The sequence below is a fragment of the Panicum virgatum genome, chromosome 3N (assembly GCF_016808335.1).
Source record: "Panicum virgatum strain AP13 chromosome 3N, P.virgatum_v5, whole genome shotgun sequence".
NCBI lineage: Eukaryota > Viridiplantae > Streptophyta > Magnoliopsida > Poales > Poaceae > Panicum > Panicum virgatum.
In genome coordinates this window covers 23,138,417-23,200,647 of record NC_053147.1, presented here as the reverse complement: position 1 = coordinate 23,200,647, position 62,231 = coordinate 23,138,417, and the positions used below count along the sequence as shown (strand labels likewise).

The 62,231-nt window shown below is 46.9% G+C and overlaps 4 protein-coding genes and 1 non-coding gene across 6 annotated transcripts; 2 read left to right on the top strand and 3 right to left on the bottom strand.

Annotated features, from left to right (window-relative positions):
• The first annotated feature begins 11,734 nt into the window (after positions 1-11,734).
• LOC120665186 (pyruvate decarboxylase 1) lies at positions 11,735-14,349 on the top strand. Of its 2 annotated transcripts, none has more exons than XM_039944654.1 (5): positions 11,735-12,401; positions 12,524-12,687; positions 12,777-13,427; positions 13,531-13,648; positions 13,742-14,349. In XM_039944654.1, the coding sequence occupies exons 1-5, from the start codon at positions 11,868-11,870 to the stop codon at positions 14,099-14,101; spliced, it is 1,827 nt and encodes a 608-aa protein (XP_039800588.1). In that variant the 5' UTR covers positions 11,735-11,867; the 3' UTR covers positions 14,102-14,349. The 2 variants fall into 2 exon arrangements, with proteins under 2 accessions (XP_039800588.1, XP_039800587.1); XM_039944653.1 differs by having other exon boundaries at positions 13,510-13,648.
• Positions 14,350-15,290: 941 nt separating this feature from the next.
• Positions 15,291-17,685, top strand: LOC120665185. The gene has a single exon (XM_039944651.1). It carries the CDS (start codon positions 15,610-15,612, stop codon positions 17,266-17,268), a length of 1,659 nt encoding a protein of 552 aa, XP_039800585.1. The 5' UTR covers positions 15,291-15,609; the 3' UTR covers positions 17,269-17,685.
• A 4,977-nt stretch (positions 17,686-22,662) lies between these two features.
• Positions 22,663-26,795, bottom strand: LOC120665184 (sorting and assembly machinery component 50 homolog A-like). Its single transcript, XM_039944650.1, has 4 exons — positions 26,193-26,795; positions 23,748-24,230; positions 23,157-23,669; positions 22,663-23,048 (listed from the first exon to the last, which is right to left on the bottom strand). The coding sequence occupies exons 1-4, from the start codon at positions 26,724-26,726 to the stop codon at positions 22,965-22,967; spliced, it is 1,614 nt and encodes a 537-aa protein (XP_039800584.1). The 5' UTR covers positions 26,727-26,795; the 3' UTR covers positions 22,663-22,964.
• Positions 26,796-30,100: 3,305 nt separating this feature from the next.
• On the bottom strand, positions 30,101-34,535 carry LOC120665183 (protein MALE DISCOVERER 2-like). Its single transcript, XM_039944649.1, has 8 exons — positions 33,997-34,535; positions 33,761-33,896; positions 32,966-33,037; positions 32,226-32,369; positions 31,708-32,144; positions 31,347-31,537; positions 31,124-31,256; positions 30,101-30,943 (listed from the first exon to the last, which is right to left on the bottom strand). The coding sequence occupies exons 1-8, from the start codon at positions 34,085-34,087 to the stop codon at positions 30,378-30,380; spliced, it is 1,770 nt and encodes a 589-aa protein (XP_039800583.1). The 5' UTR covers positions 34,088-34,535; the 3' UTR covers positions 30,101-30,377.
• Positions 34,536-40,336: 5,801 nt separating this feature from the next.
• On the bottom strand, positions 40,337-40,408 carry TRNAG-UCC. The gene has a single exon. It is a non-coding gene; the product is annotated as a tRNA-Gly (tRNA).
• Positions 40,409-62,231: the final 21,823 nt, after the last annotated feature.

The following is a 62,231-nucleotide window of genomic DNA, read 5'->3' as shown; positions in this document are numbered from 1 at the left end:
CAGGAAGCGGTAGAAGAGAGCGTCTTTTGGTGCACATGGATTTTATTTATCTATCATGCACTACTGTAATTTGAATTATTCTTGTAGTGGACTTGTAATGTGCACTTTGTGGTCATGTATTGGTACTACTATTATTAGATGTGTAATGGACCACACTTTGTGCAATCGAGTATATTGTAATCTCCTATCAAACGGCTAATGTGGTATCTACAATTTTGTGATGGGCAATCAAGTATCTTGTCTTGCAAGGAGTCGGGCCATTTCTCTGGGCACCAAAGTATCTTGAGCCAAAGTATCTAGTTTACTTATCTCATCGGGTAATGTTGGGTATATAATTATGTACATATTGCATTTTTGTACCCACTTTAATGCATTGTCCTTCCTTGATTGGTTTATCCATGTCCTTGTCACTAGTTAGTCAGTTAATTACTTAACTTGACTAGATGCTTAGCTCTGCTTAGAATACTCATCTTGCTTACTAGAAAGAACAGCTGAAGTATCACATTTACCGGTTACCCTTGATCGCACTGGTTTGGTTTGGTTGTTAGTGAAGTGGTAATACCGAGATTCGAGTGGAATGGTAGAGCCTAAAGAATGAAGTCACATGGGCATAGTCTGCTTGGATCGATTAAGGACCGAGTGGATGCCATCGGCCTTGAGCACCTTTCCGTGCTACCACATATCTAATATAATGGTACGGATGAGCCAATTGCCTTCTTTGACTTTGATCATTGGGGCCCGGTCCTAGATACGTGGCTAAGGGCTATGCAGGGAGGCTTAGCGGGTCCCCGAGTGGAACTATGTATAGGAAAATTTAGAGATGTCTTCGGTGGAACTAAGTCTCCACGCGCAAGTTGGGCGTACCCTCAACGGTTGAGCCTTGCTGGGAACGGTTGACGTGAGTACCCCCCTGCCCGACGTGCTCGGTTGGGTGAGTCGCATGGTGCTCGCGTCGTGTGGGTAAAGTAGTACACCCTTGCAAGGTTATAATCAATTCGAATTGCCGCGCTCTCGGATATGAGGAAGCTCTTGGTTCGCCGAATTCCTCTTAGAGTGTTTCGGTATTGTTGGTTTTGGACTCATGTCTTGTCAATGATCTTTTATATATTATGTTACTCTTTTAATCAACTAAAATTGTTTGGGGGTTTCGGGCTACATTAATTAATTTTGCTAGGTGTTAGTTTAGAGAGCTCATGGTTATGTAATAATTACTTACCCTTAAAAGCTTTTACTTGAGCCTTGCATGATTCTTATTTATTTAATCGTGTAAGTCTTGCGGAGTACCTTTGTACTCAGGTTGCTTCTAAACCTAGTTGCAGGTGAGCCGGAAGTGGTGTTCGGCCACTTCTACCCCGCCGATCTAGATGCGGGAAAGGAGTATGTCGTTGTGGCTGTGATGATGTCCTTGAGCAAGGCATCATTACCTTAGTATGTCTTTATCATAGTCGAGCTCCGTGAGAGCATGTAAACATAATAATTTTTAAGTTTCTATATAATATGGCTTCCGTGAGCCCAAGGCTTGTAATGAAGATTAGTTTAAACCTTCCTATGTTGAGCTTGTAATGTTAAGTTTTGAACTCAGGTAATGTAAAACTGCTCTTTATGATTCATTGGCGACGTATTCGATTGTAAACGGTATGTGTATATACTGATTCTAGACGTATGTTGGTGCACATACCGGGACTACCGAATTTAATAGTATTTTAGACGAATGACGTGTCGGTTATTCGTGTTTATAGATGTGAGGTAACACATGACACGTTCTCTGACATGCACGTGTTAAGTTTCGTTTGGAAGATAATAACTGACGATTCGTTTAAAATAATATTAAATTGGACGGTTGTCACACACGCGAGTTTTGACATCCTGACGTGCGCGCAGGGCGCCGGGTCGCCATCGCTCTGACCCAGAACCGAGCGCCCCAGGCTTCAGCCCCCGCCACGCAGTCCCGAGTCCTCGAGCGCGCGGAGGCGGAGCCCCGAAGATTCTCCGCCGATCCCGCGCGATCCCAGCGGAGCCCCTCGCCGACTCGCCGTTGGGTTTGCTCGTTCCGGGGCGCCCGCAGACTCGCGTACGGGATCGTGGGCGTGGCTCCTTCCTGGTTCCTGCAGCGCGCAGTGCATCGTAGTCGCAGGGTCCCGTGTCGCGGTGCTCCCACGCACACATGGGATCCGGAGGCCGTGTCAGGCATGCCGGGTCGGTTTAGATGAAAAGCAAAAAAAAATTTTGCGTTGGAATCTTACTAATTTGAATATTAAATGAAGTCTATTTATAAAACTTTTTACACAGATGGGTTGTAAATCGCGAGACGAATCTAACGATGCTAATTAATCCATGATTAATTAATAATTAGCGGATGGTTACTGTAGCACCACTGTTGCAGAACATGGATTAAGTAGGCTCATTAGATTCGTCTCGCGATTTACAGCCCATCTATAAAATTTTTTGTAAATAAACTTCATTTAGTACTTCATGCATGTGTCGAAATATTCGATGTGACGGTCTTTTTGCGTTTACGGGATTTATGGGGTGAGAACTAAACAGGACCCGAGTACAGGCACCCACGGGATGGGACATGGAACTGGCTGAGGCTGTGTTTAGTTCCCCATTTTAAAGTGCCAAAATTTATTGTAGCATACTATAGTATTTTTGTTTGTATTTGATAATTATTGTCCAATCATTGACTAATTAGACTCAAAACGTTCGTCTCGCAAATTAGAACCAAACTGTACAATTATTTTTTGATTTTATTTATATTTAGTACTCCATGCATAGTATCATAAATTTGATGTGACGAAGAATTTTTTTTTAATTTTGAACTTTTTGGACAACTAAACACAGCCTGAATATACAGCAGCCGTACGCAGCGCAGCACTTTTCGGGCAGACGCGGACTGGGAAATGGGAATCTTCGGTGTGGTTGAACCTGACCTATTCATGGTCCCTGCTTTGCAAGTACTGGTATAGCATATAGTAGTTCAAATCAGGTACGGGAGTGTTGTTTTAGGAGTATACCATGTGTGCAATTAGTGGGGGCCGGACACAAGTTGGACCTGGACTGGACGCCTTTCGGCTTTGAAAAACGCAGGCTAAAGCGTGGGGCACCTGAAACCAACAGGCCAGCAACCGGATCCCTGGTTCCGAGCCCGATCCTCGCTCCACGAGACAACCACCTTCTTCCCCTCTTCGCCGTTCTTTGTGTTTGACACTTTGACCGTGGGCGCGAGTAGAGTGCGATGCCAAAGCCAAATCGGTCACCGCAAGCAGGATCTCGTGCGTCCTTCAGAATATCCCTTCCCACTTCTCACAACACGATACTGATGATGAGAAAAGCGCAGATTTAGTAGTGAAGAGCCATGGAACGGTCGATGCATGCATCGTGATCATCCGAAGCCAAAACAAAGACGCTTGTTCAGCATAGGGCGGAACCACGAACCGTGACAGCGACCGTGCGCACGCGTTAATTAACACCGATCGGCTTAAGGTTAAACACCCGCTTGTGGCTTGCCTTGGAGTAATCTTCAGGAGGCGGCGGCGGCGGCAAAAGAATGACCGGAGGTGACGCGAGGGCCGCCGTGCCGTCTGACATCTGCAACACTAGTACAACCAAGCAGACACCCAGCAGAGCGAATCGCCGGGCAGCTAGCGTAGCCGCCGACGCAGGCGCGTGTCCGGTAATGCGGCGCGGCGCCGGAGCGGAAACCATGGGGGCGGGTCGGGTCGGCAAAGACCAGGGGCGCAGAGGCGGTTCGGCACATGGAGCATGGGAACGTGCGTTCACTGTTCAACAGCGAATGTACAAAACTCAAACCATGTCCAATGACGACGACGGTGGTTTCTTTTCTTTTCATTTTCCGTCATGGAAAATTTTGCGTTCAAACGGCAAGATCAGATGCATCCACCCATTGGACAGAAATCGTGCACGTACCATCGGTGGTCCATCCAAATTACACGATACTCCGATGAGGGTTCGAGACCCCGCCAGCTGGGCCCTGATACTACTGCTGTCTGCTATCGCGCCGACCCGTTTGGTTGTTCCTAGAACACACTAGAACGCAATTTACAAAACCGACTCCACATCTTCTGCGCTATGAACCCTGAAGAATCTAATGAGGATTTGATCATATAATTAAAAGATGGTTACTGTAGCACAAATGTAGTCTATCATCAATTAATTACTATCATTAAATTAATCGCAAAAAAATATATCCATCCTTGAAGAGATTTTACAAATAAACTATATTTAGTATACTTCATGCGGAGCCTAAAAGACACATTTTATTCTATGAGTTCTAGAATGCAACCAAACAGGGCGCTGTTATGCACGAAACAGCTCACCCGCTCCTCTTCTCTACTGTTATGCACGGGTGCTTGCTTACGCTGTTGAAAAGCCAGATAAGTCCTGAGTGGCGAATAGCCAAGATAAAAAAAGAGTGTAATTTAGTCGTGAATGAATTAGCTTGGTTAGCTAGAAGGAACACGCATTCTGCATTCTGCGGTGTGGTTAGGATGTGCGTCTGCGTGCGTTGATGACATCGTCAAGAACGATTGTACCCTTCTAACTAATTAAACTCTCTTTTACCGGCAAAAAAAAAGCCAGATAACTATGGGAACGACACGGAAGAATCTGAGTGTGGACAGAGCACGGGGGCACTGCATCAAAGCATCTGCGTCATGCACGCCGCGACAATAGTGACCGGGTCGTCGGGTCGTCGCCTCACCTGCCATCGTACTGCCGCCAGGCAGCCATACCTGCCAGGGAGGATCTGGGCATCAGACAATGACCACGGCCAGTAGGGGTGCCCAAACCTAAGCAAAAAATTGGCGGACTTGATCGGCCACCGGATAAGAGTATCTCCAAGAGTCTTTTTAAATTGAGTTGGCTAGTTAAAAATAGCAAAATTGTGGCAAAACTAGGATCAAACAGTCTCTCCAAAACCAAGTACTCGCTACCCAGCTCGCTACCTAACCCCCTTCGCTCGTTTTGTTTCCGAGCGAGATCGGCTCGCCACCCTCCTGCGGTCCCCGGGCGCCGTCCCGCGCGCCCTCCTGCGCAGCTTCCGGAGCTCGCGGAGAAGGGAGGGAGGGTCGCCGGCGCGGCAGAGAGGAGCTGGAGCTAGCGTGCGGCGGCGGCGGCGGAGCGATGCTGAGAAGGCGCGCGCGGCGGCGGAGCTGGCGGCGGCGGCAGAGCGGTGCTGGAGAAGGCGCGCGCGGCGGCGGAGGTGGCGTGCGCGGCGGCGGAGGTGGCGTGCGGCGGCCGGGCGGCGGAGCGGTGCTGGAAGGCGTGCGATGACGGCAGAGGTGGCGTACGGTGGAGGTGGCACACGGCGGAGAGGTATCGGGGCGGCCGAGATGGTGCGGCGGAGAGGGCTCGAGGCGGCCAAGATGGCGCGGCGGAGAGGGCTGGGAGTGCCGGAGATGCAGCTCGCCGTGGAGAAGAAAGGAAGAAGATTTGGAGAAGTGTATGACAGGTGGGAACTGGCGAAGCTTGATCTCTGATTTTAGAGGGTGTACCCTTTTGCTACAGTAATGAACAGTGTCGAAATCACTGTTCATCTAGTGTAAAATTTACAAGGTTAGGAGGGCCATGGCCCTCTTTGGCCCTAACAAAGCTCCACCAGTGGGTGGGACCCACTGGCAGTGGAGTATATGGAGAGTCTAGTTTTAGAGAATCTGTTAGAAAACTTGGTAGTTTGGGGAGCTTTTTATTATTTAGCTAGCCTCCAAATCTTTAAATCTAGCTCTTGTTATTGCTAGTCTTTTGGAGTTGCTCTAATACGGTAATACGGGCGCGGTCAAGCTACGAGCTCGTGAAACAATGCTGGTGATGGACGTACTCCGGTATGTTTCCAGTGAGAAGATTATTGATGATGGTTGGTCCCTCCTTTCTTGTAACCAGAAACAGTTGCACAGGGGGGGAAGGGATGCAAGACTCTAGTCAGCTTCAAGCCTTCAAGGTAGCCATTGTATTCTTGTGTTTGCTATTCGACCTATTTCTTTCCGCACACATCATGCGTGTTTTGTTCTGAAAAGTTTAGATGAACCAGACAAAAACTAGTACGGCTGCATGAGAATGCCCCAGCGTTTGGTGCTCACGGAGCCGCATGCGTTGTTTAGTGGAGGGCTCCAGACCGGACCACCAGCTCAGCCAGGTTAGTAGTACTCCACTAACACCAATTACCAACACAACACCAGCTTGCTCGCTCACACCACCGCCAACGTGCAGGAAGCTACATGAAGCCCAAGGTTTGGGGGATCTCTGGTTATCCCGGCCCACGGCAAAAACACCGCCAAAGCCAATTAGCCATCCACCTGCCAGGAATTTTTTTATTTTATATTATTTTTATTCGATTTATCAAAAATATATGTCGCTATATTTTTTTTGCAAAAATGTCACCCTGCCGCCGGTTCGTTTGGCGGTAAGGAGTTACCACAGGATGAACCGGCGGTAAGTTCCTTGGCCCACGGCCCATGGAACTTACCGCCGTTTGATCCGGCGGTAGCTCCTTACTGCCAAACGAAACGGCGGTAAGTGCTACCGCCGGGCTACAGCGCGGCTATAGCCGGCTGTAGCTGCCCTGTAGACGACCAGCGCCCTACCGCCATTTGAAACGGCGGTAGGTATTCCCACAATTTTTTTAATTATTTTATATGCTCACACTGCTGTAATTAATTGTATAATTATTTTATAGGCTGTCTGAACTGTAATTATTTTCTTTACGTTTAGAAATATTTCAGAAAATAATAGACTTAGCGGAGGTTAGGGAAATATTTTTTAAAAATTTATACAAATTAGATTTAACTCTAATAGTCTGTGAAAATATATTTTTATGAGATATTCATGAGTTTCAATTACGATTTCGATGTCCTGTCACCTTGCATCAGATTTTTCTGCACCCCCACTATAATTAAAAATGTGGGAGTACCTACCGCCGTTTGAAATGGCGATAGACATGCGTGAACCATGCCTATAGACCAAATAGCTCCATCTATAAATAGAACATCGCCCCATCTCATATGAAGTCAATAGCCATCTCATACGAAGTCTTTAGCCATCCCCGCACGACCACTATGTCTTTCTCTGGTTCTACCTACATTCCGTGGAACAAGATTAGAGAACATGTGCCTCAAGGAGTGCAGGTTCCAATGTGCTTCTGCGGTTCGTTGTGCAAGCTGATGGAGTCCAAAGTTTTGGGCGATGACTTCGGCAGGAGGTTCTTCATGTGTGAGAACTACGAGTACAATCCGCCAAAGCGCTACGGTAAGGACAAAGCGAAGGTATCACCTCGCACTATCTAGTTTGCGTCTTCGGAGTTCAGTAAGTTAATTCTAACTCGGCTTGGAAATAGAGTCCACCACCTCTTTGTGATTTCATACAGTGGCTGGACACGGAGCAATCGACCGAAGCTAAGGAACACGTTGAGCGCGAAGCAAGGTGGGCTGCGGAAAGGTGGCAGCGAATGCTGCAAGAGGAAAAATGGAGGAGAAGCGCAAGAAAGATAAAGAAGAGATCCAGAAGAGGTTCGCAGAAGTGGAACGTCGGCAGCCGGAGGAGCGTGAAGCTGATAGGGAGAGTAAGCGAGAGAGGGCCCGCCGTGAGAAGGAGGCGAGACCCGAGGCTATTAGGAAGGGGAAGTATCCTCGGTGCACTCAGTAGATGACTATCATGTAATGTTCGAATTTCATATTCCCTAAGGCATGTTAGGTCTAAATGGAACACGAAGTTAGCGTGTTCCATGTACATGCCAGTGCAATTGTTATTGTAATTTCAATGTCAAATTAATCTGCATTATGTAATTTGTACTAGCAACAACTAGATTTTTCAGAAGCATTGCCCTACAAATAACATTTTCAGACCGACGCGATGACAACTCCATGGGCATATATCGGCCAGTACACACAATAAAAATAATCAAAACAATCACCGTTCAAACATTGAACACAAATTAAATAGTGGTCCACACAATTCAACGCACATAACACATGACATGACATGTCAGGACCTGTTGCAAGCTACGGTAACGAGGTCCAATACTAAACCTAACATGCCTTAGGTAATTCGAACAAACATTACATTATTTATTCAGACGGAGCAGTACAACATTAATCATTCACGGGCAGTACCCTTATCACGTCCCGCGATGTCTGGTTTTGCACGCTCGCCTTTGCGTAAATCTTCATTCACCTTCTTCAACCACTCCATATATTGCTGATCACGATGAGTGATCCACGTGTCAATCCACTCATGGAAATGACACCAATGAGTATGCGTGTCATCACCAGCGTACTTTTGCAAACAAGAAACGATTCAAAATTAATAAAAATAATAAAAGCATATTTACAAATTAATCTATACCTGTGATGTTGCACATCTTTTTTGGACTTCCTCGATATTCTTGCAACACCAATACCTCTGGCCAAAAGTCTCGTAATCACGAGATATGTTCGGAACACAACGCATTTGGCAATAGCAATCTGGTGGCTCTACACCTTTCGGCCATACCTTGCAATTTGTAATACATCTATTGGGATCGTTAGGAGAGGGTCCTAAATTAGCCTCCATTTCCCGACGGAAAGCTGCCCGGGAGAATGAGGAGCTCATAGCTGTTTGTTTGAGCTAATTAAAAAAAGTGGAACCTGAATTGCAAGTCTGTGCTCTCAGGAACCACAAGGTGCTCTTTTATACATGCAGGGCTGCCTGCATGTCCAAGCACTTTGAACACAGATATTACCTCTCACTGCTCCACAGTCGTCCACGGTTCTGCACTTGCACGCTCCACAGTGCGCACTCATTCCACTTTAAACAATAACAGGACCTCTCACTGCTCGTACCATCAGTACTCGCACGCTCCACAGCGCTCACTGCTACCACTTTAAACACGGATTATTGCATCGACCTACTCATCGCATCGCCCACTTTAAACTCGTCGTACTGTCACTGCATCGACCTACTCGTGATTATTGCACTGCCCTGACACATCCAATCGCCCGGAACACTACACGGTACCGACGTAATCGTCACAATGTAAACCATAGGAATTACATCATAATACAATGTTAATGAAACACACAGTAGAAATGCAGTGGCATGGCAGAACCCGTTGCAACTACGGTAAACAGATTCTGATCTAAGCTAAGATGCCTTAGGTAATTTAAAAAAACCCAACAAATACAATGATGCAGCATGTCACTACCTCTAGGTTGTCCTAATAGCCGTATCCCCACGTAGCAAATTGCGTTGAGCCTTCTCCGCAGTATCCACCCATTGCAGGTGGCGCAGGCGGTGGCGCCGGAGGGGCAGGGCCCTTGTTCTTGTGACAAGGGCAGTTGCAGTAAGCAATAGTGCATGGTTCATCTTGTGAAGCGGCAGCATTGCTGGTATCATCATCTTCGTTGTCTTTGTTACACTCGCTCACTTCCTCGTAATGGTTCACCTTGCACTCCAGATCAAAGATCTTTATCTGAAGGTACTCGATGAACTCCTGAACTGAATCAATTGGTGCAGGATCGACCCACCTGGTAAACTCACAGTTTTCTGGAGCATCTGAAGACTGCAAAACAAATTTCATGTAAGGTGTCTCATTGAAGATAAAGAAATAAAACAACCGAGTATTACCCATGCGTGTGGGCATTTGAAGAAACGCCGACCGCCATCCATCCCGTCAGTGTACATCTGCACTAAGCAGTCCCTCACCATGTCTGCATTTTGGCCACGGTTCTCTACGGTTATCGTATTGTCGAAGAGGAGTTTCATTGGTAAATTCACTCTTGTGCTGTGACGGAAACTCAAACACTGGTTCCGGAAAGGAATCAGGTCCAAGAGGCCCCTCCCATATTATGGGGTCTCCCTTTCTTCCCCTTTTTCCTTTCCCAAAACCGTAGTAATTCTTCCCGCTAAACCCACCTCCAGACATTGGGTATACAATGAGCTTTGGTGTTTGAGTGGTGCTGGGAGTTCACAAACTGGTGAGTATTTATAGGCGCACAAAGGTCTGATACCCGGAGTGGGGAGTGTAAATGCACATGAAAAGCCTACAGTATTCGCACGCTCCACAGTGGTCACTCCTACCACTTTAAACACGGACACGACCTCTCGTTGCTCTTGATTTGTACCCTCGCACGCTCAACACCGCTCACTCCTCCCACATTAAACAACGACACGACGTCTCACTACTCATGACTTCAGCACTTGCACGCTCCACAATGCTCACTCGTGATTATTGCACTGCCCCTACATATCCCATCGCCCGGAACACTGCACGGCACCGGCCTAATCGTCATAATTTCACTGCACGGATATATACCATCGCCCGAAACACTGCACCGGCCTACTCATCATAATGGTACGTAATGGACACATCCAATCCTAGTCTGCACATGCATACATAACATAGTATGACGGAACAAAGTAATTAACAAGCTACAACCTGTAAACTAGATGCGTCCGCGCTTGCCCCCTCTCCTCCTGCCACGTCGCTCTGCAGCCTGGGCCGCCCTAGTGTGGTGCTGCGAGTACGTAAGTGGCTCCGGCGGGATGGTCTGACGAGTGGACCGACGACCCTGCTCAGGAACAGGCGTCTGCTCCACCTGACTGTAGTCCTGCGTCGCGAGTGGGGCACCCCCCAGCTGTGAAGTGCCGATGACCTCCTGCGTCGGTGCAGAAGAGAAGAACGTGTTCACCCACTCCATCTGCGCGAGGTCGTCCACCTCCTGAATCTCCTCATCATCGTCTGTCCCTCCCACCTGCCGGTACTCTAATTCACAAACTTCCATCCATCAATATTCAATTAAAAATGTACTTGTTATCGCAAATTAACAACTGGTCTTAGACGTACCTAAATCGTGTATTGGACGACGAAGAGACGAAGATCCGGCGCCGTAGGGATCTATCGACGGAAACAACGACGAGCCGGGCGCTACACGAATAAAAAGTACAAGTTAATGAATAAAATTTTACATGATACGGTATTGTAAGTGACACGAGGTTAGAGTACGATTTACCTGCCGAGTACAAATGTGCCGGTCGCGGCACGTACGTGGGCCGAACTGCACAACCCAAAGGTGTCGTCATCGTGTCAGGTGGCGGTGGCGGGGGACCTGACTGTGTCGTGGGTGCAGACCGTCGTGACGATGGACCGGTCACAGGCACCGGCCCCGAACTGCGAGGTGGGAGGAAGGTGTCGTCCTCACGACAGGTCACGGCTCGTCGGAATCGCTTGCACATATCGACGATCTTCTGCAGCGTGCTCTGGTGCTGGGCGGGCGTCATGTCATGGTACTGGCCCATACTCGACGAAGCCTCGGACTCAATCGCTCGAATGACATCGTACTGTACCGAGAAAGTAGTAACATCATATGCAACCAGTTTTGTATACTGCAAAATCAATCAGAGAAACGTACCGCTATAGCGAAGTTCTGGTCTCGAACTACGGGGTACGTCTCTGACACCCTTGCGGCCCCGATCCGAGTCTCTGGTGGAACGTGCACGACAGGTGTGCGCGTCCTCGACAGGTACCACCGTAGGTAGTCCGCGAACGCCTCGTCGCTGTGCGGCCGATCCTCGAAAATGACGTCGTCGAGGGCCGCGGCCCAAGAGTCGATGTAAGGACGGACCTTGTCGGCCCACCGCGAGCCTGGTGGCTTGCCGGCGCTGCAAAAGCCTATGGCCCTTGAGCGAGGAGCTTCTTTCTCCCGCGCTATATAAACCCCACCACGAATCCTCACTACTCGCCACCCATCGCCGCAAACCTCGTACGATCGATCGAGATCAGGAAAGCACACGAGTCCACAGTAAAGTCGAGTGCTCGAGTCACATCAGCTCCTCGCAGTCCAACCCCCTCTTTCCCTCCTCTGCGTTCTTCGCGTGCCATGGAGACCCTCCTGGTCGGCAACCCCGCCAACGGCGTGGCGAAGCCGATGTGCCCCGGCGTCGGCGCGCTGCCCGTGGCCAACTCCCACGCCGTCATCGCCGCGCCGCCGCAGGCCGCGGTGGCCCCGGCGGGCGCCACGCTCGGCCGCCACCTGGCGCGCCGGCTCGTGCAGATCGGCGCCTCCGACGTCTTCGCCGTCCCCGGGGACTTCAACCTCACCCTGCTCGACTACCTCATCGCCGAGCCGGGGCTCAACCTCGTCGGCTGCTGCAACGAGCTCAACGCCGGGTACGCCGCCGACGGCTATGCGCGCTCCAGGGGCGTCGGCGCCTGCGCCGTCACCTTCACCGTCGGGGGCCTCAGCGTGCTCAACGCCATCGCCGGTGCGTACAGCGAGAACCTCCCCGTCATCTGCATCGTCGGCGGGCCCAACTCCAACGACTACGGCACCAACCGCGTCCTCCACCACACGATCGGCCTCCCGGACTTCTCCCAGGAGCTCCGCTGCTTCCAGGCCATCACCTGCCACCAGGTGCGCGTGCGCGCCGCGCCGGACGCGTCGTCTTCCCCCCTTCCCCGCTCTCTGTTCATTTCGTCGAACACCTCTCACCTCTGTCCGGCTCGTTAACGCCACGCTACATGTATTGTATGCAGGCCGTCGTGAACAACCTCGACGACGCGCACGAGCAGATCGACACGGCCATCGCGACGGCGCTAAGGGAGAGCAAGCCGGTGTACATCAGCGTCAGCTGCAACCTCGCCGGCCTCTCCCATCCGACATTCAGCCGGGAGCCAGTGCCCCTGTTCATCTCACCAAGGTAGTGCATGCCGAATCATCTCAATCGATTTCTACCTCCAAACATCAGATTGTGATCGCAATCGTACCATCCCGATCGTGTTCCATCAGATTGAGCAACAAGGCGAACCTGGAGTACGCCGTCGAGGCGGCGGCGGAGTTCCTGAACAAGGCCGTGAAGCCGGTGATGGTGGGCGGCCCCAGGATCCGTGTGGCCAAGGCCCAGAAGGCGTTCGCCGGCATCGCCGACGCCAGCGGGTACCCGTTCGCGGTGATGCCCTCGGCCAAGGGCCTGGTGCCGGAGCACCACCCGCGGTTCATCGGCACCTACTGGGGCGCCGTGAGCACCTCCTTCTGCGCCGAGATCGTGGAGTCCGCGGACGCCTACCTCTTCGCGGGCCCCATCTTCAACGACTACAGCTCCGTGGGCTACTCGCTCCTGCTGAAGCGGGAGAAGGCCGTCATCGTGCAGCCCGACCGCGTGGTCGTCGGCAACGGCCCGGCGTTCGGGTGCATCCTCATGGGCGAGTTCCTCCGCGCGCTGTCCCGGCGGCTCAGGCGCAACACGACGGCGCACGACAACTACCGCCGCATATTCGTCCCCGACCGCGAGCCGCCCAACGGCAACCCCGACGAGCCCCTCCGGGTGAACATCCTCTTCAAGCACATCAAGGGCATGCTGTCCGGCGACACCGCCGTCGTGGCCGAGACCGGCGACTCGTGGTTCAACTGCCAGAAGCTCAGGCTCCCGGAGGGCTGCGGGTACGCGTCTCCGCCGCTGGTCACCATCTCGGAACCGTGCGCGTTCAGCCTCTCTTCAGTTCTTAAAGTTCAGTAACGAAAGGCTGGTGACTCTGAACAACAGGTACGAGTTCCAGATGCAGTACGGGTCGATCGGGTGGTCGGTCGGCGCGACGCTCGGGTACGCCCAGGCGGCCAAGGACAAGCGCGTCATCGCGTGCATCGGCGACGGGAGCTTTCAGGTACGCATCCATCGGAACTGTCACAGGTGCTCTGTTTCTTTTTTTTTCCGTCACGGCGTGCCTGTGTGCTCACGCACGGCCTGGCACTGGCAGGTGACGGCGCAGGACGTGTCGACGATGCTGCGGTGCGGGCAGCGGAGCGTCATCTTCCTCATCAACAACGGCGGGTACACCATCGAGGTGGAGACCCACGACGGCCCGTACAACGTGATCAAGAACTGGGACTACACGGGCCTGGTCGACGCCATCCACAACTCCGACGGCAGCTGCTGGACCAAGAAGGTCCGGACGGAGGGGGAGCTCAAGGAGGCGATCGCGACGGCGACGGGCGCCAAGAAGGACTGCCTCTGCTTCATCGAGGTGATGGTGCACAAGGATGACACGAGCAAGGAGCTCCTCGAGTGGGGCTCCAGGGTCTCGGCTGCCAACAGCAGGCCGCCGAACCCGCAGTGATCCGCTCACCGTCCTGCGATTAATGGCAGCCCTCAAGTGTCCGAGCTATTTTCAGCCACTTCATTTGCCCGTCTGCTTCAAGCAGGCCTTTGTTTTTTAATAGATGTTGCGTTTGTCCACGGCGATGGGGCTGCCGATGTTATGATAATGCTCGCAATTCAGTTGCTTGGATTTCAGTTCTAGTGTAAATTGTTTGCAATCTGTATTTGCTGCATATGAATGAATCAATGAATCAATCAATGAATCAATCAATAACAAGAACGGAAAAAGTTTCACCCTGACCTCCCCAGCGCAGTCGTTTGCAGACAAGACAGGAGCCGCTTCGTGCGGGCCGCCTCACGAACGAACATATTCGCGGGCCACGGTTCCGGCCTGCTCGGTCTGCTGGGCCGTGGGTTGTGGCCACAGCAGTGACGCAATTTATTTTGATTTTCTTATTAGGAGTATCTCCGGCAGATTGAGTCGTTACGCTGTCTAGATCTAACGACTAGCACTATTTAGACATATTCTTTTTACATTTTGTATTATATTTATTGAATTTATGTGTTCTATAACTTTTTTCTAGTTTTTTTTATTTTTGTTGGATTTTCGTCCCCAAATTTGTTTCTTAATTTTTTTGTTCTTATTTCTTTTTCAATTTTGTTTTTTATGAATGGATCAGATGTTTCCATTTTTTACAAAGATCATTGTTTTTATACTATGTTATATATATATTACATAATTTTTATATATATATATTTGTTTATATGGTTTTTATGGATATATTTATGTTTATCTAAATTTTTTTATTAATTTATTGTAAGTGTAAATCGATACATAAATCTGCTACACAAATTTTTGTTTATATAAGCTTTGACACAGTAAATTAAAGACACGCAAACTGATTGGGATTGGTGGCTACATGACCATGCCATAGGAAATGGCGAAAATGAAAATGACCAGGTCCATCTAGTTCTATGTGTGGGCCAAACTAGATGGGCCAGATCCACGAAGCCAATAGAGAATCTACCGAGCGTATACGATGACCTCTCTCTCTCTCCCTTTCCGTAAGCGGGCCGCATGACAGGCGCGGCCAGTGACTCGTCGGACCAGCCTCCTTTCCACCACCACCGGGTGGGGGCGGGTGCGCGCTGACGTGGCGCTCCGTTCCCACAACAGCAAAACCTCGCGCACGGACCGCGTGCTTCCCATTCCCATTCCCCTCCCTCTCTGCCCCTACCCCCGCACCATTCCCAATTCCCCACCCCTCCTCGCCGCCGCCGCCCCACCGCAGCCACCAACTCCACCGCATCCATAGCCATAGTCAGCGGCCGCGACTGCCGCGGCGACTGATGCCCCCTATGCGCCCAGTTCCCGCGGCGCCCCGTGGGCCTGCTCGCGCGTGCCCCGTCCCTGGGCGTGCGATGGTGGCCTGGAGATAGGAAGGCGCGAGCTTGGGAATTGTGACCTCGCCGGCGGGGGGAAGAGGCGCGGGAGCGCGTGGCTAGGGTGGGCTCCTCGCCCGCCGGATGGCCGCCGATGACGCGGCGCGGAGCAGCAGACGGATGGATCTGAACCTCTACCTCGGCCTCCCCCGCGCGCCGCGCGCCCGCCGCCCCGATCTCGGCTCCGACCTCGCGCTCGGCACCCCGATGCTGTCTTCGTCGTCACCCTCCTCCTCGGCCGCCTCCGCGGACGCGCCGCCGCCGGAGGGCGAACCGTTCCACCCGCCCTACTCGCCGTCCCGCGCCGACCTGGTGCGCCCGCCGACCCCGGCGCACGAGCCCTACGACCCGTTCGCGCCCGAGGCTCTCCCGCCCTACATGCCTCCGCCGCCCCTGCCGGTTCCAGGGGCTTTACCTGTGCTTGCCGATGAGCTTGAGTTTGGTTTCTCCGACGCGCACCTGGGTCTGGTCGAGCGGTTAGCAGACCGACCGTCGTCGTCGACGGCATCCTCTTCCTTCCGCCCGGATCGTGCCCAGCGGTACCGCCGCTTGATGTGCTTGACTGGGTCTCGCTACATCCGGCCAAGAAGATTCCGGTCAGATCTTCCACCTCTCAGCTCAGAGGCCCCTAGCATGGAGAATGATGCTACACCACAACAACCTGAACCGGAAGAGCCCGTGCATGATACTGTGGAAGAGAACAAGGTGGTTGCCGATGGCGCTGCTGTGGGTGTCTCAGAGGACGAAGGAGCCGAGCATGGTAAGAGTGCCGCAATGTTCGAGTGTAATATCTGCTTTGAAATGGCTGCTGAGCCAGTGGTTACCTCCTGCGGCCATCTTTTCTGCTGGCCATGTTTATATCAGTGGTTGCATGTCCACTCCAGCCATAAGGAGTGCCCTGTCTGCAAAGGTGAGGTGACTGAAGGGAACATTACTCCTATCTATGGGAGAGGGAATTCAGGCTCAGATGTGGAGAAGAAGGTTGCGGAGGATGGAAATGCATCTGGCCCCAAGATTCCACCGAGGCCTCATGGGAATCGGCTAGAGAGCTTCCGGCAGCAATTCCACCATTTGCGACCCATATCTAGAAGGCTCGGTGAGGCACATGGTTTTTTGTCTACATGGAGGCGCATTCTTGATCAGCATTTGATGAATAGCGTGAGTAGATTTGAAGGGCCTCCTGAAGCAGCTGCCCAGGAAATTCCTCAGAATGCAAGCCGTTTTAGCCGAATGACTACTAGGCTGAGAGCAAGGAGGTTGCAAAGAGAAGCGGAAAACCCTACATCCATTACTTCATCTGCTCCAGGTAGTGGTGGGCAGCATGGAAACAATACATCCGATCTGCCAAGGCGCACTTTAAGTCCATTTCCCGAAGGGATGGATTTATTGCGACACATTGACTTTTCTGACCTTGATGACTCGGAAAGGTTTGTGACTGCTTTCAGTGAACTTAGGCGAATTGCAAGGCCAAGCCATTACGGGGCATCAACCTCATCAAACCCACCAAATCCTGAACCTGCTGATGGAACTCATAATGTCACGGGACTGGCTGCAGACCAAGCTTCTAATTCAAGCACCATGGCTGTGATTCAGGAAGATGCGGCTTTTACTGAAAGCGCTGGAGAACCTAGTAATGCAGGGTCTTCAAGATCCCTAAGGAGGAGGAGAGGAAGTGATGCCTTAGGTTCTTTGGATGTAGATGGTGGGGACCTGCATCAGAACAAGAGAAGACGCCTAAACTAAAGCTGAAGACAGCTGAATTGAATCCTGCAGGTGGCAGGAATCTTCTCATATGCTTGATGTGCTGTTCTCAGTTTAGCCTTTTTACCTCTTTGGTAGGTATTATCTGCTCGGTATGAAGTTCTTTCTCTTCTACTAGTTTACTACTAGGTAGAGCGGAGCTGGCTGCCTTAGTTCCTTCCGACGATTTGTGTGATCATTCAAGGCATGCATACTGAGAAACCTCACGGTTGCCATCAGATAAATTTTCCTTGATAGTAAATTGTATGTGCAGATCTGTACTTTTCTGGATAGTAAATTGTATGTGCAAATCTGTACTCAATGAAATCAGTCTCTAGTTCAGAATAATGGATCCCCTAAAGCTTATTTGAGGGTTGAACTTGCGCTAATATTGGTCCAGTGAATCATAGACTTTTGCCAGGTTGTTCTTTGCAGCCGCTCCATGCCTACCCTTACCAGCCAAATGAGGTACGCTGGTTGTAGAAAGATCTTCTTTCGTGTTTATCTTTTCTTGAGATATGAAAGCGAAATTATGTTTCTTGTTCCATGTAGCTATGATCAACCTCTGGTCTGTTGATTTACTTTTTGCCCACTCTGTCATCAGTTAAATTTTGGCTATGCACACTGTAGTGGCTTAGGGGTGTTTGTGTTTCACGCCATACTGCTGCTGTTTAGCCTTCCATTGCTGTCATTGCTGTGTTTATATATTTCAGAGTGTTGTTGCTGCACATTACCCCCTATTTAGTTGAAACTTATGACTTGTTATGTTGCTGGATATAATATGTGAGTTGTTATAGTTATGCACATATATTCATGGCTGATGGCCTGGAATTGCACATTCTGTTTTACTGAATATTCCGAGAAATATCTACAAGAAAAAAAAAAGTGTAGCATGGAGGCTGGTTTGATTGGGGAAGTTCTGATTCAAATTTGTTGGGTTTATCTTAGATTTTAAATAAATCCCTTGAATTCCTACGGCCCCCGGCTAAACACCCTTTGAATGTTTTTGGTGGTACAATGTCCTTTGAGCGCTTCCTTTTCCATGTAAACCTTTTGATACATATTCATTTTTCTATCAGCCATATTCATTGTTTTAAATAGCAGGCTATAACAGTGCTATAGTGGCGCTATAGCGGTTTCATGGAGCTGACGCTATGACCACCGCAGTAGAAAATAGCATGCTATAGCGGGAAATAGCGGGCTATAGCGGTGCTAATAGCGTTTTGAGGACCTTGCCGCTAAATCCTATAGCCCGCTATTTAAAACATTAAAACATTCGGCCCTATTCTATTTTGCCCGATGCGGTGATGCCATTCCAAATTATTTTTTCGTTTGAGTTTGGCAGAGTGTGTATCAATCGTTGTTTTATCACTCTGTTCTCAAGGTGGGGCGGCTGGACGCATAGGCGAGCAAAGCGGGCGAGCAAGGCAGGCGCCTAGGCGAGCAAGGCGCAAATCGGTGGACGGCGCATGGACGCCTAGGTGATGCCTTGAGAACAGAGTTTTATCATGAATTTTGCATGAGCTTTTGTTGGCCAATTGCAATCTGCTATTTTATCGTTTGATAGGGGAGTTCAGATTTAACTTTTAATCTATCTTAGCTGTGAAATAAATCTTGATAACGCCCAACACTCTTTGAATGTCTTTGGTGGTACAATGCCCGTTATGTGCTCCCTTCTCCGTGTAAACCTCTTGATATCAGTGGCGGAGCCATAAATTTGCGGCTGGGTATGCCGAATATAGAAAAAAAATTGAAACTAATACGCAATATAGTTGACGATAAGTTGCATAGCAAATCCATAATCGCACCGTTCGGCTGCTGTTACAGCTGCCACCGCCATTTTGCGTTGCCTCAACACGCGGTAGCTACAACCAAGCGCTGTTGAACGGTGCGAATAATAACCGGTGGCGGCCTCCTTCGCACTGGTGCTGGGGGCTTGCGGCCTGCCCCTGCCGGAGTTGCCGTTGCCGAGTTGGGGAATTCATCAGGATGAGAGAGCCGGATGCCGGTCGCCGGAGTGCCGCCAAACGCCGATCCAGGGGATAGGCGGAGAGCCGAGGGCCGGAGGCGCACTGGGGCGAACGCGGAGCCGGGGGGGGGGGGGACGGGGGCTCAGGGCGAGCTGTGAGCAGAGACGGAGAGAATGATTCTTTTGCATTTGGGGCTTCCTTGCTAGGCTTTGTTGAATTGGGTCCATAAGTTGTATATGATACTCTTTCCGTGTCAAAATAAGTATAGTTTTTGGCATCCAAATTTTGTCCCACAAAGAATGTAGTTTTAGCTTTTAATGAGATTCATCTAATTAAACCAATACCAATTATACCAAGAAAGCATTGCATAGAAGAACGTATAGAGCGAATCAAATATTCAGTAGATATTATTTTTCTAGTTTCAATGTGTATGCATTCATTAAGAATCTAGAAAATCAAATAAATAATACAGTTTTCAATCACAATTGGTAGAAGTAATTATGGGTAACAAAGTTATTTTTTTGAATGAGTAATGTGTTTGAAATTTTCTAAAACTACAATTTTTGTGCAATGAAGGGAGTATATACATCTATGAATACATGTTGATATTCTTCTCTAAATTTTGGGTATGTCTAGTCATACAGGGGCATACCCCTGGCGCCCCCCCTGCTTGATATATTTTCATTTTTCTATGGTCCTGTTCTATTTTAACCGATCCAATGCCATTCCAAATTTTCATTTGCGTTTGACCGTCAGAGTGACTGTCATATAAACCAATCGTTACATTATCATGAATCTGTGCATGAGGTTTTGTTGGCCAATCAGAGTCTGCTACTCCTTTTTTTTTTGTTCTATGGGAGACTACAGTCTAAGCTATAGCCCATAGGCCACATGAATATGATTGTTGGTTGTGTTGTGATGATCGGCGTGAACCGAGCGTTCAGGCCACATGATCATTCCTCATCCTGCTCCATCGCACAAATGCTGTTTTAATCATACCATCATACTCAGTTCCACGGCTGACATGACACGAGCTCACGTCACATGGCTCTCCACCCAGCCACCCCCCACATGTCCAGTGTTTGCCCAGGCAGATCGTCCTCGACCTGTCACCGGCTCCTGCGCCGCTGCCGTGCTTTTGCCTCCACTCCGGGTCCTCCTCGGTCCTGCTGCACGCGCCCGCAGTGGATCACGGTCGCCGCGGCCACCGGCTGGCGGCGGCAACGCCGGCTGGCAGCGCCACCGAACTGGTCGGTGGAGCCTGCGGGCTAGCTGCGCCGACTGGTGGCACTGGCACGGCGGCGGCACGCAATTGCTCCGGCCGCTGTGGCGTGTCGTTTCCGTGGGTGGTTTTCTCGTTGTTCGCTCGCTGGTGGCAGTAGTGGAGTGGCAGGGAACTTCGATTGACCCGTTGAATTTACCGAGTGCCTGGGACATGGCTACTTGTGAACTTGTTGTGGGGATGTGAGTATGTGACGTGACGAGTGACGCGAAGCTGTGGTGTGCCGAATCTACCGCATGAGCTCAAACCAGCCAGGCTTTCCGGAAACATGGTGCTAAATAAACCGGATTATTTATCTTTTTGTGAAACGTGCAACAATACGCGCCAGATCCTCGACCCTCCGGTTCCTCTGCTTGTCTGCTTCTAGCCTTCTACTCGGCACGACGGCGCCCAAATGCGCGGCTCGGTGGCAGCCTCGACGAGGACGCCGTTGTCCGTTGACAAATAGGGTCTCTATTCTTCCCCCGCTTCCACAATCTACACCCCTTTTCCCTCTCTTCCGCTGTTCCGGTTCTTCATTTCTTCTCCGCCCCCACCATCTGTTCAATGGAGTTTCTGGGCACCCCACTGGTAAATTCTATAAGACTCTGTTTGGGACCGCGTGCCAAAAATACGTGGCGCGCATAAGCATAATGTGGCTTGGAGCTCGCTTCTCGCGATTTTGGGGCCGCACGTTGTAACTACCGCTTATTCAGTTCCTGGCGGCTAGGCAATCCGCGTTCAACGTGAGTAGTTTGACGGGTTTAATCCGCTTATTTGGCTCAGAAACGAAGCAAACGCGGAAACAAACAGGATTTACATCTTCTGAAGAGTTTTTTTCCCTAATCCATCTTCCACTATTTGAGATTCGTGCGGCTCACGGGGCCGCGCGATATCCTTTTCCTCTCGCTCACGCCGACCACTACTCCATCTTGCACCGCCACTCGCGTGCGCCTGCCGAAGAAATGTGAGCTAGGGGGGAGGGGGTAGCCGGCAAGGGGCGGGAGATGGAGGGAGCGGCCGCCGGCAAGTTCGCCGGTGGACGGGGCATCGGGGCGGTGGTCGAGGCGGCAGAGGTTAGGGTTTTAGATTTTCGAAGTTCCAATGGCCATCGACCTTAGAGGATGTCGGCGGCGCAGCCTGGTGGTAGCGCGGTTCGGTTGGCAAAGGTAAGGCAGCGCTCCCATATCCGGTGGACGGCAGCTGGCGAGGTCTAAGGTGGCGGTAGTGGTGGGTGGTGGGTAGACGGCACGGCGGCGAGATCCACCAACGGGGGTGGAACGGTGGACAGACGGAGGGGAGGAAGAAGATAATATGTGGATCTTGGTGGGTTTTATAGATGCAGCCCTTATTCACCTTTCGGAAGCTAGGGTTCCCCACCCCATTAGGTATAATCCCCCCTATAATTGTCGTCATGAGCAACGCCCCTATTGCATCAAAGAGGTCACACCTGTAACATCTGTTCATCGTTCCTCACTCCGGCATACAAGATCATAGTTCGGCTAGGCGCTCGCCTAGGCGCGATTACTGGGTAGTCAGAGGGTGTCCGCCTCGCCTATGGGGGTAGGCGGACCCCTAGGCGGCGGCAGCTAATCGGCAGCGCCGATGGGGTGGAGGAGCGCCTGGCAGAGGTCGCCGGTGGGGGAGGAGGAGCTGCCGGCGGCGGCGGGCGCTCGCGCAGGCTTGTGCGGGCGGCTGTTGGCGCGGGTGCCGGAGGGCGCATGCGGCGGCAGGCGCTAGCGCGTGCGCAAGCGTCGGCAAAGAGGGAAGGGATAAGGTGGATAAGATGGGATGGGCCATTTTTATGGTGGATAAGATGGGCTGGGCCGTTTTTATGGTCCTTTCTTCTCTTTTCTCCCTATTCCATGACCATTGATCTTCTATTTTTTCTTTTCTTTCAAGTACTTAAGTATGTATTAATAAATTAAAGCATGTATTGATCATCGCCTAGAAAAACCGCCTAGGAACATCTAGGCGCGATTAATCCCGACTAGGCACTAGGCTAAGGGTCACCGCCTAGCGCCTAGCTGAACTTTGTACAAGATATATGTAGAGATGCATGTAACTTCTGTCTATCTGACCACTGTTGCCTCATACACCAATCACCACAAGCACACAAGGTCTCCAAGCGTTTTTTTACCATTAAAATGCGAGAGGATCACAAAATTGAACTGGTGTAAACATTCTTGGCCCAAAATTTTATTCATTCCACCATTTGCAGTATTTGGGTTGTGAAGGACAAATCCTTCGTGTCAGAATAGGGAAGTAACTTTGCAGACACCAAAAAGAATGAGCAAATCTAGGCTCAGGCTCCTCATGCCAAACAAGCGTCAAAAGAAAAGAAAAGCCGACGACATGCGACTACGGTTGTTTTGCAATCGCTTCAGTAAGACAAGAACAATGGACGAACACAAGTCTACAGGGGAAAGAGAAGCTACTTTGGCTGCAAAACATTTCATGGCAGGTCTCTACATGGGGGACGAGAAGCTGAACTGGATTCCAGTCTTTCCACTGTCATGCTCAGCTTGCTTTAGAATGTAACAATAGTTCACCTGGATAAAGATGGAAAATATGATGTTAGTCTCAAAGCAGTCAAGCAGATATCTATTTACTAATATGGAAACCAAAAGTTGAAAAGGGCAAAGGAAAAGGAAACATACCTCCACCCGGAAAAGTTTAGTAGGCAAAATAATGCCAACACCAGCAGAGCTCCTAAATGTGCGCTGAAATTCAGAAACTGAGAAATTCTTGTACTCCCCCTCCGACAACTTTGCAAGGTTCCCAGCAGTGAGAAATGCATGACCATGGATTCCAGCATCTCTGAATAACTTGAGAGGCAGATCAAAAGAAAGGTCAGCAAAGGCAGACACAGCCAGATCACCTCCCAAGTAATCCCTTCCTGGAGAGGCAGCAGAGTCACTGTCTGATTCACTGGGGACAAGCCTCCGTGCTTCTGTGGGGCCAACTCCTCTTGTCCTAAAACCCAGCAGGGATGACAGCCCACCCAGGCTGCAAACTGGAGAAGAATGACCTCCAAGGAAAAACCTATCAGGCACAGGTGAAGACGAATTCATGAACCCCCGTCCAAGTGGTAAAATGACACCCGCTCCTATGCCAACATTTAGAGCAGCATTATAAAATCCCAAAGGCACAGCACCACGGACATCAAACTCCTGAAGCAAAGCAAACAATAAAATGTTTGTAAGATAGTGATGGTGACAAAGTCCTGAAAAACAAGGACAAGGAATAACCTGCCGAAAAAATTTCAAGCCCTTGTTATCCCATAGACCACCAACTTGAGAAGTTGACTGAAATGCGTATCCTTTTGTTGGCCTGAGAAGTGAATCCCTCTGATCGATCTTGTATGTGTACTTCAGTGCAGAAAGAAGGTTATGCCCTAACTGCCTCCTTATGGCCTTTGATGAAGCGCGCGAAGGATCAGTTAAGGCACGCCATGTAAGGTTGTAAGACAAGTCATGGTTCATTGTCGAAAGCAAACCGAATGAAAGGCCAAGTAGACGCTCCTTGTATGATGAAAACTTCAGCCAATCTTGTGATGACAAAGATGCCCGGGCCATCAATGGTGTTGGTACAGATTTAAACCTTGGTAGGTAGACTCCAACTCCAACCTCTGTAGTTTGGTCCCAACCATATGAACCTGATGCATCCCAGATGTCACCATAGCCGAACAAATTCTTCAACTTAAGTGACCCTTCCAACGACCAAGATCTTGCCTACAACAGTAGCGAGTATTGGGTCATGCATCAATTGTGTAAACATCTTTAATTAGGTCGCAGGATTTGTTGGAATGCACAACACAGTTATCAAATGCGGTAATGCACATGTTTTTCTTATTTTATTTAATCCACATTTCCTGCTCATACAATGTTCACAATACAAGCTCAATAGGCATTTTCACCAGTATAGTTGCCAAAAAATATTGGAGAGGAAAAATAGTAAAAATACTTCCATTATACTAAGTTTTTGTGTTAGGCACAGGATAATAGTTAACAACCTGGAAAAGAAAGTTATTTCTCAAAAAAAAAGTTAACGATATTCCAAAATATGAGGATAAATGGCTTATTCCTGACAAAAGAAATCCATCCCAATAGTCTACTTCATTGAAGCCGCTCAGCAATTATATCTTTTACATGGCTTCTGCGAAAATGTTTATAGACAAATTTCATACACATTGAAGCATGACATGACATAAACTTAAATACATCTGACTACATGGAGATTATTTTCTTGGGAGCAAGAAGATTATGGCTCACAAGGAACAATACGGTTTTCAATCTAGTACATGCCAATATGGAAGACCAGGAAAGAAGTTTCATGATATAATTTTCCTTGGTTACCCAAAGAGCAATGCCAACAGTCTCATTAGCTGCTCCTAGACAATTTTCTGTAAACACATTTCATCTTACTTCTCTTTACTTTTCCTTTCCTAGGACCTATTTTTAAACATATAATCAATACAAGCAGTAGGTCCTGTCCTAGTGTTTTCCATAAAACCAAAAAGGTGTATAGAGCATGTTAAGGATGTGACAAAGGGGAAATGAATAAAACACAGTGTCACAGTTATATATATACATCAAATAAACTGATATTCAACACCAACAATTCTATGCTGTATTCTGACAAGACAAATTTGACTCGACAGACAAGTTTCCATCTCGACCAGACAATATCCTCTGTGCCAGTGTCTTTTATACTGCCTTATTTGGGCTAATATGTTGGGATTGGGATTGGATTAGGATGACTTTGACATTCAACTCTAGCAAGCATCAGTCTGAAAGCTTAAGTTCCCAACAAACAAATAAACATGCTCTACGTAATTCTAACAACTAACAACCATTTCATATAATAACTTAAGCTCAACTATTAACAGACAACTGCTGCATGTTGTAGAACAATTTGGAAACTACCATAAGTATATCTGAGAACACATTGTGAAATAAGTATCAATAACTCGTAACTCTACTTTTGTGCAGTATATTGTTTATAGAGCTGAGTAAAAAGAAACAGATGAAAGTAAATTAAAAAGTGAACTTGGTACTGAAGAAAAGAAACTCCTCCAATGTTTCAATAATTCCCTGTTGTCTGGTATTCACATAAGGTATATCCAGTGAAAGAGTTAGCACAAGGAAAGAGAAAAAAATGTTAACGGGACTTGGAGTATGTAAAAATCTGGTGCCAGCAATACATTAAAAAAACATATGCTGCAAACCCTAAGCATGCCAGTGTTTTTATCGGCAAAGCAAATGAAGTAATGAGCCTCCAACCTCCATTATCAAGAGATTGGTCAAACTATAGGCCCGCACCTGTTACAAAATTTATGTATTGAGAGACTTATTTATATACTCAAATAGGATGGCCTTTTGGAGGCTTGAGACTTCGGTCCTCTCATGAGAAAAACAAATAACTGATCATAAGGAATGCTTGGAAGCCTGACCTTATTCATTACTGTGCTAAGGATATGCTAACTGAGAACCCGTGTTCTTCAGGTTCATATAGTTACATAAAGACAGGATCTCAAAAGCTTTCCTTAGAATGGACGAGTAGGAATGTAGGTAGATCCCCATCGGACATCACGGTCTCGGTAACCATTACCTCATACCTCAAGCCACACTCAGTTTGACCATCCAATGCCGTTTTCTATACAATCGAGCCAAGGAGGGAGGGAGGGAGCTTACCTCGGGCTTCGAGTAGACGCCGGCGCTACCGGTGAGGGGATTGGCGGCCTCGACGACCTCGATTACGACGTTGGTGGTGCCGGGCAGCTCGGGCGGCCCCGCGTCGAGCGTGATCTTGACGGCATCGAAGACGTCGAGCCTGTGCAGCCGCGAGGTGGCGACGCTGGCGGCGCGGAGCAGTTCCTGCACGGTGGGCGCGGCGCGGAGCAGGTCGGCGACCTCCGCCTCGATGAGCTCGTCCCGCGTCTTGGTGTTGCCCTTGATGACCACGTCGTGGACGCGAATGGCCACGGGGTCCGACGAGAGCCGCTTAAACACGGACTGCACCCGCTCCCGCTCCGCCGCCGCGGCCGCGGGCCCGTCCAGCTCCTCCTCGTCGTCCTCGTACTCCTCCCCATCCTCTTCGTACTCCTCCTCTCCATCCTCTTCGTACCCCTCCGCGAACTCAGGCTCGGTTTCGGCGGCGGGCACGTGGGTCTCGGCGTCCCTAGGCTTAGGGTTTTGGTCGGCGGCGCGGTCGGCGGCGGCTGCCATGGTTGGGGTTTGGGGGAAGCTAGGGGAGAGCGGCGCTTCTTCGTGTTTAGCAAGACGTGCGTCCCCGTGGCGGATGAGCCGAGTGAGCTGCGGTTAAAGGATGGGCCTTGGGCTTTAGCGGGCTGCATTGGCACTGAACGGGCCGTTTCTAGGGAGATCGCGGCCCACTTAAAACAAGGAAAGGAGAACATTTTTGTTTCTCGTTTCCCTTGCCACATTTTTGTGCCAAAATTCAAGTTTACACAGAAGCACCAGCATAATAAAAATAAGCACTGCTGTACGTATGTGTCTACGTGCTCGAGGAAATCCCAGTACAAATAGAAGAAGAAAAAAACACTCTCAATTACTAGTCAGATCATGTTAGTAGTAGTCAGTACGTTGTTCTGAGAATTTGCACGTATGAGAATTTGCACGTACATGATGTATTACAAACTCTAACTCTAGTCAATCCCATCAAGTCAGCACCGTAAAAATACCGGAAAACTCTGAATCCTCTCAGTAGAAAGGTGGTCACGAAAAAAAAGTGTTCCCGGCACTGTAGTAGCACAAGCAGCAGCATTTAAAACGCTCCTCCCCGCGTAAATCATCACCTAAAATTTGCTGCCGCTGATTCAGTACCTGTACTGCCAATGTCCTGTGCTGCATGCCTGGATCTGCTCGTCTAAGCACCTGGAGACTGGAGCAACTGCGGCTCTGCAGCCACACCATCGATCTTCAGCAAGCGCAAATTCTCATTCACAAGCTCAGCTCTCAGCAGTTACAGGTTAGAGCAATCGAAATTATACTCTCTCCAGTCAATATCTTATATTTGATCACGATTTCTTTTTTTTTTTGAGAATCACACAGTACAACGAAGACGCCCACAACACGCACGCACACTCACACCCTATGAATACACGTACGCAAACCCTACCCCTATGAGCACCTCCGAAGGACTGAGCACCGGCAGATCTGAAAATTCCCGAAGTCACCACTGGCGCCTCGTCGTCGACGGGAACGCCGCTTACCACTTAACGTGTAACACCGGTAAATCCTAGGAAAATCCCAGGAAAAGATGCGAGCACCAGGATTTGAACCTGGTGGGTAGCGTCCCACTGGACCGTCCTACCATTGGACTACAAGCCAATTCGCTGATCACGATTTCTATTCTAATATAGCTATAAAACACAACAAATTTGTGATGTTACGGGGCTATTTTTCAAGATAAAACATGAATATGATTTTTGGGGTTTCTAAACCACATATTTTGAAATTATTCACAATCGAAGTTTTAAAATTTTGAATGGGGTCCAAGAGCGGAGCCAGTATTGATGCATGTTGAAGCATAAAATTAAGGATTTGTCTCTTCATCAGGTGACTTAGATATTGCATTCCCGTAAATTACCTGTAACACAAGACACAAAAACAAAACAAAACAAAAAAACAAAACAAAAGAAATACAAAATCTAAGTCACCTTAAAAGGAGTAAATCTCTAAAATTAGTCGTTCTGGTGCAAACACTTTTACCAAAGGGAATTTAGATATGGACCCATAAGAAATTATAAATAATTGTAATATCTTTTTGTTGCATGGAGTATCTTTAATTTGAATAGTTTTGTAGCACTGCGGAGTGCGGACTTTTAGCATTTTTATTGGAATTTTTAATTGATTGGAAATTGGAAATAACTAACTTCTAACCTGGCTCCGGATCTGATCAACAAGCCACGGAGCCAGGAGGTGGTGGAGCACTGGATCTGCACACTAGCAAATCAGCAACGCGCGCCAGCTCCCTTTCGGTAACCTCCATTGAGGCCTATAAACGCCTTCACGAGAAGTAGGGAGCTCAATCCATGGAGTCCCAAACAACCAACGCCCAACCACCGTCGTCTCTAGCCTTTGCGGTTCGCTCCAGCAGTGCCCGCGCCCGCGCGCACATCGATCTCCATCCACCAGACCACGCAGAGCCTGCCTTTTATATGTCTCTCTCGTTGGTGGCGCATGCAATGCTGCCGTAGTAGTTGCTGTTGCTGACGGGGAGCAGCCGGCGCCATGGACGTCGTGGTGACGGGGGGCTCCGACCACCGGAGGCGGCGGAAAGGCAGCAGCGGGCACGTCGTCGCGCAGCTTCTCGAGGCGCCGCTCCCGACGCCGCGCCGCTCCTGCGGCGGGCGGTCCGCCGCAGCCGACGCGTCGCCGCGGCGCGGGCACGTGCCGTTCAAGTGGGAGAGCTCGCCGGGCGTGCCCAAGGGCGCGGCGGGCGCGGGCGGAGGCAAGGAGCGTGAGGTGCCGCCACTGCCGAAACCGCCGCCGGGGCGGTGCGGCGGCCCGTGCCGCGCGCGGGCCTACCACCACAGCAACAGCACCGACTCGAGCAGCGACCGTGACGACGACACCTTCTCCGACGCGCTGGACAGGATCTCGTCCGCCGACCGCCTCGCCGCGCTCTCCGCGCGGCTGAGCGCCATCGACGGCGTCTTGGGGTCGCGCCGGTCGCCTAGCTTCATCATGGACCGCTTCCTCCCGGCCGCCAACGCCATCGCCACCACGTCCGCGGACAAGCACCCGAGGCGGTCGCCCCAGCGCCACTCCAAGTCCACGCACGCCAAGGACGCCGCCGAGGCCGCGGCCGGAGCCAGGCACGTCGCGCACATACGGCGCCGCTCTCTCTCCCGCGAGCAGCCTAAACACTCCCCGCCGCGCCAGCGCATGGACGCGGCGGCGGCGCGCGTCAACGAGGACGCGGAAGGAGACAAGCAGATGACCCCGAGGGCGTGCGGGTTCATGTTCTTCGTCCCCTGGAGCGCCAAGCCGGTGCTCCTCGGTTTCCAGAGGAGCCCGGCGCGTTCCCGGACGCCGCGCGCCGACGTCGCCTCTGTCACCGCGTCCTCGCCTCCTCGCCGGAGCATCACGCTCGGCGATGTCCTGGAGAAGGAGCGCAAACTACGGGACGGCGGCCTGTCGCACTGGTACGACGAGAAGAGCGGCAGTGGTAATGAGTGGTCGAATCCCGGATGGGGCATGGCGCTTCTTGGCACGAGCAAGAGGTACTGCGCCGACGCAAGGAAGGCTCTGAGCAGGCTGACTCGCTCTGGAACGGACGACGGCGACAGCCCAAGGATCCGCAGGGGCCGGAGGAGCAGCAAGCCAGCCGCCTCTATGCTGCGCTCGACGTCGGTCAAGATGCCGCCGCTGTCGCCACCGTCCGAGTCGTGGCTCACCCACGCGCGTAGAAGCAATGCGGGGGAGTAATAAGAGCTGAGAGCCAAATTGCACATATAGGGATGCTTGCGTTCATGTTTTTACATGTTCCGTGCCTTCAATAATCGAGCAGTGATAAACACTTTGCCACATAAATCGATTTCAAAACTGTCGAAACAAATCATATTTAGTTAGAATGCTGAGAACACATACACATGGGTTCACTTCACTCATATTTGATGATACCAGAAATGGCATATCCTTGTACTTTGCAGGCTCTCTGAATTTTATTTGCTTTTCATAGATCAAAGAATGAAAGAATGCTTGGTAATAAAAACAAAAAAGAATGGTGTAACCAGGCATATCTGTACAACTATTGCCCTGCCTAAAAGCGCTAAACTGTACAATCTTCTCCATTTCTCCTAGCAAACGATCAGAATTGCAGAGTTGCTGCAAGTCAGCACAATTGACTCCCTAAGCTGTAATGATTTCAAGTTCAGCCCACCACAGAGCACTTTTCCTCGGAATCGCCTGATCTTGAGTGATCCCGGTGATTTCCTGCATCCTCTTGGTAAGCTCTGCCATTGTCGGCCTCTGCCTTCGGTCCTCGCTTATGCATAAACGAATTAGCTCTGAGAATGCTCTGACATGCTCTTCCGGGACTGAATTTAGCGTTGGGTCGACCATACCCATCACGGGGCTAACACCATTAAGATATCTGTGTGCCCATAGAACAAGGAGGCCGTCATCTTCAGAATATGGACGCCTTCCAGAGATCGTCTCAAGCAGTAGCAGAGCGAACTTATACACTGTGTTGTACTCATCAGGAGCATCATCTTCATCTTCATCTTCTTTCTTGCCAACGCCAAAGCTGATGTCTGAAACCTTTGCGGCATTGTCTTCAGTCAAGTATATGCATGAACTGTTTAGATTCCTTAGAGTTACAGGAGCGTTCTGCTGATGCCTGTAGCCCAGACAGTACACTACTCCCATAACTATCCGTAGGCGTGACTGCCAATCCAAGTGCTCGGCTTCTTTAACTGCAAATAACAATGTTTTGATGGTGGTTAGCAAGATACTAATATGAATACAGTCAACAACTGCTAATATCATGAGCTCTGGTGTGGAGACTATTAATCACAGATGACAAGGTTTTGCAGCCTCACAGCACCCCACAACATACCCCTTAAAACATAAACGTAGCTCACAATTAAACTCACCATGCAAGCGCTCGAACAGTGATCCATTTGAAACATACTCGAACACCATCATCCGGACAAATGGTTTTTCATCTTCACAGTAACCCACAAGGTTCATAAGATTCTTATGGTTTACCTTTGATAAGGCTTCAACCTAGAATAGCAAAGCATAACAATAACATTCTCAAAACCCAAATCTTAACAGCTAGGAAAAGGAATGGGACAGAAACAACCAACTATTTACCTTATTCATGTAACGTGTTTCAGCTATAGCGGACCAACTTCCTGCACAAGCCACCGTTGTAGACACCACAGCTATTTCCGCTCCACATGAGAGAGTTCCTTTATACAGTGTAAATCTAGGTAGCGTGCCAATTATGTTGCTAAAACCTTCACAGGCTGTTTCAAGTTCGGACCGTCTGAATAAAGTTATCCCTGCATAAACGGGGGTTAGAACTTAGAACTTGACTCTAGGTTCTCTTTGTGTAATGAAGCAATACTGCAATGTTCACCCTAAGCATATGCAAACTAAAGAAATGCAAAGCAGTACAGCAAAGTGAGCATTGAACAAAAATGCATGGCAAAACATTAGCACATCAATCAACCTTCCATGGCAGTTATCTGTAATTGCCTGCTTGAAGTGGCTGCAAACAAGGGTACAACAGTGCTAGTCTTCCTGCGGGAGTAGTAAAAGAAGCATACAGCTGATAAGGCTACCACCAAAAAACCAGCTGCTGCTCCAATCGATGCATATATTGTTGGAGAATGGTTGTTCTTGTTCTCTTGGCTTGGGGTATGCTCTATGGGGGGTGATGCAGGAGAGGGTGAAATGGGTTCAGAAGGAGATGGTGCCAGTGGAGACAATCTTCCTGGATGCTCAGAATCTTTTTGTTTGCTCACTAACAGCCTTCGGAATCTCATTGTAGCAAACCTTGCAGTGGGTACCCTATTTAACCAATTTATATCTTGAGTTTCAGATATTCTTGCAAGCTCATGTAATCCAACTGACAAACCCCCAGAAAATCTGTTGCCTTTAAGAAACCTGCACCTCGAATAATGAAATCAATGTCAGGTACTGAAGTTAATCTGAGAGAAACACTTGTTACATGAAGTTCTCACTCACAGAAATTCTAGGGATACAATGTTTTGCAACTCTGATGGAACTGGTCCACTGAAATTATTATATCCCAGATCCAACATCTTTATATCACGTAGGTCTCCTATTTCTATAGGTATGATTCCATAGAACGAGTTGTTGCGCAGAAGGCTGTATGGAGAAACAAAACAAAACAAAATCAGTATGCTAAGGAGTTGGAAAAAAACTTACATAAAGGAAAATACAAAACTGCAGATCCAAATCTGTAGAAATAAGATGTCTTTGGTTCAACAGGCATACACATCATCAGATGGACTTCTAGTGACAGGAGTTCTTTCAAGTTTGAAACTTCTATATCAGAGGCTACAATAACCAAGGCTTTGTGTTTAAAAAAAGGTCATCCAAGAAAGGTTTCGTAACTGACTTACTGACAACACTTCTTCTTTCTTTCTTTCTTTCTTTCTGTCTTTTTTCAAATCCATTTTAAGGTATCCATTTGTTTAAGTTTTAAGCTCTTCTAAGTTCAGGAAAGTAAGCACGTCAAATAAGAAACATCCGTGCAATATCTAACTAGGTTACTAGATAATCAGAAATAAAAAACAAAAATACTAGATGGTATTCCTGAATTGACAGCTGAAAAGGTCTATGCTCCTGAGCCCATCAAAATTCAGAATTAAGAAATCATGCTGATTAAAAGTTTGATTCAATGAGTAAAATGTCTATCAACAAAGCAAAGTACTTCCGAAGGAAGTACAGAATGTGCTCACAGTGATTTCATATGCATAAGCTTTCCCATCTCTGGAGGTAAAACACCCTTTAGACCAAGATTTGCTAAGTTCCTGCAAAATTGCATACTCAAATTTAGGGGACCATATCAAAATGGACACGATTGATTAGAAACAGCCACAGAGTAATCTCTAGTGAACAAACACATCGATCCTCTAAACTCAAACATAAAATAAATATTGCTAGAGAACACAAATACATAGAATTATGCAAAATCCATAATAGGTGTGCAGCTGAATCACACATAGTGTTACAGCAGAACGACCAAGCATGAGGCACCCAAAACAATACCTAATCTGTAAATAAACAGTTAAGATTAAAATGGTGCGGGTACAAATACTCCCTGCAAGATGATCATCAAAATTTAACCACAGAAAGCTCGACGGCTGAATTTATGAAGGATCCTCCTTATCAGAATGACCAACGAATTGCTCATCCAAAAACAGATCGGCACTAGTGGCAGTTTTCATTGTTCCCTCTATGCAAAGCTAACCTAATCTAACACTTCTAGTGGACATTAATACAGGAAAAAAGAAGAAGCTTGAGAGTAAAGAGCTTGCATTCAACCTAAACAGGTGAGATGAAGTTTACCCTTTTCACATCACTTGGACTCGTTCTAATTTATGTAATTTTTTTCTCGAATATTAATTTATGTAATATACTGACACCTCCAATCAACTAAGCTATGATTCCTAACATCACAGATTAATTTAGATGCACAAATGATTTTTTTCTTTATACTTTTGTCTTTTACTGTGCAGAAGAGAAAAACTTACAAGGTCATGACTCGTCCATCATCAGAGCACTCCACACCGAACCAAGAACAAGGGCTCATACTCACTCCATCCCAACTCTTGAGAGCATCATACGGGTCCGCATCGACCGCCTCCTTAAACTTCAGCAGAGCAGCACCTGCAATTCAGCAAAGAACCCCCAAAAGAGAGTTAAAACAAAGGCTGAGCAAGACCAAAGACCCACCTAAGCAAGCGATCCAAACCAACAAACCCAGTACCTTCGTGATTGAGAGATGCGCACAGCTGAAACCCCATCAAGAACCAGAACAAGAAACACGCCGCTGGGACTCTCCTCCGACAAGTCCCCATGCCTGAGAGCAACTTTGCAAGAACACAACCCTAAGAAGCACCGAAAACCCGCTGGATTTTCTCGACGAACGAGTTGGTCCTCCAAGACTCGGCGCCGAAGATTCTATCTTTCCTCCACCCTTGAGATGGATTCAACAAGAGTAAGCCGCGTGGTTTGGGTCGGTGGCCAGAAAGGCAGAAAGGGAGAAGCGGATTAAGGAAGAAGGCAATAGGGAAGACTAAAAAATTTCATCATAGGCTCATAGCCGCCAAGAACGAGTCTAATCTGGGCAGGTGCCCAATCCGCTCCCCCGAGGACCCTATCTTGATGGATGGGAAGCCAAGAATGCTGCCGGTGCTTTTCTTTAGCGGAAAATTGCGACCAGTACTCGCAAGGGAAGTGTGAAATACAGGTGGAATGGAAGGTGGAACGGGACGCGGAGTCAGTCCGACGTCACGTGATCGAGTTGAGGCGCACGCGAAAGTGAACGGAAACGTTCTAGTCGATTGCGGGGAAAAGGCGGCTTCCGTTGATCAGTTCCTTTCGCTCTAAAGAATCAAAGCCATATGCAATATGAAATTGTAGCAATTCTTCTGTTGGCCGAGGCCAGAATGCAATTCACGTCGACAATAGAATAGCCAGTTCTCCTAAATTCCAATCGAGACTCTGGTCAATGGTTGCTGCCTTGTTGGAATGCGGACCGAGAGATATTGCACGCGGGAAACGTATTTCGTGGGAAATGTGTGTGGTTCTGTTCTGCAGGTAGTTTCAGCTTCTTCTTCTTCTTTTTTGTTCTGAACAAGAGGATGTTCTTTTAAAAAAGTAGGTGTTCTTCAAAGTTTTTATCTTGCTCAAACTACAACATGAGTCACAACAGAGATAAGTAGTTTTCTTCAACAGTAGTACCAAAATAATTAAATTTTTAACACCAACACCTCTTCACATATTCATTTTTTTTATAAAAAACAAGAGGCCTGGATTCCTGTTTTAAGTGGCCAACATCAAGACCCCCACCACTAACTTAACGCGTGAAGAACTGGTAATATCCGGACCGGAGCCTAAAAACTGCCAAGGGACGAAATGCTAACGTATCTCCAGAGCTTCCAATTGATTGGCAGAAGTTTTTCACTTTTTTATAGATAAAAAATTAAGATTGTGATTAATCCGTGTAGATGCAACCACCAAACATTTTGGGTGGCCGGAAGCGAGGAATCACCAAGCAATACGCCAACGCCAACGCCAACGCCAACGCAAATTTTTTAGCCGGTGCTGACCCTGTTGCCGACTTGCCGTGCCGAAGCCGAGCAGGAGCCTGTCGTGGCAGGGCCCTGCAGCTGCCAAGATCCGGCGGGATCACGGACAGACCGACGCGGCGGCTCGGCTGCACGGCCTCCTCGACGTCCTGGACGGCGGGGGACGGTGCCGGTGGACCCTGGCCCGCCTCGCCGCGTCCCGCCGGCCATGGCGTCTCTGCAAGGCGTGGCGCGTCGTCGTCGACGCCTTCCGTTTGCTGCGTCAAGTGACTACCTTTTTTTCCGATAAACATCAGTGACTACTGACTAAGAGTACTTGCATAAAGAGGTGCGGACCGTATCCAGGCTTATCTCCTCAGCGTGGAAGTGGTAGAGAATTAGAGATGAGACGGGGATGGCATGTTGGCAAGGAAAGCCATGGCTTCAGGTCTCCTCGTGAACTCAGGTGATCAGGCAGCGTCGCTTCGCGGGTAATTCTCATCCGGTGGCATGAGACTGCTAGCGAAAGCGAGCATCTGCCTGTGCTCTGTCGATCTGCCCACTGCCGGTCTCTGAATCATTTGAAGATTGAATTGAATCTGCAGGCTTGGCGCCGGCTGTTCTTGGGTCGGACGGCTGCTGGGTCGACGACCGCGCGCACTACGTCGCCTGCGTGAAGACCCAGAGGTCCCGGAGCAGCTCCAGCAGTATCATGAAAAGTTGTGAACCCGTGCTACTACATTGATCAGAGGTATCAAGATTCAGATGGAGTGGCAGCAAATCGTGATTTTTCAGCAGAGCGGAAAATGATTTTGCAAGCTGAACGCAGACTAAGTCATCCGGACACTTTTCGATTGGAAATTCACCGCGTAACATCCAGCGATCCCAGGAAACAAATACTCGCGCGCACGTTAGTTGTTTTTTTTAAAAAAATCAAAGGCAGGAGCACTACCGTGTCATATAAGAAGAAGGTACCTCATATTAAGAGAAACGAGGCCAAAGCATACAATGCTCAGTTAATTTTGGAAAACCGAGCGAAAACCAACACGACGCCACTCCAACACACTCTAGGAAAGGAGCCAACAAGAATCTACCAAAGCCAGCGCCGTCATGCAACACTGATCCACGCCAAAGCTGACGCAGCCCGCTGCAAGCTTGAGTAGAGACTCAGCTCCTCCACCATAGCGCTGTCAATCCCAAGCCACACGCCCATAGTCGTCGATCTTCCGGCCACCACCGCTAAGTAAAACCAAATCTTGACCCTCCAAGAAACCTCAACTCCTCAAACTCGTGGGGGCCTCGCCACATCCACCTCCTTGCAACACAAAAGCAACAACCTTGAAGCGACACACCGTCACTGGACACTGTTTCGCCAAGATTTGCTAAGCCGCCGTGGCTTAAAGATAATCTTGCCACCACCTGGATCACCACCGCACCATAAACGCCGATCCACAGCCAATAGCAACTATGGGCCCTCAGCACCTCCCAACACAGCCACGAACGAGCCACCACCACCCACCGGACCACATCCACCCAAGGCCGTCTTCACCCACCAATGACGACGCACCACCGCAAGTCCAGACCCGGTCTCAAGAAGCGACGCCTTCAAGAAGAACGCGACGCCAATGACGCCGCCAACGCTCATCCACAAGTGGATAGGATTTTCACCCAAAAACCTCTCGTGCAACAGGAGGAGAGGCTCCACTGGCGCCCCCAACGGGGAGAACGACACCCGAGGGCGCCGTCACCATGGCTTTTGCCCGGAGCACACCCCAACCAGCAGCACAAATTGGCCCGCTGCGGCAGCGAGCCGGCGGACGAAGCCGGCGACAGGCACCGCCAGAGAGGCGACCCGGCATGCCCTGCAGCACCACCATGGTGCCTCAGAGCGCAGCCAGTTCACCCTGGCCCCCACCACCATGGCGGAGCCGAACAAGCTGGAGACCCGCCGCCCGCCGCGCCACCGCCGCAGCCAGGCCGGAGCACAGCCGGAAAGCGTAGATCGGGGCTCGGGGGCACCAGAACAGCCCACTTGGGCGGCGGATCTAGCGCCCCAAGCCCCGCCGTCGAAACCTCGGCGTCCCCGCCGCCGCGCCACCAGCCGCGACCGCCGCACCAGCAGCACCGCTGAAGACAAGAAGAGGAAAAAGGGGGGCCACCAGTGTTGCAGCACCGCACCAACCTCCCCCCACCACCCCCGCCCGCCGCCGCTGCAAGCCACCGCAGCTTGCACACGCAAATCGGTGCTCGGGGGCACTAGATCAGCCCACCTGGGCGACGGATCTAGCACCCCAAACACCTTCCCAATGAGACCTAGCAGCGCCGCCGCACCACCAGATCTCGTCGTCGCCGCTGCCGAAGGAGGCCTGCCGCCGCTCGCCATCCCCTTCCACCTCCCGGGCATCTCGTCCGCAGCCCCACCGTGTTGACGCCCACCTCACCACGCCCAGGTCCGCACGGCCGCCGCCGCCTCGCCCAACCTGCAGCGCCACCCGGCCAGAGGACCTTGCCACCCGCGCGAGATCCGCACGCCACCAGGGGAAAACCCTGCCGCCGCCTTCCTCGGGGCCCGCACGGGTTTCCGGCGATGGCCCCTCTAGCAGCGGCGAGGTAGACGAGGGAAGGGGAAGTGGGGGTGGCGGCGCTAGGGTTCACCTCCCGAATCGCCTGCGGGGGGGCGACACGGGGCTGAGCGAAACAAAAATGCCTCGTTTTTCCGCACGTTTGTTGTTCTTCTGCCAAGAAATGTGCCTTCTCTCTGACGGAAGAACAGGTTCACGAGTTTGCTAAACTTGGATCTCCGGATACTTTTGGACAACAATTCTCAGCTCTTTGGGGGTAATTTTAGCTAGGACATAAATGGATTCATGGTTGACCGGTTTAGTAGAAAAATGTATCCATCCTTCTTCCAGCGCGCCTCTGGCCAGGACGGGGGCTTGGGGCCGGAGAGTATCCATATAAAGAGCTAGGGTCGTCGCCGCTTTTCCTCAGGCACCTTGGCACGCTAGCGACGATGGCAACGTCAGGGAAGAAAGCGATGGCCTCGGGCCTCCTCCTCCTCTGCCTGCTGCTCCTGCACTCCGGTAAGCCGCCCATTGCTACTGGCACTACGCATGCGCAGCGTCTCCTCGCCGGCACGTAAATGAAACGAAGGCGTAATCTGGGCGCCGGCGGTGGCTGTTGCAGGCCTGGGTGTCGTCGGGTCGGAGGACGACTGCTGGGTGAACAACAACGCGGACTACCCGATCTGCTTCCACCAGCCCAAGTGCCGGGGCCACTGCCAGGACCGCGGCAAGGCGGACGGGCGCTGCAACCACAAGTTCCCCAACCTGGTGCCCATCTGCGAGTGCCTGCTCCCCAACTGCAAACTCTGAGCCTGACCGCTCTCTCTCCCGGCGTGGCGCGTGCCGCGTGGTACATCTATTTGTTTGGATTTTGGACAAACGTCTCGTTTGTAACTAAGGTGGGAATCTCCTGCCGAATTCCTGTAGGATCCGGGTCGGTTTCTGTAAAACTCGCGCTTTCAGAAACGAGGCCTGAATGTTGATGAATTCTGATCCACTCCATCGTAGCAGCATCCGCGCTGGTCAGTCTCAGTCATGAACATGTGTGTTCAGATTGTAGCGAGTAGCGACCCAGATGTGTGTTCAGATTGTGGGCAACACCAGCTACCAGCCAAAGCCAGCTGAACAGAGCGGATTATTAGCGGCAGTGGCCCATAGCGAACCAATGACAATCACTCGGTTCTGCTGTTCTGCTCCAGCACCAGCTAACAGTATTTTTCTCTCACACCACTCCAGCAGCCTCCAGCTACCAACCAGCCAGCAGTGTTTTTCTCTCACACCACTCCAGCAGCAGCCTCCAACACCAGCACAGCGAACATGGTGAATCTATTCGCGAGCCGCGCCCATGACCATGATCAGTGTTACCATACATGATCTGCCCAGCGATTCGCTGAGCCGCCGGATCCCTCGTACTCTGGACATGGCCAGCGCTGGTCTTTTATCCGGCGATTAGATTAGGGACCTGGTTTAATTGTCTCCCGTAAAATTTTTGAAAGAACATTTGAACATAGACTAATTATAAAATTAATTACAGAACTCGTCTGTAAATCGCGAGACGAATCTAATGAGCCTAATTAATCCGTCATTAGAGGTTGTTTACTGTAGCATTATTGTAGCAATTTAGCGTCTAATTACGGTCTAATTAGATTCATTAGATTCGTCTCGTAATTTACAGGCAAACTGTGCAATGCGTTTTTTTTATTTTGTCTAGATTTAAGTCTCCATGCAAGTGCCGGGAAAAAAAAAATTGGAACTTTGAACACGGCGTAGTTTGGCGCGTGGAAAAAAAAATTGGAACTTCTAAGCTCTATCGGTAGAAGTAACTAATAAGTACAAATAAATGATAATCGAAATCGTCCGAATTGCTTCGAGATCTCGTTTTTAGTTTCTAATCATTATAGGTTTGTGTAAATCAACGTGAAATCTGCATCTACCAGACATCCGCGCTGACAAAAAAGTTTATAATTCGAAATCACATGAAAAGTAGTTTATCTAGTGTCATCCTTTAGAGGCCGCATCGCCCACCAAAATTGACATCCGACACCTTCCGTAAATTTCATGATAATTCGAACTCGATTTCCCAATCCTTCTGCAAATATATCACAATAAATCTTCGGACGCTGGAGCAATTTTATGCAATTCAATAGGCTTTGTTGGCCAGGGTTTAAAACATAGGACCCTGTCGCCCCCCAACGGGCGACAGGGGCCTGTCGCCCGTTGGGGGGGGGGCGACAGGCCCCCTCTTTTTTTTCTCCAGGGACTTCGTTGCAAATTTGAAGAAAAAAAATTATATTTGAGCCCTGTCGCCCCCCATAGGGCAACCGGGGTATATTTTTGAAATTTTCCAAAACCGACGTATATTTTTGAAATTTTAATTTTTTTTAAATATAAAAAAGAAAAAACCGCTACAATCGAAACTAATCCTCTTTGCCCCCAAGAAAAACACTAATCCTCGAATAGGACCAAGAAGGACTGCGTTTGCCGGGAGTCGAACCCGGGTCTATTGCTTGGAAGGCAATTATCCTAACCGTTGGACTACAAACGCTTTGTGCTATAAAGCGCATGATGATATACTAATTACCAATATAGTTATCTCGCCTTTCTGGTATCCTTCCTTTGCGCACAGATGCCAAAACCGAAAGCAAACAGAGTGAAAGCGCGCAGCTTTGGGAATATGTAGCCTTTCACTGTTGGAAAAGAAACCTGCCGGCTCCTAAAAATTCCCCCCCTCTGCAGGCCGCTTTCGTGTACTTCTGATCCTTGAGAGCAGTAGCTTTTTCGCCCTGCCCTCGAATGGGAACTGCTCCCGCCCTCAGCTGCCGCCGTCGACACTGCACGCCATGTTCGGTTTGCCCCTGAAATCCTGAATCATTCAGGAGACCCCTGCACGGATGCCCCGATGCCGTTGCACGTCAAGTCGCCACGCACAGATGTCGCCGGCGGGCACGGAAGCCCCGCACGCACCCCGCCCGGATCAGCGGCCAGCATTCCACCGGCAGTCCGGCACCGGGGGGGTGGGGTCGCTCTAGCTACAATGGGATTCCAATTCCCTAGTCCACTAGCATCACCTGAGCACAGTGCCCTTCGTCCGCGCGAACCGGCCGGCCTGACAGCGACGAGGCCTCAGGGGTTCCTTCCTGCCGATTGCTGAAAACCGAGGGTGCAGAAACAGGAGGTCGGAGATACAGGAACGGAGCAACGGACCCGTGTCGAGATCTCGCCGTCCCGATCAGCTCGCTGGTATGCACAAGCATTGGATCCCCGTGGCAGGTGGTGGATCCAGTGCCGCTAGCTCCAAACAGACTGAAAACGATCTGCGAGCTTCCAGCGGTAGAATCGCTGACGCTAGCTAGCTGTTTTCTTGACCGAACGAAGAAGTGGACAGAGCTCGATCCATCTCTTGAATCTGCTTTTAGCAGATCGTGAGCGGCGAACCCGGGGCCAGCCGTTTGAGAGGCTGCTTGCTGCCAAACTGGGGGATCGGCGATGCGACATGGAAGCTCGATCTATCACGCGCTGATGGAGAGAGCCTCCATGCCGATCGGCATTCATGCGATCCGGAGCTCTGAAAACGCCGTGGCGGCAGGCGCCGGCCGGTGGTGTCGCTGTAGTCATGTGGAGCAAGCCGCGTGCAGCGACGACTGCGCACATTCTCGTGTGAAGTCGTCTCGGCCTTTTCCAAAACTAGCTCGACGAGCAACTTGTTTGCCGTCGACGCCTTCGTCTCCTCATTGACTGGGTCAAAAGTAAATCGCAAATTGCCAGTGGTGTGGTGTGGTGATACCTCTCAGCGATCGAGCTTCTTCTGTTCAGGTCACCGTCACGTCAACCGATGATTAGACGGGATTACTGTCTAATGTCTACTAGTAGTAGTACTCGTGGCCTGTACGTATGCAGACAACACTACCGCACCGACCCCTGCGTGTACGAGGGGTCCCGTACGCACGGGCACGGGCGCGTGTCCCGCACCAGCACGCGGTGCGGCCTGCGGCGCCAGCGCGGTCGTGTTCGTGTCACCTGATGAGAAAATAAAGCCAGGTGTGGTGCCCGTGCCGACGTACCCGGCGCTTCGGCCGGTTCCCGTGCGAGCGCCTGGATCGCCGGCGTGCATCGTGATCGGTCTGTGCGTGGAGCTCGATCATGAGTGCTCAAGCTCAAATGCATGATTATTATTATATTACCCCTAATAATAATCATCATCTGAGATGGCTCTAGCTGGCCCTCTAGTGTGGTCATTAACGGAATGAAGCTAATAATAATAATATCGGTACGCCGCTATGAGTACCTACCACTACAGAGGTGTGTTCATATAATTTAGAGGACTTGCCTGCGTAAGCATTTTATTAATAAGGAGTTACGAGTATTATAATATAAGGGATCTCACATGCCAAAACGCAAAGGAAAAATGCATCAAAATAAAATAAAACAAGACCTCATACTAAGGATAAGCAGGAACCAGCCATTTGGGAACAAAAAAATGTGACAGATCAACCATCCCTGCGGTGATCCAACATTGTCTTTCTTCTTAGATTACATAGTACAACTCAGACATTTACGCATGCACACTCAAATGTTATATATGAACACACGTACGCAAACTCTTCCTCTATAAGTATCTTCGAATATTGAGCCGATAAAAATCCTCGAGATTGAGTAAGTCACCACAGGACTACCACTGAAAGTACAACGTCGTTAAATCCTAAAACATTTGCTGCCACGGTAAGTCGAACCTAGAATCTGAGATGCTACTGAGGCTATTGTAACCACTGGGCTAAAGATCTTTCGCACATTATCTTTCTTCCTCACCACGTTCTCAATCACATGACCTGAATCCATGTGTTTTGCTAGGCTTAGATTATACGTAGCTCCCACGGAATTCTAGCCGACCGATAGAGTAGTAGGGGAAGTATTAGAAGTCTATGTGCCCTAGATTCTTCCTTTGCCTTGGAATGAAGTTGCTTTTCAGGATGCCCCGGCCAAAGCCATGATCCACCGCAATGCCAGCGCTCCAACGGCACAACTTGTGTGAATCATCTTCCATGGGGCCTGAGGCTGACTGAAAGTGTAACACCCCAGTATTAATTTTGTGCTTAATTTGCTAATCATGATCCTAATTTGGTCATTGGAGTTAATTAAGCACGCATAGTGTTCATCAACTTAGCTATGTTCGATCTTGTTTTTCTCCCTAATCCGAGCTCCAAATCAACTTTCGCCCAAAACAAAAGTTGTAGATTTTCTCTTCCTCTACAACTTCTATTTTGGCCAAATTTCAAGTCTCTATATGGAATTTTGAGTTCTGGATGGTCAAAATCGGATCAAAATGTTTCAAGCATGGGCACTGTGCTCCCCTGTTCTTCCTCGTACGCTGCCCATACCACGACCCGGCGTCGACGACTCCACGCGTCGTGCACCAGCGAACCTCGTGCTCCGCGTGCGCCGCTCTTATCCGCTCGCGGAAGCCCTATCCTTTCCCCATCCTCTCCTTCTTCCTCGAGCTCGGACTGAGCTAGACGAACAGAGCCGGCGCCGGCGCCGCGCCAGCTTCTCCCCGCTTCGATTCAACGCGCCCCAACCCTCCTCGCCTCGCCCCGGAGCTCCTCCGCCCCTTCCCGAGCCCGGCCGCGCCCTACCCCGGTTGGAATCGACACCCCACGTCACCAGCCTCCATTAAAGTTTCGTCGAAACTCAGGCCGCCGTCGAACTCCACCTCCCGTCCACCGTTTCCACCAACCCACGGCTGAAATCGACTCCCCTCGACTCCCTAAAGCTCATGCTCTCCTCGTTCTTGCCGTTCCCGCTGTTTCCGCGCTCGTTCTCCAGCCATGCCATCGCCGGCATGCTGCTGCTCGCCGCGAGCCGCGCGCATACGCCCCTGCGCCGTACCGCCGAGCACCCCCAGTCTGCCCGGCTCTGTTGAACTCTCCCGTGGCCGCCCCATCACCAACCTGCCTCGTCGCAGGCGAGGGCGCCGCCGCCATCGCCGCTCGTGCTGCTGCACCGCCGACGCCCTTCCTCCAACCATCCCCGGCTCCAACTCTTGCTTCGATCCGACCCTAGGTGAGCCCCTCGTGCTTCCCCACCACTCCCCGACAGCCGGCACGGCCTTCCCCCACCGGAATCGAGCTCCCTGAGCACTCCTCTGTTCCAAATCCATGTGAGGGACCTTGGGCAAGAATTGAAACAAGTTTAGGGGGTTATCTGCATAGCTATAGACTCAAATGAATAGTGCTGCGAAGGGTTGTTTTGCAATAATTGGCTGAAACTTTTGAAAAATCATAGTAAATCGTAGAAAAATTAGAAAAATACAAACTAAAATTTGTTTGATTCATTGTCCTAATATCTACAACTTTCCTTGCAGGTTGATCTTCAGTTTCTAAATAGTTTTTGCTCTAGTTTAAATGTTAGTTTAAGTGGTTGCAAGCTTTGAAAATGCATAGTAAATAGTAGAAAAATGGAAAAAATGTAAAACTTGTTGGGTTAGATTTTTTTGACATGTATAATTTAGGAAAAATATTTAACATGCTGGTTGTTTAATATTTCTGTAATGTTTTGATTTAATTATGAGTAATGCTTGTTTTAGCTTGTTTATTTAATATCTACAGTTCTGGAAGTTAAAAAATTGTGAAATTAGTGTAGTAGCCCCATAATTGCATGTGTATCTCGCTGTAAAATTTCTAGGCCCATAAGTTATATGCATGGTTGTAGATCTTTAATTGTTCAATTTGTCTTGTTGAGGCTAAAATAAATGCTTTCTGTTAGCAATAAATGTTGGTAAATTATTTTTACACTCCTTATCAGTATCTTATCATGCTAATTAATTTGTCCTATCAGGTCCTTGCTACATGTCAAGTTGTGGCCTTTGTTTGGTTCCCAAATATAGTTGTTCTCTTGTGTGTTGCTAAGAGGTGATTTCCTACATGTTAAATTCAGTAGATAATTCTTATTTCCTGGGTAATCATGCTAACCATGCTAGAACTAGTTTGTTGCTTGTTTTTATGTACTTTGCTTGTGTTTACTGGTTAGTAAATAAAGTCCAGAGCTTACTTTTTTTTTTGCTCTAGGTTTATGCTTAGTCTTCCTAATCATATTAGTCACACTTTTTGTAGGAAACACTTCAAGCTAAAATAAGCCTCGAATCATTTTTCCTGTGAGCCTTGTTTGTTGTGGTTACTCAAATGTTTGCCAATCATGTCTTTCTCTTTAATCGCAATGCATTGCATCATCTGCACCCATGTAATTGTGACCGTATGATTGCCTTGTATGCATTTTAAATGTATTGTGTGTTGTCTTCCTTAAGTTCATGCATTTGCATCGTTGCATATCATCTAGGTACGCTAGATGTGCGGCACGTGGAACCGAATGGCAATGTTGAAGCCGAGCCAGAAGATGGTGCACGGATGGACCAATCCAGAAGATGGAAGGACCGACTGGAGTCATGCTTGGGCCAGAGATGCTATCAAGCTGGAGCAACTGAAGACCCGGCCCAAGGTCGGAAGGGCCCAAGGCCTTGTTTCTACTAACACTGACTTAGTGTTACCCCAGGCAAGCCCCGGAGCATATCCCTTATTTTCAATTACTCCATGTTTTATTTAAAGTATTGTGCATTTACATTGGAGGAATTGATTGGAACTATAGATGCATAATCTTAGATACCCAGTGTCTTACTAGTGTGTTTTATCGCTAGCACTGCTACGCTTAAGTAAATCCCGGTAGAAGACGGGTGATTTCCTGTCACCCGCGAGATATAGGTTTGATACTTCAGTAAGAAAGTAAGAAATAATACTATGAGAATGGAAATGGAGACCAGACGGAGAGAAAGTTGGACATGATCATGGAATAAATGCAAGTTGAGTCTCCGCCTGTGTCGATTGAGGACCGTACCGTTGCTGGCCGTGCTGACCAAGATTGAACAGTACTAACCACATGCCGGAAGTAGGAGGTAGTCGAAACCGGCAAGCTAATTACCTAAATTGCGTCGAAGTCTGATTCTCGACCTGTGGTGCTGGGTAGGGATGACGGATGGGATAGTGGCCCACGGGTTCACGGAGTGTTCGCCGTGTGGGGCTCCTCATCCGGGTGTTTGCGGGCTTGATTGAGACTTCGGGGTAATCATGGGAACAATTGCGTGGTGTGACTCGACGGGGTCGCAATGGGCGTGTGAGTTAGGTCCACATTGCAAGGTTAAATCGGATCGATTCGCCGTGACTCGCAGTTATGAGAACCTTGGTCACTTCGTCGCATCGTAGTAAAGAAATGGAATGAGACTGGAATGGAAAAGTTGAGTTGTATGTTACTAAAGATTAATATGATCAACCATGTATGCTCTAGAGAACTAGGCAAATCTAGTTTATAGCGATTAACTCAATTGACGCTAAAATATTGAAAGTAAGGATCCAATATTAGTAGTTTTTCAGCAAAATAACTCCAGAGCCAAACAACTTTGCATGTCTAGATAATGGGCTAAGTATACCCATAGACGGGTAAGTCTTGCTGAGTATTAGAGTACTCAGGGTTTGTTGTTACCCTGCTTTCAGGTAGCTGCCGTTGGTGGAAGCTGGCTAGGATTCACACCGGTGGGTTCGAAGTGACATCCTCACGTCTTCGTAGTATTGTGATTTTTAAACCAAACTTCTAATTAAATTCCGCTGTATTTTGAACTCTAATATTATTACATAAACTCATTTTGTTAAGCTCTATTTTGTAATTTAAATTTGAGAAATTTATGTCTGCTTGTAATCATCTGCGCTCGCTTTCGGGTGAGACTTCCAGTGTTTTCGATCCTTAACCCAACAGGCTGCCAGATTACACCGTTTTAAGTGCGCGTTTATTTGATTAATGCTTAAGATGATAGTTAGCGCACTTAAACCGGTTTAATTTAGGCGGTTCTGCTACAGAAAGCTAGCTCCCATCAGGCTAAAAAGAGACCCCTGTCATTGGTTTTCCATTAATCGCGCAATCCTTTATTTACGAGGTGACGTATTTGGAAGAGTAATCAGCACATATGCAAGAATGTCACTTCGCGGTCCTTTTCGAGGTGACCTATACTTGGAAGAGCGATTAGCACATACTATGCATACAAAGAGAATCTTGGCAAAAAATCTTGAGAGAGAATCATGCTAATTTGAAGTATTAAATAAAGTCTATTTACAAACTTTTTACGCGGATGGATTGTAAATCACGAGACGAATCTAATGAGCCTAATTATTCTATAAGTAATTTATAATTAGCAGATGGTTACTGTAGCATCACTGTTGCAAATTATGGATTAATTAGACTCATTAGATTTATCTCACAATTTACAACCCATCCATACAAAAAGTTTTATAAATAAATTTTATTTAATAGTTCATGCATGTTTCCAATCATTCGATGTGTTTTTTTTGGTCTAAAATTTTGGGATCTAAACAAACCTTAGGTCCTCTTCTGAATGGAAAATATAGTACGTAAATACCCGTTGATGAGACTGGACCTGACGGAATATCTCGATGGATCATCCAGTTGACGATGTTTAGTAGGCTTTGAGAATCTATTTGGCAGGGCTTCTTGACCAGTTTTAGGTGGAATCCTATCAAACGGGTAAGGGGTAACGACAAAATAGTTCCATACAAGAAGTCCTCTCGAAGCTCCAAACCACTTTACACAGAAAAAAAGAACTAAGAGCATCTCCAAGAGTTTGATAAATTCAGCTTGGTAAATTTTGTGATTTGCCAACTTCCAAAACAATATGCCAAGTAAAAACAAAGTTCATCTCCAATAATTTGCTATTTTAGACTTGGCAAAATATAAAAAGAAGGCCCACAAAATTTTTTTGCCGGCCTTTTCCTATTTGACGCGCGAAGTCGCGTCCTACTTCGCGCGCGCCCCGCCGCCGCTATGTGTTCCTGCGTGCCACGCAATCTGTTGCCTGCGTGTCCCTACTGCCGGTGTTATCCAGCAGCCGGCCTGCTCCCTGTAAGGCCTGGCTACTGGCTTGTTCTTCGCAAGAGGGTGAGTAATCTCCGGCCTCCAGTCAGCCATCTCTTCCTGCATGATTTAGTGTTCTTGATCTATCTACTGCCAGCGAGGAGTCATGCTTTTGACCGTTTGACGGCCAGGAGTCATTGCAATCGGTGCATTGTTTATTTCATATTGATATATACTATTTTGTCATGTTAGTGTAATCATTGAATCACAATTGCAATCGTCAGCTGACCGACTAATATGGTCAAAGAGAGCACGGCGGCATCAATGATGATTCATCGCGCGTGAGGACTCCAGATGAAGTTTCTTCCTGCGCGCAGGAGAAGGAGACCGACGGGCTTTGCGCGCCGAGAGTTGCGGAGACGCCTGGAGACCGCGATGCCAGTCCTTCCCGAGCGCGTATATTTGCGCATGGAGGGGGTGAGATTTGTCAAGTTCCTAAACTTGCTAAGTTGGATGCCAAACTGTTGGAGACTGTTTTTTCTTGATTTGTCAAAAAAAAGATAGACGCCAAGTAGAGATGCCGACTCTTGTAGATGCTCTAAAAAAGTGGCTTCTCAAGTTCTCATCCCTCCCTAAGTAATAATTGTCTCCAAAATTACACACATTTTCGTTGAGAAGTCGTTTTCCATCTTTTCCCCAAATGGCTAAAAAAAACTGTTTTGCTATCTTACTATTACTAACTGGAGGCTTGTTTTGAATCTTCACATGAAGTCACCTAAGATCTTAAGTGGACGTTCTAGAAAAAAGAGAAATTCTTTTTCAAAAGCAAAATATCTGGACGTCAATCAGTATATGGATAGTCATCATTGATAATAATAGATGTTGGATTTAATTTAATTATAAAAAAATACTCACTTATGCTATTATGAAAAATTAGCCTAAAACAACACCACATATCTATCTATATCTTAATTGGCCACATCTGTCATTATTAGATCCAAACTAATTTAGCTCCTATATCTATATCTTCATTACACACATCTATCATTACAGAAAAATAGATCTAGTCTAATTTAGATATTTCAAAAATTTAAGCCTATAAAATAGTAATGGTCATATTTATCCTAACTATCCGTCGTAATCTTTATTTCTTAATTATTTAAATCAAAAAGTCTATCCCAAAGGACTAATCAGTTATACATGTACATCTTTCTATGTATAGTAATGAGAGCTGCCGCCCTTTCCAAAACTAAAATTCGATGCTTTTGTGATGAGTAGCATACCGTGGTGTTGACTTAGATGACCGGCACTAAGATAGAGGTAGGCTTACCGGTGCATTAGTCATGACTGTGATGTATACAAGTTAAAGCATATTTACTCACAAAGCTGCAAAAGAGTTAAAGTATATTCAAATTCTTATTATGATGTATAAATAAAAATTCTATTATCCTAATCGCCTCATTCCAAACTGTAAGTCATTTTATTTTTGTTCTATTTTAAACTTCTCTATGCTTGATCAAGTTTATAGAAAAATTTATAAGTATCTACAATTGATGGGGGTGAAAGTAACGGGTACCCCCTAATCGCTCGTCAATACTAAAGCCTCTGGAGTTTAGACCGGTACGACACGTCAAAGTGCCAGCCCAAGGCCTGACGGCCCAAGTCAATTTCGGCCCACTAGGCACGACCCAAGCCAAGACAAAAGCGGCCCGTCAACAGCTGCCCCCACCTCGCCCGACCTCCGCGGGAAGGCTCTGCCTTGCCCAAACCCCGCATGGGGGCCTCCGCCTCGCTTGACCCTCGCCGGACGGGGCACGCACCGCCACGTGGCGGCCCACCTACTCCGTGTTACGGAGACCACCATCAGTCAAAATGGGACCCACACAAGTAGACGTGACCGATCGCCCATACCCCAGTACGAGCCGGGATGGGGGCACGGATACGACAGGACCTCACCGATGAGACATAGCTCAACCACTCCCCTGAAGTTAGCACCAAGGACGGGAGGACCGTCTGGACGGAGGTTAGGACCGGACGACCATACCCTACGAACATCTAGGGTTGAAAATGGGACGGGAAAATCCCGTTCCGACCGGCTCCGTTTACCATTTAAACCGACCGTAATCCGTTTCCGTGAAAAAAAATGGGAAAACAAAATGGGAAAACGGGCGGGAACGGGAACGGGAACGGTTGGGGTGTTTTCCCGACCGTTTTCACGGTTCCCGTTTTCAGCCGGGAAAATTCCCGCGGGAATTCCCGTATTTGTCGTAGTCGGCTGTGTTACCTGTGTTGGAAACGTGAATTGTTGTTTGCATGTGTTCCAATGTGAATTGTGAATTCGTGATTCACTTTACCTGTGTTTCTTAGTTATACGAGTCTTGTTTCCATGTTATTTATACATAGTTGTAATTATTTTATCGAGTTAAATGTTTGAAGTGGTTGTATGTATTTTCCCGTTTTGAGTTATCGATTCCCGATCGTAATCGGCATGCTCCCGACCGATTGATTCCGTTCCCGATATCCCGTAATACCGATTTCGTTTTCCCGTCCGATTTTCCCGTTCCCGTTTCCGTTCCCGACCAAAAAATACAGTTGCGGGAACGGTTGACGGGTTTTCCCGACCGTTCCCGACCGTTTTCATCCCTACGAACATCAACATCATCAATGGGGCATCATCCACAGTGCACCATGCCATTTCCCGTCCGCCACGACCACTATAGGGCTGGGAATGGGAGAAGAATGATCGCCGTCGCCATCAGCAAGGACTGCGGGTCCCACCACGATGAACAGTTGAGGAAGAGTGGGTCGGATTACATCCAACTCGGCGGCTTTCTCCTTTTTATCCTTACCCCATTTTTTGTATCCGACCCCCTCTTTCCCTAGGACTATAAAAGGGAAGAGGGGTACCCCCTAGGGGGGGTCGAACCTTCACACACACACACACACGAAATCAGAGACTTGGGAGCCCATTCCCTCTCTCGCTGTTTGTAACCCCTACTACGAACTGAGTGCAAGAGCGCAAGAGCTTGAACTGGACGTAGGGACATTCTGCCCGAACCAGTATAAACCTTGTGTCACATACTTGCATTACCATCCGAACCAGTGACGTGCATACAAATTTACTAGTTGGTGATACGGAACACCGACAGTAATATTAAACCAGGTTCACTAGACAGACTACAATATGTCTCGGTCTATATTTTTCATATAGTTAAAATAAGATGAATTTTATTTAGAATAAAGATCAAACAAACTATAATTTAAAATAGAAAGGGTGTTAACAAAGGACATGTAACAATAAATTACTTGCCTGTGCAATTGCACGGGTTGATCGGCTAGTTGAAGCCGATGCCAGTCGTTTTTAAATCAGGCACAATCCAACTCAGCAGGTCCGGCTCTTTAGAAATGGCTTTGACTTGATTTAGTGTGTAGTTTTAGTTTTTTTTGGTGGAGTTGAAGGCTTTTTGAAAAATTAGCCTATCAACCTATGCTCCCGCATGAGCTAATTAGATTAATATAAAATAAGGCTTATACTTAATTATTATAATTATCTATCTCACACCCTCTTTTATCTATAAATTAAATATTCTAACCCATACTCTAAAATACATATTTATTATTATCTAATGGTAATATATTTCATTTTGCATCATACCTCCATATGTGTTTGATATATATTTAATGGAACTATTTATTTCTGAATTAATATTCTTGTATCGTTCATCTACATGAATATATGGTGACACATATCGTGGATAATATTTTTATATCAATAATAATATAAAAATATGTTAATATTGATAGAAATAGTAATTTAAAAGTTTATATTGGTGCACTTTAATAATTTGTTATAATTTTTGAAGGAAAATAATTTTTTATAATTATATAATTTAGATTCATATTTAGAGGTTACTTTTACTTTTAATAATGACATGATTGAATAATTTATATACAAATTTAAGGGTTATTTCTATTATTTTTATAATAGCATATGTGGGTAATTTACATGAAGATTAGTGGGTTACTTTAGATTTTTTATATAACTGCAGAGGTGAATAATTTAGATACACGTTTAGGGATTATTTTAGTCTATTTTCATAATGGCCGAGGTGGGTAATTTATTAGGAAAGATAATAGATCCAATGGCTATTATGATTAGTGTTATCACGTTAATAGTCACATGTTTCTGATTTTCGTGAGAATTTCTAGAATTTCTCTATTTTTTAGAGTGTTCATCTAGGATCCTAGGTGGCCTCACAAGGAGGTTTAAAAAGAGTCTCCAATTAGTAATAACTAGGTGAATCCCCCGCGCGTTACTGCGGGATTTCTTAAATTTTAACGTGAAATTTGAAAGTAGAAAAATTAAGATGATTGTATGGCAACATTCACAAAAAAAATCGATGGAAAACATAAATAGATGGCCCTAGTGGACATTGACATGGCATTTGATATAATGGGTTCCTATATGATGCGGATAACTTGCATGTTAAGAGAAATAGAGTTAATGACTTTAGTAGGTGTCATCTATATAGGCTATATAGTTGATATTAATTTTACTTGAATGTTATTTTTTATCAATATCTGGTAGAAATCGATAAACTAACATCAATAGAATATTTGATCACATTATAAAAGAATAGGTGCTCAAAGAAATAGAGTATGTATATGAGTCTTTCCGTTAATAGATTAAAGATTAAAAGTATTGCAAAAATAGAGTATGTATATGACTTTACGTTAATAGATTAAAGATTAAAAGTATTGCACATAGTAGAAATCATATGGGCATTTTTTTTGTTTATTGAATCTCATAAAAATCGATAAGCTAAAAGAAGAAACACCAATATAATATTTTACTTTAGTTAATTAAAGATTAAAAGTATTGCATATTGTAGAGATGACATGAATATTTTTTGTAATTAATAAGGTAGTTGAAAGTTAGTGGGACACTTAGTGGAGAATGATGTGGACACCTTGCATGAAGAGAGAAATAGTTAGTGGGTGCTATCTATAAAGGATATATAGATAAGATTGAAAAACAATTTCTCAGTGGCAATATGTGTAGTTTCAGGACAATTAATGTTTGGAGAGGGAGAAAAGCCAATGGAGCCGTTTTCATTTTCTCCTAAAACTATTTTAGGGCGTCATGTAGCTTTCTTTGGGCGAAGATGTTTTTTATCTGTTTAGCAGGACTTTACTGAATTAAAAGATACTAAAGTTGGGAGAATCCATACGGAACATGCTCAGAAATGGTTATTATGTCGCGTTGAATTGAATGTGCTAGCTACCTCCTGCGCGTGTGTGACTAAGTTCATTTCTGGATGCTGCTGACTAAAAGTTTCAATTCTGTCACATAGATGTTTAGACACCAATTAAAAGTATTATATATAGGCTGATTATAAAATTGATTGCATAAATAGTGGCTAATGTCCAAGATGACCATTAAGTCTAATTAGACAATGATTTGCAATGTTGTGCTATAGTAAATATATGCTAATCATAGGTTAATTAGATTTAATGGGTTCATCTTGACAATTAGCCGTGACTTATACAATTAGTTTTGCAATTAGTGCTTAGTTAATCGGTGTCAAAAAAAGAACTAAAGTTTTGTTACTGGAATCCAGACACCTCCTAAACCCAGCCACCCCAGCCACCCAGCTGGGCCCCAGAGCACTATAACTTGTGATGTCTCTCGCCAACCTTTCATGTCAAGAACAATATCGAATAGGTTCACTGTCGTAACGAGGAAGGCGACAGGAGCACAAGGTGCATCAGGAGACTAACAATACAGTCGAGGTTGTGAATGTAATATGATAGGAGTACTTGTTTACCAGAGAAAAATGGACATCGACCCGACCAAACCATTGTTCCTTTACACACACTAGCAGAGCACGCACGTGTTAAAGAAAAGAGAGAAAAATCCATTTTGCCCCCCTAATTTGTCACCAAATTTTTTTTAAAAAATATTTAACTCCAAAACCGGACATTATACACTCTTATCTCCTCAAAACCAAACAATCTACTATTACGAATTACTTTCCAGCAAATGCCGTTGGGAGCGTGCAAAATTTGGCCCTGATTTAATGAAACAAATAACAAAGATGGAGGTCAGCGATCTCTACGGCAGCTAGCAAAACAAAAAACAAACATCGCTAGACAAATCCCTGGACGCCATGGAGAAAACATGCACCATGGCCAAGGTGCAACGGGGGAGGGGGTGGCATCCTCACCGCTGATTTAATGAATCCAAGATCAAACATGAAGGTCGGCACTTGCCTGGGACAGTCGGTCATCGCGACGACAGCATGTTGCAGTGGGCGCTCGCGAAGGCGGCCCGGCGATAGTGTGACGGCTGCCCGCGAGCCAATCTCGGTCGAGCGTGGGAGCGGCGCACCTGACGGAGCACAAAAGCCCTCGATCAACCAGCGCACAACACAAATGGAAGATTTGGCACTCAATCAACCAGCGCACAACACAAAAGAAAGATAAACAAAAGAGGGTTAATCAGCTCACAATAATAAGGAAATAAAAGGAGGTATTTTAGGATGTCTTACTAAAAATTATGGTTGCCCCATTTCTATACAATGGAAAGTAACAAGTGAGTACAAAGGTGGGTAGGTAAAAGTGTTTGGTGTAAAAAGTATTAGGATTTTGGTGGAAATATTTTCCTTCTATCAATTTTGTGGGTCTACATCCTTTTTCGTCAAATCTTTGGGTTGACAAGTGGGACCTCCGTGAGGGTACGGTGAGTCTAATTTTGGTGAGAAAGAGTTTCAATTGTTTCAATTTTTATAGTATAAGAAAGAAAATTGGCACTTTTATTTCTAAGTAATTATATTGACAAAGCTCTCTCTTTAACGAAAAAAAAGACCGAGCGGGGCGAGACGGGGATCGGATCAGTTCGCTAGCTAGCCTGCTGTGCTGCACTGCCAGTCGATTATCGGACGGGCACGCACGCGGCTGGATACCGCCTGCCGCCAGCGACGTCCCCGTCGTGGCACGACGAAGGCGCGCGCGACATGGGCTCGATCTAGTCGTGGGGTGGGTCGGCGCGGTCGCCAGGCGTCGCCCAGGCCCAGGCCCGGTGGTGGCCCGCCAGCGCCGATCTCATCTCCTCCCACGTTTCGACTTCGATTTGGTTGGGCGTCCAGCTGGTATGAGAGCAGACGGCAGAGCGATCCACGTCGACGCGTTTCGAGCGCGCTCGTCGTCTCGCGTCAAACTCATAAACGGGGTGACGGGGTACACAAGCCCTACAGCTTTATTTGTTGGGCGTAGCGTCTTCGTTGTCTCTCACAGGACAGCAAACAACTGCAAAGAGGACCACTGTTTCAGGAGAAACTGCCAGGAATGGACGGCGTATGCATACTGTGACGCTGCGGGGTTTGTACTGTACTGTCACTGCATTGAACTTACCCCGATTATTACTTTGAGGTAAGTCTGAAGCTCATCAACTTCGTTTTTTTTCTCTATGGTAATCAACTATCTACAACCTTGGTGTTTGAAGTTCTGAGCATGCGCCCAACACCCACATGCGCATGATGCACACACCTACGCAGACACAATATACATAATTTAGGGCTTTAGGCTCGGTGATCTGGTTCCTAGTGAGATCAATAGAACCATACATAGCTATGCAAGTGACAAGTATATACTCCCTCCTTTCTACTCCCTCCGTTCTTTTTTATATGACATCGTTGATTTTTTTCTTCAACTTTGACCAATATTATTTAATTAATCAATTAGTTAAATAAAGTGAAATGAGTACCTCTACGTCTATTATCAAGAGTTTCTTGAATCTAACTTGAAGATTTGGCTATTTGCATAAATATTTGTAGAAAAGACGAATAGTCAATCGAAGAAAAAAAAGTCAATGTTGTCATATATTTAAGAACGGAGGGAGTAAATTGTAGGTCGTTTGACAAATCTTGATACATTTTTCTTTTTGTTATATATGTGATTAGATATACAGGGAGGGTGATAAACCTTTGCTCACTAGCTTCTCCAATAATCCAAAGCTTATATATAGGGGGAGGGTGATAAACCTTTCTTGCTTCCATATTGAGAATGAGAGGGATAAAGAAATAAAAATGCTACTTTATATCAAGTCATGGGCCACCCAAGTAGAAGAGCAACTTAATGGAGTATGTCACAACACAAAAAAGTATGATTCAAGGCGATAGCAAGATACAAATGTTGTTAGGTTCAAGTTGTATATATCACATTCCATCTATTTTAAAGCAATAAGGCGAGGTAGCTTTAGTTACCAGGAGCCTCTTCTCCCTAGGTCACAGACTGACATTCGACTTGCATATATATGTTAAGCAATTAGCTTGTGTTCTTTCCGAACCAAGATGAATCTTGGGCTTTGACCTTAATCGGACCGAACTATAGCAGAATCTGGTGAACCCTAGACCGTAGATCATAGTATCCAGAGTAATATATGTAAGACATGTAACAAAATTATGATATAGTATGCAAATTCTGCTTAAGATAAATCAAAGCGTCACATTTCCTATATTATCTCAATATATAAAAGAAGACATTGATAGTTAAAACTCACACGCTTTAGTTGCACTCAAAATTTCACTATATAAACTAAGAATTTTTTAATACGACCCATTTATTTGTTACATTTTGTCCCCCTCATCAACATTTTCATGATTTAATTTGCCCTCATAACAGTACAATCCGAATCCGATCCTTCTTTTTTTTAGATTAAGGTAAAAACCCAGTCTTGCACATTCAAAGGAACACATCTGGCCATAAAGCCAGAAGCTTACATGAGTACTTAGACTCTAAACCTCCAACCGAGGAACACAAAAGATAAGAAATGAAGAAATAAGAAAGAAAGCGAAAGACTAAGCTTCGATCTTCTATGTCCTTCCTTCAAACTTGCTTTAGTCCTCACATCGTAATAAAAATCTCGTAACATCAACTGTTTTCTTAGAAACACTTGATAAGGATCGTCGACGGTTCTATGCCTTCCTGTCATCCATGGCATCGCCATCAAGGACTCCAAGACGACGCCTCAAGAGGAGAGCAACATTAAGGTGCCGCCGTCGCCCGAACCATTAAGATGGTTCTTTAGTTTACACGTGGATCTGTCCCTGCACGTTGAGGTCCTCATCACAATAACGCCCTCAAGAAAAAAAAATAATATTTATAGGGATAGTATACTATGTGTCAGCATGTATTTATAGGGATAAGATGTATATATACATGTAATTAAGAAGTACTTAGAGGGTGATTGTGCATGCGTGTAATACATCTTTTAGAGCATCTCCAGCAGATTACTCATCTCTCATACTTATGTTTTTTCTCTCTCAATCACGAATAATATTTTTGGTATTTTTAGTAGCCGGTGCTGCAGCGGGGTAGAGGGAGGAAACCCCAACATTTGAGCAAGTGGGAGATGTATTTTGGCAATTCCGGCTAAAAATATTCTGCTATAGATTGGGGATGAAATTGGTAATTTCCTGGAGTATCTTTTACTACGAAACGGACAGTTTTTTTTTATGTTAAGGAACGAAATAATGAGTCTTCTGCTTGAGATGCTCCTAACCGGACAAAGAGCAGTCCGGTGGCTCGAGGGTGTGGGGTTAATACTGTGCTGCCCTCGTCCCCACTGACTGACGTCAGGCCTCGGTGTGCATAGCGTTAGCCGTCGCGCAGTCTGCAGTTAGGACGCAGGTAGCTACCAGCTCAGTACTGCTCACGGTCAAAATCAAATCCCATTCCGCCCTCTCGAACGGCACCTGAGAATTTAGCAACGCGCGCGCCGGTCGTGATCAGGGGTGGGAAAACTTGGCCGTCCCGTCGGTAGTTTCCCCCCTCCATGTCCAGATGGGTTAAGAAGTTTAACCCATTTGCGAAGTAAAATAAGCATCAATCAAGCTAGTGCGCAGCGAAAGTGGATTACTAAAGCTGCCGATCGCCACCCGGCCCAACCGATCTCGGAGGATCTGTGACGTACGCGCAAATCGCAATCGGAATCGGGCCTACTGCTGCAGCAGCCAGAGCCAGCTAGCTTAGCTTTTCCGTCGCCGCCTCCTCGTCGGAGCCTCTTCTTCGGGATAGAAAGGTGAGGTTAACCTAGCAACAAGCTAGGGGAATCGATCGTCGTAGGTATCTGACGGCTGCTGGATCGAGTTTGCACTCTACTGCAGCATCGCTGAGTGCTACTGTTGCTTTTGGTCCGTGATCACGCATGTGGCTCACGTTTGAAACGCGAAAGGGGAAACGATTTGGCGCCGCAAAGGGCGATATATATTAGTCTAGGAGATGCATGCATGCATATGCATGTACATGCATCTTGTCAGCATGTGCATTCATGCTGGTGGAACCTCTGCTTCTCGAGTATGGCGACTGAGCAACCTCGATCATCTCTTGATCAGTCTCGAACTGCCTGTGTGAACTCACAGTGGTTAAATTAACTACTGATGATCAGTCTTTGACTGCTACCGTGACATGGCTTCTTGTTTGAGACAACTGACAAGCAGCTTATTAAAATGACACTAAAATAGTGAAGCGGTTGACGAAACCAGATGAGAAAGCCGCCGGGTCGCAAGCGTTAAACGCTGGAGTCAGCCACATGGAAGAACAGTATTATACAGTAATTTTTTTATTAACTTTGGTAAATTTCATCAGGGTTTAGCGACCCCGATGGCTGCATGAGCTCCGTCTCCGTTTCAGCCAGACACGTGTGTACGAGTGGAACTGAAGTTCTTGGAAATGCTCGGCTAGCCCAGCTCCGAGGTGAGAATGTGAGATAGGCTCTTGAGTAGTACTGTCGAGAATGTTTCGGAATAAAAATGCAGACACTGACGTCTCGCCTAATATTTCAAATTCTTTGACTACTTTAGGCAGGAAAGGACACTATCGAGTTGGCAGTCTTCCACTAATAATCCAATGCAGTTACTATCATCCTGCAAAAAAAAAAAGGAGGGAGAGACCGAGATAGAATGGCACCATGTTATGCCCAGCTGCTGCCAACGATTCCAATTTTCTTGTGTAAAACCGTGGTTTCTTGGCTCCTTGGAAGCAAAGCAAAACCGCATGTCCCCTCGTTGAAAACATACTGCAGTAGTATTTCAGAGGCTGCCCAAGTGAGATTGGACACCCTCATACGGTGAACAAATGCACTGACAAGGATGTCTGTATTTCAATTTTCAGCAATCTTTTATCCCATTACTATCTTCTTGTTTTTTACCTGCAAGCAGTGGTCATGCCTTAACTTGGAAGGAAAAAGCTAGGCACTAACAGAAGAGTTGAAGCACTTCCGCTTCGTGCTGCGGTCCAATTTTGCAATTGACTGGAATTTCAGTGGGATACTCGAGTCTGATCCACCACTGAGCCTACATACTGGTGAATTTATCCGTGGACTTGTGGAATACTCATCAACGTATATGGATATACAGATGGCCACTTTTTCTAGAAATTCTTTTAGCTAGAGCTAGGCCGCATTGAAAATATTTTGTTGGGGCATTTTATTACTTGAACTAAATACATTTGTTTTAACCACTTTATCTTGTCATACAAGCTCCCAAGCAAACTATTTTAGAGAAAAAAAATATCAGGCTTTTGTCAGGCTGACCAGACTCCAGAGCCTGGCCTAGCTCGCATTTCAGTCTATATGAAATAGCCCATAAGGAAAAAAGGCATAGGGGCAAATAGAAAAAGGAATAAGAGAAAGCCAAAATTAATTGGGACGAATAACAGACTACTCCTATAATAAGAAGGAAATATATTAGGAACCAAGCGAAAAATACCCCAAATTAAGTTAGCGGACCAGGGTTTATTTATTTGTATATATAACAAACAAACATTTTGGTAGACAAGTGTGTGAATAACCATAAACCTGGCAGTGGCATCGGGCGCAGCTTGCCATCGCTTCAGGCAATGGTTCACGGAACCATGGCCTGAAGCCAGCGGCCCATCCGCCGCCCACCGTCTTCTTCCACCTTATTCTTCCTGAGCCTCCCACCGTCCGTTGCCCGCCACCCAGCCCCTCCCCCACCCCTCCGGCGTGAGCGGGCTGGGGCAGTAGCCCCGAAACCTGAACCTCGAAACCCTAACCTAGCACGGCCATGAACGACGGCGAGCGATGGCAGCGTGACCATAAGGAAGGACGGAGGAGCTGCAGTGTCACCTCCAAACTGCCTTCAGGCGATGGCATCGCACGCGCGATATATAGTTCATGTGAGTGGAATCTTCCCAACCAACAAAACTAACCACAATTGAACAACTGGGTGAATTTTACATTTTAATCTTTTTATTTAAAACTTCTAGTAACACTCACACCAAAGTGACAACCTGAGGCGAGTCATGGCGAACAAGAAATTTCTTATTGTAGATTGTTCCACACATGAAAATACAGACTAAAATAAAAAAATTACAGGGACTACAAGCATATTTTCAACACTTCTCTTTTGTGGAACTAGACTATCAACCCGTGCTCCAGCATGGGCTAATTAGAATTAATATAAGAATGAAGTCAATAATTATAATTATCTATCTCACGTCCTTTTTCATCTATTAAATATTCTAACACATACTCTAAAATATACATTGAGTAAATTGCACTCACCCTACAACAACTTGGTAGGTGGGTGCAAATTGTTCCAACAACTTGTAAAATGCTCAATTTAGTACAATTACTTGACAACTGGGTGCAGATTGATCCAACAACTTAGAAAATGCTTAATTTAGTGCAATAACTTGGTAAATTAGTGCATTCACAGTCCAAACCTTACATGACAATGTGTTTGCTAACGTCAGGTCACAATAAACAGTAAACAGTATATTCAAGTGAGAATGTATTATTTGACCATAAATTTTCATGTCGCAATGGACGCCAATAATTTTATTCTCAGAATAAATTAAATATAATTTTATTAAAAATAATATATTATTTAACCGCCATTACAACAACAACATATTAAGCACATTAGATGAATGCCAATAATTCTTAAATTTAATAAATGAAAATTATTGATGGTGTAATTCTAAATTTTTTTATTAGTTCAAACTAATAAAAAAATTTAGAATTACACCATTAGCATCACTGAAACACTGAAGTCGATAAGAGAGACCCTGAAACCTTAGGTTTCTCCTATGCTTCTGCGCTCATGTATTCAACTATGTTCTTGTTTGTTTCTATTTATTACTTTATTTAGCTCATTTTCCATTCTAACGAATATAGGAGGCTTTAAGAATATATGTACCAAGCTCATAAAAGGTATCAATAGTTTGTATCAATATATTGATTTTTAGCTTAACAGTGCATATAATCAAATATATCGAAAATAGTGAGGGTGATTTTTTTCAAAATTGAATATCAAATTAAATAGTTTTAATCAAAACTAAATCACTATATAAAAATAATTATGTAAAGACATAACATTAATTTCTAAACACTGAGGGTTCTTATCTTGGCCAAATACATTGCCATGCAGGTGCAGCACAAAAATCAATGGTCCAATAATACTTAATAATTTGTCCTAATGTGAATATACTCTTTATCGAGACCTTGCGTTAGTTACATTGCTGTGTAATGTTTGGACTATGAATGCACCTATTTACCAAGTTATCACATTAAATTGGGCATTTTACAAGTTTTTGGACCGATTTGCACCCACCTGTCAAGTTGTTACATTAAATTGAGCATTTTACAAGTTGTTGGACTAATTTGCACCCACCTAACAAGTTGTTGTATGGTGGGTACAATTTACTCATATATATTTACCATTATGTAGTTACAATAGATTTTATTTTGCATCACACCTCCATATGTATTCGATATATATTTAGTTGAACTATTTATTTGTGAATTGGTATTCTTATCTCTTCCAGGTGACATATATTATGGGTAGTATTTTTATATAAACAATAATATAAATAATATATTAATAATGATAGAAATAGTAATTTAGAATTTTATATTAACACACTTTAATATTTTATTACAATTATATAATTAAGATTCCGATTTAGGAGTAATTTAATTTGTAATAATAATGATATAATTGGATAATTTATATGCAAATTTACGAGGGTATTTGTATTATTTTTATAATGACATAGGTGGGTAATTTACACAAAGATTAGGGATTACTTTAAATTTTTGTATAATAGCAGAGATGAGTAATTTAGATATATGTTTAGGGGGTTAGTTTAGTCTATTTTCATTATAGCAAAGGCGGATAATTTATTAAGAAAGATAACAGATCCGATGGTTATTATAATTAGAGTTGTTAAATTGATGGTTGTATGTTTCTAATTTTTGTGAGAATTTATAGGATTTATCAAATTTTTTAAAGTGTCAACCTAGAATCCTAGGTGGCTTCACGTGGAAACTCAAAAAAGCCTTCAATTAGTAATAGTAAAATAAGATGAAATAATAACAATTAATACTAGTGGCACTTCACGACTCCCTGTCATATCTCGGCGACACAAATGGGCACATA

Coding starts and splice junctions, on each gene's coding strand:
- LOC120665186 (XM_039944653.1), top strand. CDS start 11,868: ATGGAGACCCTCCTGGTCGGCAACCCCGCCAACGGCGTGGCGAAGCCG. Junction 12,688..12,776: donor CCCCTGTTCATCTCACCAAG/GTAGTGCATGCC, acceptor GTGTTCCATCAG/ATTGAGCAACAAGGCGAACC. Junction 13,649..13,741: donor TCGGCGACGGGAGCTTTCAG/GTACGCATCCAT, acceptor TGGCACTGGCAG/GTGACGGCGCAGGACGTGTC.
- LOC120665185 (XM_039944651.1), top strand. CDS start 15,610: ATGGCCGCCGATGACGCGGCGCGGAGCAGCAGACGGATGGATCTGAAC.
- LOC120665184 (XM_039944650.1), bottom strand. CDS start 26,726: ATGGCAGCCGCCGCCGACCGCGCCGCCGACCAAAACCCTAAGCCTAGG. Junction 23,670..23,747: donor GCTTGAAATTTTTTCGGCAG/GTTATTCCTTGT, acceptor GCTTTGCTTCAG/GAGTTTGATGTCCGTGGTGC. Junction 23,049..23,156: donor CTAAACTTTTCCGGGTGGAG/GTATGTTTCCTT, acceptor ATCTTTATCCAG/GTGAACTATTGTTACATTCT.
- LOC120665183 (XM_039944649.1), bottom strand. CDS start 34,087: ATGGGGACTTGTCGGAGGAGAGTCCCAGCGGCGTGTTTCTTGTTCTGG. Junction 33,897..33,996: donor CGCATCTCTCAATCACGAAG/GTACTGGGTTTG, acceptor GCTGAATTGCAG/GTGCTGCTCTGCTGAAGTTT. Junction 30,944..31,123: donor ACTGTTCGAGCGCTTGCATG/GTGAGTTTAATT, acceptor TGTTATTTGCAG/TTAAAGAAGCCGAGCACTTG.